This window comes from Lolium rigidum, chromosome 5 (genome assembly GCF_022539505.1).
Source record: "Lolium rigidum isolate FL_2022 chromosome 5, APGP_CSIRO_Lrig_0.1, whole genome shotgun sequence".
NCBI lineage: Eukaryota > Viridiplantae > Streptophyta > Magnoliopsida > Poales > Poaceae > Lolium > Lolium rigidum.
The window spans coordinates 68,813,179-68,877,668 of record NC_061512.1 but is presented as its reverse complement, the minus strand read 5'-3'; the positions used below and the strand labels follow the sequence as shown (position 1 = coordinate 68,877,668).

Here is a 64,490-nt window from a genome sequence, read left to right as displayed (position 1 = left end):
TGTAGTGGTTACACTCAAGTTAATGAGGCAACACTTGGACTTGGGGAAGAGAACTATCTATATAACCAGATGATTATATCATCATTGATTAAGTAGAACCCTAACATAATATCTCAGGCATTCTCCTGGGATATAAACTTTAGAGGCAACCATAGTAGTCCCATTCAAGAAGGTAAATTAGAAGTACTATACCCTAGTTGATCAAGACAATGCTTGATCATGGAAGTGAGAAACCTAATTAATGAGAGATACCTTAGGAAGCCAAACCTTGATCATTATAAATTGAGTGATGATCATAAACCCTAAGAACTTGAGGTAGAGAGATTAAGAACAAGTTGATTATGCCTAATCCATGATCATGCTCTTAAGGTATGTGAGGATAAGTTAAACCCTAATAGGATAAGTAGATATCATTCACCACATGAAATCATAGGGAGGTAACTAGTAAGCAACCCTAGGCTTATATCCCAACCTTTACTTATGAACCACTTGGTGATCATAAGTAGAATCCTACCATATCTATATTTTAGAAATTAAAGAACCTAAGAAAACCTTAGAGTAAAACTCCATACTTAATATGGAGAGAAACCATCCATCCATATGACCAAAGTTAACTATAAAAAGAACTATAACAACTTTAGTTACTTTAACAATAGATTAAGGATATAATAGAAATCTCTTGGTATTAGATAAAAACAATTCTCAAGTCCTTAGTAATTAAAGGAGAACAGAAACAATTAAGCAAGTAACCATATTACCTTGGTTAGGGGGGATTAAGCCCTAGCAAATGCAATATAATGTCATCTCAACTCTACAGACTAGAATTATATCTCAACCCTAGTTTATGTATCACTATGGTGATCATAATATAAACCTAGGCCATAACTGAGATTCAAACCAATTGCCATTAGGTAAATATCATTAGAACCCTAGTATGGCACATGAATAAAATCTTAAGCTATAATTATGAAACCTGGGAAAACTCTTGTGATACATCTTATAATTAGAACCATAAGTGTGATTAACAACCACTTATCTTTATAACCAAAGTCCAACCATGAGGAGAGTAATGTCTACCCTAGGTAATTCAAAGTGTTATTAAAACATAATACTAGTGCTAACCTTGACATAGAGTGATAATCAAAATTACAAGATCTTAATAAATAGAGGATCACATAAAATTATATGCAGGGAACTAAATTCTCAATTAAGAGCTCAAACCCTAATGATAAATTCTAAAACACTTAGAGTAGAAATTATCAACCCTAATAATTCAAAATAGATTTGATTACACAAGAAAAAGGAAATTAAAATGAGTGCATAACATCATGATTAATTACAATTTGTAATAAAGCTCACATATGTGAAATGTTTAATCAAAACAATTGAGTATTACAATAATACTTTTATTAGTCTTCATAAAAGACCAATTGTTTAACACCTGCAAAATAGAAAATAGTTAAAACATGAATTATAAACAGAATTCAAAACAATGAATAAAACAGAAAATAAAAAGAAAACAGGAAAGAAAAGAGAATGGGGCTTACCTGGACCTTGCCAGCCGAAGGAGCCCAGGAGGAGCCCAATATGCAGCCCAGCAACCAAGCCCCACAGCAGCCCATGGTCTAGCCCAACACCAGAAACAGCCCAAGTCAAATACCTCTTCGTCAAAAGATCGGGAGAGGGTCATCCTCATCCTCTCCGTGTACTGGAGGCCAGCACGACGACGTGCTCGGCTTCGTCGTCTCGTTGGCGACCTCCCAGTGCTTGATTTCGTGACGAGGCGCACCACAACGCGTATAAAACCCCAACGACGAACCCCAGCTCGAGTCTCTTCCTCCTCTGTCCCAAATTTTTGCTCGAACCGAAATCCTAGTCGTACGGAGTCCGGCCGTCGCTGTCGGCAGAGACCACCCCGAGCCTCGCCGTGGACACCATCATCATCGCCATCCTCTCCTTGCTCTTCCTGCAAAAGGAATTAAGCCGAGGTGCCCTGGAGCGTCTCCGTCGAGCTCGTCTCTCCGACGGCCGGCGACACCAAATTCCGGCGATCTAGACCTCCCCTTGCCTCGCCATCAAGCCCTGCCTGCTCAGCGTGAGTCCCTCTTCCTTCTCGTGTGCTCGGCATGCTCGATAATAGCCTATATCGTCACCGCGTTTGATCACCGGCGAGCACCGCCGTAGTACCCCGCCGTCGGTCAAGCTCCGGTGACCTAACCGGGGCGGCGCCACCACCTTTAGGTTCCTCGTGATTCACTGGTTCGAATGGAACCAGTAGCTCATCCGCGCGTGGCCGGAATCGACGTCGCCGGCGATGTCTGCCCGCCGGCCACCATATTCCTGGCCACGTCCTCGATTTTGACTTGGTCAAAACCGACGTGGACCACTGGCCCACCTGTCTGTGTTGGTGGGTAACTCTAGTCTGGGTAGGTTTAGTAATTCAGATTTTAATTTCAAATTCATTAATTACTGCAACTTTGCAAATTCATATAAAATTCAACATAGCTCAGAAAAATATTAATGACACATCAAAATTCATAGAAAAGGGAACTCTACCCAATAAAAATATAATATAAATTTTTTATTTTTAATAAAAATTTAATTGTTTTATACTTAATAATTAAATCTTTTCTTTTATTCCTAATTAAATTAAAATTCAATAATTAGGAAAACCTTCTAAAATAAATAAAAACCAGTAAGAAAATAAAGAAACATTAAAGCTATTTTTTTATTTGTTATTTTGATAAATCTTTATTAGTGGAAATTTAAACCCTAATTAATAATTACCTTAATTATTAATTCATTAAAAAAATCCAACATTATTTTTATTTCAAAGTTATTAATAACTTCAATTTCCTTAATGAAGTTATTAATCAAAGAATTATAGGGTAACCAGAAAACCCTAGTTCCATATGGTAGAAAAACAGGAATTCATCATTTCATGTGTAAACCCAAAACCCTAATTCAATTAGGAACCTTAGTTCCATTAGTACATGTGAACTCTAATTATTTCCAAACCTAAACCTAGGTTAGAACAAGTGATCATGATATTTTGATTCCATTCATAGCTCCATAGCAGCAACTAAACACTTACCAAGTCTTCATAAAATAATAGAGAACCATCTTTAATACATTGGTATTACATGTGTTCATGCTTAGCTGATCCAATAGGACCAACCCTAGTTACTATCTTCTGAGACACCCAACTTAGTTATCCATGCTTAGCATCACACCAATGTGATGAACCTCAGGAACAACTAGGCCAAATCCTGAGCATTACCTAACTATATTCCACTGAACCCTACTAGTGTTGGATACTTATCACCCAACCTATTTAGGAGCCAATTATTCCTTACTTAATAGAACCAACAGTAAAACCTAGACCACCTCAAACCTAATTGATATACTTCTTATTATTTAAGAAGTATGTTCTTCAAAAGTTATTCTTTTAAAGAAAATAGAAAGTATCCTCAACCCTACCTTATAGGACCTATAAACCCTACCTAGCTATCACCAGACAAGATGAACCCACCATGATAGCAACCATGTATAACTAATTGCTTAAGTTGCTTACGCTTAAGTAAAACCATTCAAGCCTAGTGGCTAATGAATCCAACCCTGTAAGGATCCATCTAATATCTACTCAAGAACTAGTTGAAACCATAGTAAACCATAGAACCCCACAACCCTAATTATCATACTTGTTCTTTATTAAAGAACATGTTCTTCAAAAGTTATTCTTTTGAAGTATATGATAATTAATAATTAACCATGCCATATAGGGCTAAAACCAACCATTATTCATTACATGTTAGGATTATACCAAATGTTATTGTTGTGTGCTATTAGTATTTTTGTTATGATATATTGCAGCACCTGTTTATGATACCAAGCAACCAATCCTTAATAAGAACCTTGTTTGTGAATCATTCTAAAAGTGCAACACATCTTAAGCCAATCATTTCAACTAACTAATCCTAAATCATCGGGGTTAGGTCACGCTTAGAGCGATTGCATCTCATACTTATGCACTATTGCATCCTTGCCAATCTTTTAAACATCGTCCTTACCGGACGATGATGCTATTTCAGAATTTGGAGTTATTGCGTATCGAAGACTTTGCCTGCATAATCTTGCAGTCAAGAAAGGCAAGTTCATCGCTTGCTCATGTCATTTGAGTATTTTTACCAAATTACTTGCAAAGTACTATGTTTATCACTATTGCATAAAAAGCAAAACCACTATTTTCATAACTATGAATATGACTATGTGGTGGGCAATGGAACCATGGATTGTGTTGATATGGTGGAGGTTCCATTGCAAGGGTTTATATCCATCTAGGATTAAACAACAAATGTCGTCCAGTGATTCTTGTGCCGTAATACCCGTGTTAACCATAAGATCTGGAGTGGGACGAAGTAGTCAAAAGTGTTTCCACCTCTCGTACATCAACGGACGCGCTTTACCGTAGACACTTGTCGCCCGAGGAGCAAGCGGTAGGCTGGGGAAGCCTTAAGTCCCCACGGCATCGTCCGTAGACACTTGTCGCCCGAAGAACAAGCGGTAGGTTGGGGAAGCCTTAAGTTCCCCACGGTATTGCGGTCTATGATGGGTTGCAGCTACCGGCGAAGGAGTTTGGTTAACGAGTCCCAAACTGTTGTCGTGGTCGGGGTCCACCCGTAAGTGGGAATAATGGGACCGACGAGGACCCAGGGTCGGGGTATGCAACAAAGGGTGGGTGTGCGAGGTAGCGGAGGAACATGATTGGCTAGACCTTATACCGGGCCTCACACCAAAGGAAGTGTGGACGAGAACATGACTCGGTTGGCACCAAGGATAAGATCTCTTATGGGTAAAGCAACACACCTCTGCAGAGTGTAAAGAACCGTGACCTGTCACTCCCTGTTCCGGGATATGGAACTGCGAACGCTGTCGGAAAGGAACTCCATGAAGTTCTAGTAAACCGGTGAAGGCTGACGGACATAGTTCTTCCGAATAAAAGCAACCTTTTGAAGAAATGGTTATGAAAACCTGCATTGGTATTAGACTTTCTGGTCTAATGCTGTAGCTAGTGCATTAAACACCTCTTTCCTATAATGAACTTGTTGAGTACGCTCGTACTCATCCCACTCTTAAATCCCCTGCTTAGATATGGAGGCCACGAAGGAGGATCTACAGTACAACTCGAAGACCGAGGAGTCAATAACTTCTTCAAGGGACAGGACCCTGTCAGAGGAGTCAAACACTACATCCAACAAGGAGAAAACCTAGCTTAGCAATAGAAAGGAACTAGTTTCCTAAACCTAGCTCCTATTTAGCTAGAATCTTTTCATAGCCTCTATAGCTAGTTAAACACTCTACAAATAGAGTTCGTGATAAGACTAGACTACGAGTCGTTCTTCTGGAGTTTATTTGCAGTTTTACCTCATTGTAAAGTAGGAGGCTGTGATGATCTTATGTAATAGAGTCATTGTTGTAATTCTATAGACGTGCCTTGGACTCGCATATGTTTCTGTTGTACCACTCTGAGCGATATAATACTAGTGGAACGGTGTTTCATTGGTGTTATATCAGACTTGCATACTACACCATGCAGTGGTATGCCGGGTCACCACAGTTATGTCATTATGTGAATGATGTAATGGACACACCCATTTAAGCGTAGCATAAGATCACGTCATTAAGTTATTTGCTATAAGCTTTCGATACATAGTTACCTAGTTCTTCGATCATGAGATCATATAAATCACTTATACCGGAAGGGTAATTTGATTACATCAAACGCCACTGCGTAAATGGGTGGTTATAAAGGTGGGAATTAAGTATATGGAAAGTATGAGTTAAGGCATATGGATCAACAGTGAGATTTGTCCATCCCGATGACGGATAGATATACTCTGGGCCCTCTCGGTGGAATGTCATCTAATTAGCTTGCAAGCATATGAATGGTTCATAAAGAGACCACATACCACGGTACGAGAAAAGAGTACTTGTCAGGAGACGAGGTTGAACAAGGTATAGAGATACCGATGATCAAACCTCGGACAAATAAAATATCGCGTGACAAAGGGAATCGGTATCGTATGTGAATGGTTCATTCGATCACTAAAGTCATCGTTGAATATGTGGGAGCCATTATGGATCTCCAGATCCCGCTATTGGTTATTGGTCGGAGAGAAGTCTCAACCATGTCCGCATAGTTCGCGAACCGTAGGGTGACACACTTAAGGTTTGATGTCGTTTGAGTAGATATGGAATCTGGAATGGAGTTCGAAGTTTTGTTCGGAGTCTCGGATAGGATCCAGGACATCACGAGGAGGTCCGGAATGATCCTGAGAATAAGATTCATATATAGGAAGTCATATTCCAAGTTTGAAATGATCTGGTGCATTTATGGCAGGTTCTAGAAAAGTTCGGAAGAAAGGCACTATGGAAGGTGGAGTCCCGGAGGGACTCCACAAGCTTGGCCGGCCAAACCCTAAGGGAGGAGTCCCAGGTGGGCTCCACCTGAGGTGGCCGGCCACCCTCCCTCAAGGAAAGGTGGGAATCCCACCTTGAGTAGGACTCCCATCTTGAGTAGGTTTCCCACCAAAGGTAGGTTTTGGTTGGGGTCTTATTCGAAGACTTGGATTACAACTCTTGGGGCTTCCACCTATATAATGAGGGCCAAGGGGAGGGGGCCGGCCACCCTTAAGCCATGAGTTGGCCGCACCACCCCCCTCTCCCCAAACCCTAACCTCTCCTCCTCCACCACCTCTCCCGCATACGCTTAGGCGAAGCCCTGCCGGAGTTCTCCACCACCACCGCCACCACGCCGTCGTGCTGCCGGGATTTCGAGGAGGATCTACTACTTCCGCTGCCCGCTGGAACGGGGAGAAGGACGTCGTCTTCATCAACACCGTACGTGTGACCGAGTACGGAGGTGCTGCCCAATTGTGGCACCGTCAAGATCTTCTACGCGCTTTTGAAAGCGGCAAGTGATCGTCTACCGCAAGCAACGAGAGCCTCCTCTCGTAGGCTTTGGAAATCTTCAAGGGTTAGTCTCGTTCATCCCCTCGTTGCTCCCATCTTCTAGATTGCATCTTGGCTTGGATTGCGTTCTCGCGGTAGGAAATTTTTTGTTTTCTATGCTTCGAATCCCTACAATAGGATCCCTAGCATAAAAACCCATCCCATATAAACATGATAAAAAAAATCAAGGGAAAACACTGAACTACTTCATTAACACAATATAATTTACATACGGGTTTCCCTTTCGGGAACCCCCGACGGGTTTACACAAGAAGGGAAATCACCTTCCTACCTTTGAAATATTACAACGCCTTGGATATTGCAGCTCTTTATTACAGGAAGGGTGGTTGTACTACTACTACTGCACGGAGCGTTGCTAGCCCAACTCTCTGCTCTTTGCGATTGCTGGTGTGCTCTGGTTGCTGATTGCTTGGTGTCCTTCTTCGCAGCTTGGAGTGCCGTTTTATAGACGAGAGAGCAGCTTTCTGGTGCCTTCTCTTCTATTATTGCTTATCCTTTCTTCTTGCAAATCATGCCTCTATTTTGTAGGTCTTTCTAGGCTTTATAGCCTTTGTAGCCCTTCATGTGAGCATGTTGGAGGAGACAATTGTGCAGCCTCCATATTTCTTTGGCCTGTTATAAACGTGGCCTTTCATTCTTATCTTCATCTTGAGAATCTTCTTCCTCATCATGATTATGTCTTGGATTTTTTGACCTTCACTTTGCTAAATTTGCTCCTTGTTGATCGCATGCGAAGAATTATCACCACTATAAACCTTTGGGCTGCTTACATGTGTTTTGATGATACATTATTATTACTACTAATTCTATTATCATTAGTTTTCAATTTTTTTTGAATTTCAAAAAATTATCAAATATTCAGGTATAGGTCCTCCACGTCCAAATAATTGATAGCAATATCAATTTAAATTTTGATTGGATGGATTGGGATGTATAAATAAATAAACTTGCGACATCCTTTTATGGTCAGAGGTAGTACTGAAAGTTTTCCCAATATACTAGAAAGTGGCTTGTAGCATGTAATGAGACACTGCTGCGCTAAAGCATTGGCAAAAAAGAAAAAAGAGGAAAACTGAAGTAAATAGAAAGAAAAACTTGTATTGAGGCACTGATATAGTAAGGCATTGGCAAAAACAAGAGAAAATAGAAAATAAAAATATGGCCATTTGACGACGCTGTACTCAACTTAAGTGCATATATGTATGTCTTCTAAATCCCAAAAGGCACACCTTGTACGTTGATGGAACAAGCTTGAAAATAAACATATCACATATTGATTTTACAAAATCAAGTGGCCACCATTGAGCAGCCAGGTTCGCATTGACGAAGACAACTAAGTCATGAAACATATGCTGCCCCCAGAATTCTATAAATCCACTAAGAAAAAAGAATGATCTTCGCCCCCCATACTTAGCCAAACATGTTGGGAAGAGGCCTTCTAGCCATGAAGGCATCAACCATCTGCATAAACAGGACATCGTTAAATCAGCACAGGGCATATATCTGCTGAGGATGATACATCATTCGAGCATTTATTTTGTTAAGCATGCATCGATGGGCTGTCCGTATCGGTGTGTTCCTACAGATTCGTGATATGTAAAGAGTGCAGTGCATACCTCCTCAGTAACTTGAGCTCTAGCTCTTTTGTGCCTTTCAACCATCTCGGATAGAACCTTAATCAGAATCTGCTTCACTTCACCAGTCAGCAACTTTCCTTCCTTGTACTCCTGGTATTGGGTTTCAGAAATTAGTACAGTTTAATTAAGGGAAATAAGTGGATAGAATAATATCAAGTACTATCTCCATCCCAAGGCTTAAGGCCTATATTTTTTTCAGAAAGTCAAACGAAGTAAAGTTTGACCAAACTTTTAGAAGAATTTATGAACAAATATGATATTTTGTAGGTACCATATGAAAATATATTTCATTATCTATCTAATGATATTGATTTTGTACTTTTCATGTTAATGATTTTGGATAAAAACTTAGTCAAACTTAACATAGTTTGACTTTCTAAAAAAAAAATATAGGCCTTAAGCCTTGGGATGGAGGTAGTAGTAGTTTATTACATGCAGCATAAACTTGTGATATTACCTTCTTTATGTTCTCGAGTTCATCATCATCTTCAAGGAAGAAGTTCAACCACTTGATTGAGACATCCACCTAAATACACCAATGACATTTCACCAGTATTAAAAACATTATTTGTTGGCTATTCCAGGATACAATGCCGCACATTTTTGTACTGAATATACTATTTTTGGCTTCAATAATGGCAAAATTCAATTAAAGAGGCCTGTCTCTAACAGGATTTTTTTGGAATTGGTAGCTTTTCTTCATATATACTAAAATTACTTCTCTTATTCAAGTTATGTATGTCAAAGTGGTCCATAGTACACAAAGCTTGCTACCTACACTAATATATTCTAAATAAAAAGTGCTCAAATAACAGGAAAAGGCGTACCTCAAGGTTAGCTCCGAGTTTTCTATGGAGTTCTACAGAGTCCTGGCCACCTGAGAAGGCATACTTATTCACCTGGAAAATAGTGGGAAGTAAATAGAGCAATGAGCCTACAGGCTGAAAGTTTCATGTTTGGCTCAATCTAGCAACCATTTGACACAAAATAGGTCCAACTGAATACATGTAATAGTTGGAAAAATTTAGTGAGTACAGACCTTTGTCTTTATTTCTTTATTTGTATCTGTCACATAAATCGCAGAGTTAGGATCACTAGCTGACATTTTCGTGTTTTCACCCTGTAAAAGAGAAATAGACAATGTAAAGCAATGAGGTAACAAAAGACATAACACATGGGATCCATACTAAGTTTAGTCTTATCAAGTTCAAAAACAGCTAGATTGAGAAAATAGCAAGTACAAAATAAACTAGAAGCAATCAAATTGCACCTGCCTTTCTCATAATTAGAAGTGGTATTGCAACTTCACAAATCATGATATACTTCACAAATGTGGCACCTATAAATTACAATACTTACGATACCTGTAACCAAAAAAAGATACTATTTCTATGGAACTATGTAAGCAATCATTTTGCTGTAAATCCTAAACTGACTGGCATAACATGAAGAATTTCAGATCATCAACGTACAGAGCATGAGACCTGTGTAAAGCCTCTAGGCATAAACTATTTTTGTGTGGCCATGTTGAACTTCTATGGAGAGTCCTATGAGCAGCGGCCATGCGGCCTGAAAACAGTAATAGCCTTGCACACACATAATCAGAACGGTGTAGGATAAAGTAGAAGAGTCTAAGTGTCCATGTAGGATACAATTGGTCTTTTGAATTAAGTAGAATTCAATTAGGAAAATATAGTTCGCTCAAGAGTTTTTCTTGTGATTCAACTTGTGTATCAAGTTAGTTGTTCTACATTTTAGACAAGCAATCATAAACACAAGTTCTAATAAGCCTCAGAGCCTCTCTTCTATGTCAGGGATGAGCCTCGCCCCTATACTCAGCCATCAGACCATAATCACCCGAACTACTTGTTGCAGACTAAGGTCCATAACAAGTGAAGACATTAAGTTCTAAATCCATGTTCCTCAGGAAATAAGTTTACCTGAAGAGCTGGGAAAAATCTTGATTCGATCAGTGATGGCTTCTGATAACCAATTCTTGGAGCAACGTCACGGGTCATTCTGAAATAAGGATCCTGGAAGAAGAAAAAATAACCGAATGAGAAACTAAATTTCACAAACCAAGTCAAGAATTTACCAACAATTTAGTACCTTTGATGAAATTACTCAGAGATGCATTCATGTCAACTTTTTACAGATAAGCATATCCATAATTTGCACACGGTAAATTATAGGCATGGTTCAAGCACATATGTAACCAATGATGTTGGACCTTGTTCCAAAAATGTGTCTTTACCTGGTCTATTGCACAAGGTATCAAGCACCGTAGTTGGTCATTGCCAGGAAAGAGGTGGGGAAATGATGAAGGGAATGATGGGACTGCCTGCACAGGAGGAAAGCTACTCTTTCCAATGTGATCCTCTGGAGTGAATCCAAATATTCCTACAACCTGTTTCAAGAGCAAAGTATATCAGCAAAAGATAATGCTTGAACAGAAGCAACTGAGCTCCCTCGTCAACAAAAACAGTTTTCTTAATTGAACAGCTCTCACTTTATTATAAGTCACACATCTGGCAACTTTAACCATGTTTTCGTAAAAGGCACTGCCAGAAAGAAAAGAGGATTGTTAATTTTTGACACAGTAACTAAGCTAAGATTGATCATATAGTACATAGGGTGAAAGATCAATGAAGGAAACAATATAATAAAGTAACCTTACCCGCCAACAAAATTAAAATCAGAGAAGATGAAAGTCCTCTCGATGTCAAATCCACATGCTATAATGTCTTTCGCATTTTCACGAGCAAGCCTTTTACTTTCCTCAACAGTCAAATTTTTCCACAGGAACTTTTCGTCATCAGTTAGCTGTATTACAAGAGGAACCTTGAAAGCATCCTGGAGATACCTGAAGAAAGATCCTGATGGTTAATCATCATTGTCAACTGTTAATTTAAATAAGAAAGTGATACCGCAATGCAAGGTTTATAAAACAATACATATGGAGTAGAGAGCCAAGATGAACTTTTCTACCAAAAAATCTTCTAAGAGCTCTAAGCTCCCTAGAAATAACAAGCTGTGGTTGCTCCGCTGTCGGCCCTACATGTCAGCGTGCTAATACCGTGATAGTTTTTTCCCACGCGCGGGCTCACGCAGTCGTGTCTGTTTGCATGTGTGTCGGTTGGGGATGCGTTGGAGAGGCGCATGTGTGGTACGTCCGCCGAGTCAGTTCTGTCTTGGCCTTTGACTCGGCGGGCCAGTCATGTTTGGGGTTGGCGGCGCTTGTTCTTCGGCATGTGGTGCTGCAGCGTCTCCTCGCTTTCCGGCTGCCGTTGCTGCAGCTTCTTCGTCGCCGTCGACGTCTGCCGCTTCTGCGCCGGTTGGTCTTTGCTCCGTCATTCGCCCTATTTCTGCTTCGTCTAGCGTTTCTCCCCGCCCCTCCTCCCCTCATAAAAGCCCTCCTTCCTCCCCAAATTCCTTTCCCATCCAAACCAAACCCTCCGAACCTAACCATCGGTTCTGCCGGCACCACTTCCCATGGCTTCCACCGCTACCTCTGCTGCTTCGGAGGAAGGCGTCTAGGTATAAGCACCACCACTAGATCTTCCCTCCCGCCCCCACCCCTTCGCTGCCAGGGCTCGTTGTGATCTCCTCATCCCGTGTGTGTTTTGTTTGTGGAGGAATTCATTGTCTGATTCGGTTGATCTGCTGATGCAGGTGTTCGCTTTTGCACAGGCAGCGAAGGTTCTGATGGACGGGGCTGGATTCATTGGATGCGCGCTGCTCAAGACCCTCGCTCTCTCCAGCTTCAGCGGCAAACACATCGTAATTTGTTGTTAGCTACATGACCCCTTTGCTTCCTTGCGCTTCTCTGTTGATAACGTGCCTAGGTTTATTTCGAATCTAGCATTAATCTTCCCAGGATGCTCTGGATGCTATTCTGAAATTTAGGCCAAATATTAATTATAAAATCATAGCATGCAAATGTTAAGGATTGCCTGTTCTGTCGTTTTCTGGTTACAGGAATAGTGAACTTGATTTTCGATAAGGATGACCAGCTAACGGTTGAGTTTGTTACTACTGCGGCTAATATCAGAGCATACTCTTTTGGAATACTCACTGCATAGCCATTTCGAAGCTAAATGTGTTGCTGGGAACATGGTTCATGCTGTGTCAACAGTAATTGTTATAATAGTTGGTCATATTATTATTGGAGCAATCAAAATTTTCTGATGTGATTATAAGGACCTTAGGTACTTAAGTTGTTCCATCTCATTGTTTTTGACAATGCTTTCTACCTAAGATATTACAGTTCTGTACCTATTTTCTGGATATAGCAGTTTGGAAGGAGTGCCGCTGATACCACTTTTGTAGACTTTAGTGACATCTTTTCAGGATGCTATCATCTATTATTCATGTGTTCTTGCCCTATGTGTAGGCAATACAACAGCACTGTAACTACATTGTTTGGTCTTTTTCAAATGACATTTTGTCTTGAGCATCCTAGGAGGAAGATGCTCTTGATGCCTGTAGAACCTTTTGAGCCCAATAAATCAAGCTGTGGCTGCTCTGAGGTATATTACAGTGTCTCAGATATGGCATGCTTACATGTTACTCCTCTCTTTTGGTTCTGACCTGGGTGCTGCCGTGCCACGGGGCACAACCATGGAAGTAATATTATGTAAACCCACCTGTAATTGTCTCCTGGAGTCGTGGGTTGACAATTAGGTATCTTATATGCTTTTGCATGAATGTTGGACAAGGTGCTTATATATGTTGAACAGTGAAAGAAGAGAATCGCATGTCCATATAATAGTATTGCAAAAGATATACCATGCTCCTGCACTTAAGCGCTTATCATATATTTAAGAGCAAACTTATATTTACAAATCATAGCCTCTCCACAGCTAAAGGGAGCAACCTTACTGGAGATGAACGTTCTCTCTGTTAAGGCCATGGAATTTTCCATCTTCTTGTGACTAGCGCTTCTTTCTATCATTTATTTTATTGTAAAGAGTTCCACGATATATGATTTTTCAAAAGGGAAACATTAATATGGACATTTTTATTTTACTCCTTTTTCTAATTACTTAACTGGTCAATAAAAGATATTCTGGGTGTGATAAATCTCCAAGCAATCATGATCTTTCTCACAGTTGATGCAAGGCATGGTAGTGCTATTTTATATTGGGATATTCCATTTTCATGTCATTTTTCAGAACCCAGAGTCAACATAGAAATTAGAGAGCAGAAAAAGGTTTATCATATTTCCAGTTTAAGTGCACATGTATGAATAAGAAAATCCAACTTAGTTATTTTCTCTAGAATATAAAATACTTTGCATGCTAGAGAAATCGAGGACATTATCTACTACACAATACTACTGGAGTTTCGATTTGTTGTATGTAAATTTCCCTGTGTAATTTCTCATCTCTGACTTTATGAACATGTTGACATTCTTCATATTTGGATTTGCTCTTTGCAGCTCTCAGCATTATCATTCCAGACTCTTCTCTGCAATGATTCTCTAGAGATGACGAACTACTTTCCTCCCCCATTTCATTGTCTCATCAAGATTTTGATTCAGCCCAGCCCAGTGCCTTCATTTTTCAGGATACAGTTCATGTGATTGAGATGATCATCTTTTTCAAATCAAACTACAGCATGCCCTTCTGAGACAGCTCATACTAACCCAGGATCATTCTTCTTGTACATGCTAGTATACTTCTAGTACGGCATATCTTTTATAACAGCATGCTGCTATTATACTGGAGATGCACGTTCTCAATTACTGGCTCATACTTCTAGTACATGCTATTCGGTGGCGGGCAGCTTCCGCCGCAGCGCAAGCAACAAGAGTGATGAATGAAGTCTCCTTACTTGGTGAACATGAAGGGGACGAGGTGGCCAAGGTGCAGCGCCTCCGATGAGGGCCCCCTCCCCGTGTAGAGGTAGAACTTCTCCCCCTTCTCGTACAGGTCCAGTATCTCGTTCAAATCCCTGCAACACACACACACACACAAATTTTGTTAGTGGTTCCACCTCTTCCTCCTCCGCCTGAAAGAAAAAAAAAGTAAGAGGGCAGGGTTTCACCGGTGGGCGAAGAAGAGGCCGCGGCGGAGGAAGCGGTGCGGGGCGCGGCCGGTGAGGCGGCCGATGCGGTCAATGATCGCGGCGTCCAGGCGCTGGCAGCCGAACTGGTCGACCAGCTTGTCGTAGTCGATGCCGCCCTTCCCCGCCGACACCTCCCACGGGTTCACCACCTGCTCCTGCTCAGCCTCCGGCGCCGCCGAGGCCATCGCTTCTGGCTGCCTGCTCGTCGGCGGAGAGGGCTGCGGCGGCGGCGGCCGTAGCTGGAGGGGATTTGTTTCTGCTGGGGCTCGTCCTTGTGCTCGTGCTGGGCCCGGACTTCATAGGCGATATTTTACGTAAACGTGCATCGTTTACGTATTTCTGAGCACGCAACATCCCCGTGCAGTTCACTCACGCGTTGCGATTTCTAACCCCATCCTAAATCCAGGCAAGAAGGATCTCGCCATGGCGCCGCCGCCCACCGCCGCCACGGCCGCGGCCGCCGTCCGGTGCAACCCGCAAGTCCTCCGCAGGGGCCTGCGCCCCGCGCCATCCCCGCTCCCATTCGCCTCCCGGGTGGCCTCCACCGCGCCGCTCCGCGCCCCGCCGCTGCGCTTCTCGCTCTCCCCCGTCCCCAAGAGCATCTCCTCCCCGTCGTCCTCCCGCGTCCCCGTCCGCTCCCTCTTCACCGGGATCGTCGAGGAGGTCGGCCGCGTGCGCCGCATCGGCCCGCCGCCCACGCCTCCATCCGGCGGGGGAGGCGCTCCGGGCGTCGACCTCGAGGTCGAGACCAAGAACCTCCTCGCGGGGACGCAGCTGGGGGACAGCGTCGCCGTCGACGGGACGTGCCTCACCGTGGCGGCCATCGACGCCGCGGCCTCCACGCTCACCTTCGGCGTCGCGCCCGAGACGCTCCGCTGCACGTCCCTCGGCGACCGCGCCGCGGGCGACGACGTCAACCTCGAGCGCGCGCTCACGCCGGCGTCCCGCATGGGCGGGCATTTCGTGCAGGGCCACGTCGACGGCACCGGCCAGATCGCCGCGTTCCGGCCCGAGGGCGACTCCGTCTGGGTCACCGTGCGGGCGCCGCCCGAGATCCTGCGCCTGCTCGTGCCCAAGGGCTTCGTTGCGGTGGACGGGACCAGCCTCACCGTCGTCAACGTGGACGAGGACGGCGGCTGGTTCGACTTCATGCTTGTGCGCTACACGCAGGACAATGTGGTGCTGCCCAAGAAGAAGGTAGGGGATAAGGTGAACCTCGAGGCTGATATACTCGGCAAGTATGTGGTCAAGCTCCTTGCCGGGAGAATGGAGGCAACGGCCAAGGCAGATTCTTGAGCTCTTTGTTCTGTTGGTGTTACTGCAATGTATTCTTACTATGTTCATCAATAAAAGTGCATTTTCTGCAATTGAATTAGACTTCTTCTTTTTTTGTACAACAAGGGGTATATAGTCCGTACACTTGCTTCCATGTAACAGTCTAACAGAGTATTTCCGACAGCGGGAGAGAGGTTTTTTCTGGTGTGCGTGAGATTTGCTTTGTAGTTCATTCCATGGGGACAGCATTTCTAGGACAACAATGAGAACTAGTGCTTGTTTAGAGTTTCTGTTTGATCATTGCCTGTCTTATATATTGCTTGAAGGCTAGTACTACCTGATTCATATGCCATGCTCTCTTGGTTGCTATTGTGATGAAGATGCATGTTTGACTAAAAGACTAGTACATTCTATCTTTATGTAGTTTTCACATGGTTTCCATCTGCCGTCGTGGTAATTCAAAAAAAATCTGTGCGCACAAACTATGATTATAGACTGGTGTATTATTTCTGTGTGGATTTAAGTTCATCATTTGTGATGCATATACTGAATTGGATTGTAGAGTAGGCTTGGGTTCATAGTATTGGTCTATGTTTGCTTAACAGCCTTGCCTGGATATTGGTAATTGAGTAACACTTCTTACTCTATGAATTTGGAGAACATGACTCTGTGATGAATGGCTTAAGTTGCCTCTCTCGACCTTTTTTCTGTGGTGAACCAGACTAAAATTCAACAGAAATGTTGAATATGTGTCCTGGCAATTTAGGGATTGTGAATTGTAAGTAATTGCAGGTGCTACTTGGTAATTTAGGGATTGAAAGTAGTTGTGCTATGACTTAGTATGTGTCACCACCTGAGCAAAACTATGTTAGTTTCGTCCTTTACTTGTCAACTGTAGAAAGAGTCTTGTTCTTTGCTAACAAAACGTAGAGGTAGCAATGGTAAGGTTTATAGTTAGTACATGATTATTCTGTGTATTTTTGGTATTCACGTCATCACATTGTATTGTTACTCATAAAATCATAATGCTGTACAAGTAGACACGAGGAAGGAGGACCAATGCAAACATCACGTGTAGGAAGTATTAAACGTGTTGCTGTGTTGTAGCATAGTAACAACTACCACAAATTATACATGCTAGCTCATTGTAGTTCTGTAAGAGTACCATGATGCATTTCTGTATCTTCTCTCTCGCTTGTTTCAGTTTACTGAATCTATTAACTGCTTATGTTGTGCTGTGCAGGGCATAACCAAAGACATGTCAAGTTTTTATAATGCCTTGTCCCTAACATTTTGTGTTGTGTCAAAGGAATCAGCTGCATTATTTGTAATAGTAACGAGACACTCCTAACTCCATGGTGTGTCCTGACTCCATGTTGTGTTTGTGCCTCTACAATTACTTCTCTTTGAGAAAAATATTTCTGGTATTAATAATTAGGGCTCCTTTGAGCCATAGGATAGGAAAATCATAGGATTAGGAAAAGCATAGGATTGAGATGTCATGGCTAATTGAATCCTATGGAAAGATGAGTTGTGTTTGATTGTGTCAAAGGAAATTTTTCGTGAGGTATGATCTAATATTGTATTCCTATATGATTTGTACTACAAGATTCTTATAGGATTAGTTCGTATAAGATATGTTCCTATGAATCAAACAACTAATGTAAGAAAAAATCCCATAAGATCTAAATCCTACATAATTATTATACGAATCATGTGAATTAAAGAAGCCCTTAAGGAGAATGATACATGATACTCCCTCCGTTCCAAAATATAAGGCGTCTAAGGATTAGATAAAAGTCAATGTTTTTAAAGTTTGACCAAGTTTATACATAAAAATATAAATATTTACAATACTAAATCATTATCAATAGATTCACCCTAAAGTATATTTTCTTAATATGTCAATTTGATATTGTAGATGTAAATATTTTTCTTTAAATATTTGGTCAAAATTTGTAAGGTTTAACTTTTAACCAATCCTTAGACGTCTTACATTTTGGGACGGAGGGATTAATGCATACGGGCATCAAATGTTTAATGTTTGTAACTACTTTTTTATTGGCTTCTTGGGGGCTAGGCAGGTGCTAAGTATGCTTAGGACTGAAGGGGTTTTCCTGAGGAGATGTTGTGTCCTAGGATCCTGTCCCATTGCATTAGCTCGATTGCTCCCCTTAATTCGGCATGTATCCAAGCAGAATATACAATTAGTAACATAGGAATGGAAGTTAAACAAAACAGCGCATCTGGTGTAGTGGTATCATAGTACCCTCCCACGGTACTGACCAGGGTTCGATTCCCTGGATGCGCATTTTATTATTTTCTCTCTTTCTTTATTTTATTTTTGAGAGAGGACGTACCTTTGTTGTTTGTTTGCATTTTTTGCGTGGACAACATATGGGCTTTGCAGAATTCATTACGAGTGTCAGTTAATTTTCCCTTTTTCTTCTTACTCTTCATCATAAGCTTATTGTGGACAACATATAGGCTTTGCAGAATTCATTACGAGTGTCAGTTAATTTTCCTTTTTTCTTACTCTTCAAAAGCTTATTGCGGGCAAAAAAAGATAAAGCAAAATGGTTGATACAATGTTGCCAACTTGAGTTGCCTGGTTTTATGTATAAATATGATTTTCCAAGTGCCTAGGATGGATTTATTTTTATGAAGAAAGTACAAACAAAACGGCTCAAAATGCAACCAATTAGTTAACCAAATTTTCACACAAATAGAGGTACACCACATTGTATGAATTGTTATCCACATCTAAAAGGACTATTTTGATTTAAAGTTTAGTAACTTATTTTCCCCGTTTTTTCCATCCCAGATCGCCTCACGTGGGACGGCTCCGAAGACACCCCTCCCAAACCCTAGTGTGCCCCTCCCGATCTACTTTATAGTCGTGTGTTGGTGGTGGATGTCTTCGAACTAGCCTTGCACAGAGGCGCAATATGGATAGGTAGGGTCGTAGGGACACATGGTTGTGCAACAACCATCTACACAATCGGGTTTGGGAGGAGCGTGAACCTGATGCTTGAGGATGGGCAGAGCTGCATGATAGTCAACACAACTCTGTGATGCAGCTGAGGCATGGTACCAGTGGCGGACCTACTCTAGGGTAAAACTGGCCCGTGGCCCGCCCATCCCAAGTTATCGTAGCCTATGTACTTGTAAAATTTAGCCCAATGATATCCCATTTAATCCATATTCAGCGTATTGGCCCACCCAACATTTTTGTGCTAGTTTCGCCGCTACATGGAACATAATTATTTGCCTTTTTTTCTAGATAAAAGATGCAATAAGATAGGGAGGATACATCTTTCCGGTTCTCGAAAAGACATACTAGTGAAACACACATAACTTTGTGACGTCGCTTGACATCACAAACAACACGAGTAGCCACTGATGAATTGGCATCTATGTGGATCCATCCCGCCATTTTTCGTAATGAAGGTTGAAATCTCAGCCTCTGCATCAGAACGATGCACACAACTTTTTTGAAAAGATTATTCAACAAAGTTTGAGAAAGGTTAAATAGGGTAAAATCTAGGTTAATATAACAACTTCTTTTTTTGAGATAAGGGTCTCACGTCCCTAGTTTCATTACTTAAGTTGAGAGGGCTTTCAGTTTCAGATCCCGATACAAACATCACGTTAAAGTTGGCTAACCACCATGCTCTACTCCCAACACTTCCAACAAACTTCTAAAGAAGAAAGAAGAGTACCCAACAATAAACCACAACTACAAAACAAGAGGAATCACACCAAGCTCAGGCTATTCTCCTTTTTTTTGTCAACGTAACTAATAGCATATTACAAATTGAGGCAGTAACATTGTCACGAAGCAGTCGGTCCCGCAGGGTTGATGAGCCTCAAGATGTCAGGGTCCCAACCGTGACGACAACTAAAAACTTCACGTGCCACCTGCTTTGTCATTTTAATGACTTCTCAATGCAACAACCTTCGTATCCCATTTTCCTCCAGTGTTGCCCATTTGTTGAAGGAATAGCACAAGAAGAGAACTACATTAGTTGGATCACTGAGTCTTATATGCCTTCAAAACAAGATCTATCCCTTGTTTTTCATATGGTCTAGAACAAAGATGCACTACCAATTAATAGTAATTTTCCACCTCTTCCATGAGAAGCAACAAACCAGAAATATATAAAAAGTAGGCATGTTTAGAATATATTCTAAGAGACATATATATGATACATTCCACATATACTTTAGTTGCCTACTGCAACACTAAAGTTACCTTTGTGCTAAGATGATGTTGACAAGTTGCCTAGGGTTGTTGTGAAGTTGCTTACCACTCTTGCTAAATTGTCTATGTTTGAGGTGAAGGTGCTACCCGCTTTTGTGAATTTGCATACCACCGTTGTTAAGCTGTCTACTGATGTTCTGAAGTTGGGTACTCGTGCAACATAGTTGCTTACTACTATTGTGAAATTGCCTATCGTTGCGGTCAAGGTTGGAAAAAGCGCTAGGCGTAAGCGAGGCGGTTGGCATTCGCCTAGTGCCTAGGCGATGCTTAAGCGGTCTAGGCGCAGCCTAGGCGGACATAGTTTATACCATCAAGTGTGTATATTTGTTATTATATGTGAATAAACATTAATTTATAGCATGTGAATGTGTAAATTTGTAATAACTACCTTTATCATAATGCTCATCTAGCTCGAGCGTGAAGTATGACATGATTTCTTATTGTGGAAGAAAATTTCTTTATTACACTGCCTAGACTTCCGCTTATGCCCTAGGCGAGGCGTTTGTCCATCGCCTAGGGCCTAAGCGTGCTTAAGCGGTGCCTAGGCGTCGCCTTGTCCAACAGAGGTTGCGGTGACCTTGCTAACCGCTTTTGTGAATCTAGCTACCATTATTATAAAGTTGCCAACTGACATTATAAAATTGCCTACTATTGTAGCGAAGTTGCAAATTATTGTTGCGAAGTTGTCTACCATTGTTATGAAGTTGTCGACAAATATAGTGAAGTTGGCTACTATGTGTATGAAGTCGTGTTACTGATATGGTAGTACTAGTTCACAAAATTTATTGGAAACTTTACAACTTACGTAGTCATCAACTACATAACATCCATAAAAAAATTTAGATCTTCGTTGTGACAAATCACAACTAGAGTGTACTGCTAGATAACAATCCAGTACTCCTCTTTGTCACAATTATCTTCTTCCTCCCGCATCTTCTTACCCTCTTCCCATAAAGGCTACCCAATCGCCTACTGCCTCCTCTTTCGTTTTCATTCACCAACGAGGCCTGACTGGCGTCCTCTCCCTCGATTCCTCATCGTCGAGACATTGTCCCACCACCAACTTAGCCTCGATCGAACCTGACGCAGCGAGGAGAAGAGGCAAAGCAACACTTGGACGGCGGCACAAGTAGCGACTCCTCCTCGCTGCTACGGTCGGTACTTCCCTGCCTACCGCCTCAACCCAACCCTCTCTCGTCCCCAACCCCCTCCAATTTATGTCCGGTATGGCGGCTGTGCAGGACGACACTGTGGGTGGTGGCCGAGGCGACAAGCGGGGAGACAAAGTGAGTGCTTTAGGGAAGACAAGGATATACGAGTGACCGGGTGTGCGTGTGCCAGGCCTGCTGGTCGACGATACACGTCTAAAATCCTACTACAATTAACTTTAAAATCATCCTCAAAATCACCAACAGATCATCTCAATGTAAATACAAGTGTAGTCCTACGTGGCAAGTTGCATATATACAAAGTCTAAATAGCATCATTTTTCCTTCACCTGTTCCCATCCGCGCCGTTCATCACAAAATAGAGGGTTGGCACTTATCCTCTTCCAAACTCCCACCAAGTAACACTTCTGATCCAAAAGACACCGACACTCAGGGCGTGTTTTTTTTTTGAGGGTAAAACACAATATATTAAGCTAGCAAGTCGCCTCATTAAAAACCTTCCAGTCCCCTTCGGTACCCTGGTAAGGAAAAGAGTGCGTCTGAAACTTGTCGCCCGAGTTCAAAACAGAGTTACATCGAGCAATTACATCCGAAAGCACATGATCGGGAGGATCATCATCCCAAACTATAACTCGTCAGCCTCAAAACTAAATCTAGCTAAATTGTGAGCTACCCTATTAGACTCCCTAGAACAGTAAGTAAAAGAAACAGCTCCTAATCTTTGTATGATTTCGAAGCAGTCCATCAGAATAGCTGTGCTAGGAATCCACATATCCCCCTCTCCGTTGCAAGCCTCCATCAAAGCCATGTTATCAGATTCAATAATTGTAGGTGAACAATTAATTCTCTCTAGTAATTCAAGCCCCCTTTTCAACGCCAGAGCTTCTGCTGTTCCTACATCCAGCATATGAGTTGAAGGCCACGCTCCTCCCGCCAACACTGAGCCCCTTGAATCTCTAATCACTGCCGCCACCGCACCATCACCTGAGGGAAAGAAGCATGCATCAACATTCAACTTATAAGTACCTGGTGGAGGTTTCGTCCATCCATTCTCCTTTGGCACTGTCACATGTGATGACGCCTTATAATTTGCCGTGATCGCCTGGATTGAAAACACCGATTTCTTCACCGGAGCCACAGTTTCCCCATTCACTACTTCCCTACGCTGCCACCAAATATACCAAGCAGCGACAAGGATTGTTTCCTTTAGGCCTAACAGACCAATGACTGGGTTGTTCTTCATAGGGCCTCTCAGAATTTCTTCCAACACAACTGATCCCGAGTGGTCAATGTCACACGCCAATTTTATATAATCTTCTAATCCCAACTCCTTCCAGACCTCCTTTGCGCGTTTACAGGTAAATAACAGGTGCTTTATATCTTCACATCCAGCATTACAGACAGGACACTGGGCAGAAACTTTGATGTGTCTGTTTGCTAAGATTCCTCTTCCCGGAACCAAACCATGGAGAGCTTTCCATCCAAAATTTTTAATCTTGGCAGGAACATTTAAACTCCAAAGAGTACTCCACACAGGATTGGTCAATACACTACCTTGTCCATCAGCTCGTCTCATTCTTGCTCCAAATTGATGTTCCCATTCCGAGTAATATGCGGATCGAACAGAGAACATATAATTTTTTGACTGGGGGAGCTCAGATTTTCCCTCCTCAACCCACCTTTTGTTAAGAGATGTTGTTTGTTAGGTCGGCTCGGGCCAACTCCCCACTGCCCAGCTCATACGAAAAACGGGCGAGAGCCCTGCCCGAGAGCGAAGCTCAAATCGAGCTTTGCTACTCATCCGGGGCGAGCTCATCCCGCAAAACACTATTCTGCCGGTCCCGCCGGTCCCGCGAGACCCCCAGACCTCCACCCGACGTCTCATTTCCCCTCCTCCTCCTCTCACGTCTCCTCTCCCGACCCTCCTCCTCCCCCGAGAAACTCCCAGGTCGCCCCTCCTCCCATGCTGGCCCTCCTCCGACCTTCCTGCTCTCCCGCTGGCCGTCGTCCTCTGCAGCACGCCACCGCCTCCGAAAAGCGCTGTCCAAGATCCCGTCGTCCTCTGTGGCCTCGGTGCCTCCAGCCACGGGCGCCCGCTCGGTGCCTCCAGCCACAGCCGCCCGCCGCCTCCAGCCACGGTTCCTCACGCCGGCACGGTCGGCCACCGCCTCCAGCCACGGCCGCCTGCCTCGGTGCCTCCAGCCACGGCCGCTCTGCGACTCCTCGCGCCGCCGCCGAGCGCCGCCCCCTGGCGACTCCTCGCGCCGCCGCCGAGCGCCGCCTCCCTGCGCAGCCACGGCGGACGACCCAACGCCGCGAGGACGGACGACCAAGCGCCGCCTGGGTCGAAAATCACGCCGCCATCGTGCCGCTTTCCATGGAGAGAGATAGGACCTGATTGCTTTTTATTTTTCTGCTCAAGGTTCTTTATGTGAAAAATAGGACCTCTTTGCAAATTACTTTTGCTGTGACTGGTTGAGCTCAGATTGGATCTCCAAACAACATCTTGGCTCAACATGGGTGAGCACACCCGAGCTACCGAACATGTGTAAACTCTCAGCTCAACTTGTATATGGTTAGATTATCTAATGTGGGAAAGGCTTTGTGAGTAGCACCGGGTTAAACCCTCAGCAGTTCAAATTCAACCTAATAAAAGCAACTCTATCACATCTCGTAAATCTTGATATGTAAACTCGGGAGTGCGTGATGCGGTAAACGTGAATTCTGGGCTCGGGCGGACCGCGTCAGATTAGATCCCGTAAACCGAAATTGTAAAACAGCCTACTCAGCAATATGGCAAAAAGGGCCCACCTGTCAGCCATTTTTCTTTTTCTTTTTTCCTCCCACTTCTTTCCTTCTTCCTCCCAGCAACTGCCCCTGGCCCGACCGTGAGCGCCTCCACCCGCGCCGCCCCGGCCCCTGCCCGCGCCGGCCACCGCCCGTCCCGCCCCGCGCCCGGCCACCGCCCGTCCCGCCCCGCGCCCGGCCACGGCCGCTCCGCCTCGCGCCCGGCCACGGACGCCCTGCCGCGCCGCCGTGCGCCCGGCCACAACCGCCCCACGAACGCCTGCCGGAGCCGATGGCGGCTCCGGCGAGCCACCGCCGCGAACCCACCCGAGGCCGCTCGTGGCCGCTGATCTTCGTCGCCATCCTCGCGGTCCACTCGCTGGCGATCTTCCTCTTCACGCGCGGCTTCCTCCTCACCCGCACGGAGCTCGACCTCCACAGCCACCGGGACGACCGCACCGGCGTCTCCCCCGGGTGCTCCTCCTGGCCCCCGCCCGCCGTAGACCGCCTCGTCATCGTCGTCCTCGACGCCCTCAGGTACCGCCCTCAGGTCCTCGCCTAGCCTGGCCGGTCTCAGTTCCCAGGCCTGATTCTGAGCAATCTTTCTTTGCTGTCTTACAGGTTCGATTTCGTGGCGCCGAGTACCTTCTTCGAAGGTGGGTTAGCGTTACACACTGACCTTTTCCTGAGCTGTGAGAAAAAAAAACGAGAACATTGTTGAGCTGGTAATGAGTAAAAACCCTGACATTTTGCTGCAGAGAAGCAGCCATGGATGGACAAGTTGCAGGTCCTGCAAAAGCTGGCAGCTGATGAGAAGAAATCTGCTAGGATCTTCAAAGCGCTCGCTGACCCACCGACCACCAGCCTTCAGCGTCTTAAGGTGATGGGCACTGCTGTGTGTCTATTCATCCCATCAGCATTACAGATGCTATGCCAAAAAAACTGTTATCTCTTGCAAACCTCAATGCAATACAAAATGGGTGTGTACTCAATGCTTAGTGGTCTCACCATTCTTGCTGCAAAAATCAATGCTCAGGCTCTCACGACGGGTGGCCTCCCTACCTTTATCGACGTCGGCAACAGCTTTGGAGCTCCAGCAATAGTAGAAGACAATATAATGCATCAGGTTCTTTGCACCTTACATTCAACTTTAGTAAAACTTGTAGCTCACGCTTGGATAAGCTAAGCATGATGTTAAATGTTTTGCGTTTGTTTCTTTTTTGCACGATTAGCTGGCCAAAAGTGGAAAGAGGGTAGTCATGATGGGAGATGATACATGGACACAGTTATACCCAGAACACTTCAACAAGTCATTCCCGTACCCTTCTTTTAATGTTAAAGATCTTGACACAGTATGTCCTCTGTTCTGTACCATTTGCCCTTGTTGTGTGATGTGCCTTCCATTGAATTTCCATGGAATTAATCATCAAATTATATGTATTAGGTAGATAATGGTGTTATCGAGCACTTGCTTCCGTCATTGCACGAAAATGATTGGGATGTTCTTATTGCACATTTTCTTGGTGTGGTAAGTTGTCATGTCTTCACTTGGGCACTGGCTTGCGCACTTGATCCTTTTATTTCTGGAATGGAACTAGAAGCATATGGGATCAACTTTCTTTAGGATCATGCAGGGCATATATTTGGTGTTGACTCTACCCCAATGATCCAGAAGTTGGAGCAATACAATCAAATCCTAGAGGTCAGTTGCCTCACTCATAATATAAAGATCTGTTTTTTGAGCTAATTGTTTGCAGGAGACATTATCTGTTACATGGTCCTAAATTTTGTTTGTTAAATTTCCCTCAAATTTACTCAGGATGTAATTGACACATTGAGAAGTCTATCAAAACCTGGTGGTCCCCATGAAAACACTTTACTCCTTGTAATGGGAGATCATGGCCAAACCCTAAACGGTGACCATGGTGGAGGAACTGCTGAAGAGGTGATCTGACCTTCTTTTTGTTGTTGTTGTTGTTGTTGTTGCTAAGTGCAGAACTATCTGAACTAATGCAGTTCCATTGTAGGTTGAAACATCGCTGTTTGCATGGAGTCCAAAGACACCACCCGATGCTGTCTTAGCTGTTCTTGGTGAAGATTCATGCAATTTTGATCTGGTATACTTCATTTATTCTGATAATTGACTGAACTTCTCCAATAAGCTTGATTTTCTTGTTTGCATGTACTTGTTATCTCATTAGTTTTTAATTTTAGCTGAAGGTCTCCTTCGCCATTTTATCACCGGAATTTAACTTATATAGAAAAGATATATAAAAATCACACATAGGGAAGGTACTTCTACTGCCATATTGAGTTCTTTACTGTTAATTTGGGTTTGACATCTGACATTCTGTGAGAAATTAGGTATTAATACTGTTGTTAACTCAGTGAGTTATGCATGAGTTTGAAGTAGTATTCCATGACGCATGCTCGTAGTCATAGCCCTGATGATAGAGACAGTGCTAGGGATGTTGATATTTAGTTCATCGCCTTATTTTTTAGTCCTTTGCATTTTATTTCGCAATAGTCAGCTTCTATCTGTGCATTAGCAATATGAGTACTAATAGCTTGACTTATTTCCCTTACTTCTGATGGTTTACCATTCTAGCATGGGAATGAAGTGTGCGTCAGCACTATGCAGCAGGTCAGTTTTAATTGCGCTCTGATGTGGATTTTCTATTTTATCAAATATCTTATGTTTTTCTTGGTTTCAGCTTGACTTTGCTGTAACTGTATCAGCACTACTTGGTATACCTTTTCCCTTTGGAAGGTATGCAAACTTAACATGGTGCCTATTCAATAGCTTCAGTTGTGTGTCATTGCTCTGTTATGAAATGTGTTTGTTTTTCCATATCTAGCATTGGACGTGTAAACCCAGAATTGTATGCTCTGAGTGCTGGGACATGGGATAATCAAAAGATGGATATCAAATCATGTATGCCGTGGAATGACCTAGAAGCATGGAGAAGGAGATATGCTGAAGCCCTTTGTGTAAATAGCTGGCAGGTTAGTATGAACTACATTTGCAGATATGCTGATCTGGGACTACTCCTTTAATCTTAATCTGCCCCTTGTAGGTGAAGAGATACATTGATCAATATTCTAGTAGTTCTATTATTGGATTTTCGGCTGAATACCTGCACCATGTCGCGGACCTGTATTCAAAAGCTCAGGCCAACTGGTCAGAGGCTCTGAAGTCTACATGTCAATTGGAAATAGCCAGGGGAGAAGAATTTAAGGAGAGCGCAAGTTCTGCTCTGCAGCTGCAAATTGATGCATACTCTAGCTTCTTGGAAAGCTTCGCAAATCTTGCTCGCTCTGCCTGGACGGAGTTTGATTTATGGTTGATGGGCACTGGTCTTTTACTTATGATACTGTCAGTTATCGCTCAGGGATACGCACTTGTGAAGCTGAATTCTGTATGTCAACCATCAGATCAGAAAAGTGCCGGTGTAAGGGTCATCCCCAAATTATCCTTAGCTTTTACATTGGTCGCAATTCGAGCAGCGAGTTTACTATCCAACAGCTATATATGTGAGTTCATCAGATATACAAATGTCACTGTACATTTTGAGCTTACTTTGGTTTCTACTGATTCGTGAAGTTGTTTTCTTGTCATGCAGTGACAGAAGGTAGAGTTGCGAACTTCCTCTTGTCCACGAGTTGCATTGCCGGCGTGTGGCACTCGGTCACGAAAGGAAACTTCAGTATAGAAGTTAATACTCCTACCTTATCAATTGATGATCAAATTTTCACTTGTTCATTTGGCTTCTTATTTTACTGTTGGTTGTATCATTTATCTTCTAACGCACTTACTCTTTTAATTGATAGGAATTTGTTTTTCTTCTTCTAAATATTTTTACACGATTTGGAATTGAGTTTGGTATGTCAAAACAAATTGCTGGGTCAACAGCTACAAAAGACCACCCCGTGAGCATTGTCTGTGACATTTTTGGTTCCAATTTTTGCAATGTCTTCATGGCTATATTCCCCATCATATCGCTTGCCTTGGTGGCATACATTGTATTGAAGTTCAGCACCTCTGCAATCCACCAGAGGTTCTTGAAGTACTTTATTATGTCTGGAACCATCTTGAGTTATTCCTTTATAGCAAATCATTGGGCTGCTGAAAGTACTTTGTTGTCTCATCCTAAAGCTAATCGAGATATTGGAATAAGATTGGCTCCTCGCTTTGTTTATGCTATTGGAGCTTTGTCACTGGCGATATCTGTACTTTGCCGATTGTTTGGGCCAGTCGATTGTTTGAAGTTGAACAAAAGGATAACTAGTTTATCAGCAGCCATGCTGTGTTCATGGAGCCCAACTATCTTGATCTTGTTGGGGAGGCAAGGTTCTTCGGTGGCATTAATTTGCATCATCGGAGGTACTTTGCTACTCACTCTATTCTTCAACAGACGCGTACTTCTCAGAATATGGCATACTGCTTTAGGCCTACTTGAGTCTTTTTTCCCTTTCATATTCCACATTAGGAAGCATAGTACCTGAAACTTTTAATTAACCCTTTTGCAGCTTGGTGTATAATTAAGTTACAGCAGAAGTATGAGAAAGACTTGAAACTTGACATAATCGGGAGTTGTGTTGTTAACCCTGTATCGGTGACACAATGGAGCCTTCTTGCAGTTTGTCTGTTTTATCTGACTGGTCACTGGTAAGATACTTCATGGTTTGATGCATTTACACATTTCTTTTACTTTGATTTATGTTTCTGTCTTCATCATTTGTTTTCACGTACCATGTTTACTGGTCCGAGAGATAAGGCAGGTCCATTTGTCCTTGCTGTTATATGGGGCTTGGGAGTGGCGGGTGGGGGCTTTGGGCTTATGGTTAAGGTTATTTGATTTGCATGGTTAGATGGGGTAAAAATGCATTCTAGCTAATAAAGAATAAATTTCAGGTGTACCTTCGACGGCCTCCGCTATGGTGCTGCATTCATTGGGTAAGTATAGTTATGTTCCGAAGAATACTGTGACTGTAAGAATAATTATTTCTTGCATTTTATGTAATATGTTTTTCACATTCCTAATATCACAGGTTTGATCATTTCCATATCATCCGTCAAGGGTTTCTTCTGTCCATTGATACCTTCGGTGTTTCTCACATCCTACCAGTTCTCAGTCTTCCTTTTATTGCCATCTACTGTTGTAATATGGCGTCCAAGAAAAGCAAGGTGAAGGATGTTACCATCAATATTCTAATACAGGTACTGGACAAAATTCTGTTGTCAGTAACTTAGTGACGTGATTTCAGTAGGTAAATATTATGTTTTACAAAAAGTTGCATGTTTAGGAAAACTAATTTGAGCAGCCATTATACTGTTTAGCCATAACTGTGTTGGCCTAAAAACCAGTAATCTGGATTTCCCTACTGTTGACCATATACTGAAATACAACAGTATAAATCATGCATCGTGGAACTCCTTTAGTCCTTTTATTGATCTAGATATGTGACATCTCATCTGTTTGTCGAACTCAGGTCCATTTGATGTATGGTCTAATTACAGCTATCACTACGACAGTTACAATCGTATGTGTCACGATTCAAAGGCGTCACTTGATGGTAAATTTGTGGACCTCTTTTCTTACCCAGCAATAGCTGCTGCTTTTAGTATCACCACTTTACGTCGCAGATTTGACTTTATACTACCTATCTTTCAAACTTTTCAGGTCTGGGGTTTGTTTGCACCGAAATATGTATTTGATGCGATTGGGCTTCTGCTAACAGACCTGCTGATTTGTCTCGCATCTCTCTACTACTGCTGACGGCCTGACGTTGCTTCTCTTGGTTCCCCCGGCACAAGATATTATACATTTAATGAGGGCCTCTCAACTAGTCTGACAATTTTTCAACGAGCTAGTCAATTGTGTAAGATTGTTTAGATTAATTCATAGTGCGTCCTTGTACCTTTTTTGTACTGTAGTTATAATGAACAAGCTTATATGATGATTAGTTCATGAACAAACAAGGATGCTTATACGACTCGAGTGAGTTGATTAGCGATGCGCAGTTTATCTACTTCAATTTTTACAGACATCAACGTTAAATATGACATCAATCATCAGAACCTTGAGCTGTAACATTTTCAGCTGGATTAGTGCCTGCTTTGTTTATAGCGGAGCTATATACACTTTTGGTACCACAACTTGTATTGGATGTGCAATTTAGTACCAACCAACAGTACCAGAACTAAATTAAAACTGATTGGGAGAGAAGGGAATTTGAACTCAGCACCTTTGCCTACTGCCCATACGTGCTTGCCAACGCACCAATAATCCTTTGCGTAAAGATTGTAAGACGGGTAAAATTTTGTACTGTACATTATCAGTACGCCGGCCACATGAGCCACGCATATACTGCCACGCTTGACGTAGTTTCTTTTTTGAGATGGCGCTTGACGTAGTTAGGCACACCGTGCATATGCTTCGTAGTTAGGCACACCGTGCATATGCTTAGTACGGGGCGACGCAAAATAGATATCTAAATTATCAGTGCGTCCGTTTGCGTCGGGGGCTACCTCTAGCGGCACGAAGTAAATTTTTTTGGTTTCCATTGTTTAAACATAATTTACATAGTGATAAAAAGAAAAATATAAAATATAAAAATTAAAAGCCCTAGCCTACTCCTTGTCGTCGAGCACGACAAAGTCCGGTACCTACCACGGCCAGTTGGCAACCGGCGGAACGTACACCGGTACCGCCGGTAGTGGAGGATCCCACGAGTTGAACGACGGAGGTGGAGGCGGCGGCGGGTGCGGGGCCGAGTTCTGCAGTGCCTATTGTAGGGCATGTTCCTCCGTGAGGCCAGGCAGCATGATATCGGTGGCATACCGTGGCAACGGCGGCTGCACCGGTCGGTTCACCTGCAAGATGAGGACGCCGAGCCCCTCGATCTCCTCGTCTGTCATGGTCGACGGGAAGTCGAACTTACGACCCTCCGCCATGGCTGCCTGATAGTCGTGGAGGACGCAGGCAATGAAGTCGTCGATATCGTACTTCGCCTCCTCGTTCTGGTAGGCCAGCGCGTACGTGTCGCCGTCGTCGTCCTGTGGAGGCGCCGACGAGTGCCGTGTTCGACGAGGGGCGGCGGCGGGTGCACGAACGGGAAGTCTCGGTCACACCCAGGAAGCCCGCCTTCCTCCTCGGCTCGTCCCGGTACGGCGCCAGGTGTGCCACTGATATGAGCTGACAGTGAAGACTGGATAGATCGCGGAGGTCCGACGAAGACTGGATAGATCTCGGCGGTCCTCTCCGGCTCGCGACGAGGCACCGACGGGACATGCATCCGGCGGTAGCTGAGCCGCCATCAGCAAGGTGCACGTCCCTCCAGCGATCACACGCCACCTAGTTGGCGTGCAGCACCCGCGTCATATCGACGGGGAGCGGACTCTGTTCGCCCGCGCGTATTTCTTGGTGCTGCCGCCGGATGCCTCATAGTCGTGTGTTTTCTTTCCCATGGTGGATGCGGCAGCGCGCGGTGGTGAGCGGACGTGTCAGTGGTGTGGGCAATGACGATGCATGTTGCATTTAAAAGGACAAACGTGCAAGGGAGACGATGCCATTCATGGCGGTGCAGAAGCCCAACCGCCATCCGCCGGTCCTAGTGCAGAAGAGGAAGCGTCGCCATTGATAACAAAGACTACGACGCAGACGTAGAAGCAATGACCGCTAAAGCGACTCCCACGAGAACAAGCTGTACTTAATTAAGGACCAGAAGGCAAGCCACGACACGAACACTGCAAAAGCCGATAGTGCTTTACAAATTTACATGCCAGGCCTGTGCATGCGTTTCTGCATTCAATAAATATTGGACGGCCTAATATTTAGCAAGAATAACTGTGCTACCTAGTGGTATTCCTGGTAAGTTTGCCAACATAAGGTTTTGTGTTCGAATCCCATCTGTGCGCTTGCGTTTTTAATTCTTTCTCCGGACAATGACAGGTGGGACCTGTCTGTAAGCCATCACCAAGGTAACTTCTGCTACAAAAAGTAAATCCAAGGGTGTTTGTGCAAAATTTACAATGCCACATGTCACCTCTAGAATTATTTGGTACCTATTTGCTCTCATAATACAAGTTGTGGTACCTTGGATTCATGTTTTACAAGATGTGGTACTAAATTGCACATTGGATACAAGTTGTGGTACCAAAGATGTATATATAGCGTTATTGGATCCATCTGCGAAAGCACAGGTTGGCTGGAACCAGAAATGTTAGAAGTTTTGGAGAAACATGCATGCTGGTGTTAAGCACATAGCTGTAGCTGATCAAGAATATTATACATTCTTTGGGATGTACTCAATTCCTTAAAAATATTTGCAGCTTATGTACATTCTTCCTCTCCCCTGCTAAATCTCCCATTCCGTTGGTGGCGGAGGCGAAGCAGGGAATACCGATCTACGTAGTAGTAGCAAAAGGAGACAGCAGATAATATAATGAAATGACGGCGGCTGCCTAAACCACGAGCACATGCAACACAGGAGAGAGCGGCCGCCGGTGGTTTTCTCCTATACACCGGGCCCTTCTTCCCTAGTTTTCCTCCCATAACGTGGTGTGCTGTTAGGCTGTGTGCGTGTTGAAGCCCATCCAGCTGTGCTGAATTGCTGATAATTCACAGGTGCGTCGCCCTCAACAACCCTGGACACTTGGAGTTGTATAATGTACCTTCACCATAGTTTTTTCTTCCTTTTCCTTTCTTTCACCATAGCTAGTGCAGAGCAAAGGCTGCGTTGAACTAGACACCTACAAGGGTAACAGACCATGCTCTGTCACATACTACATACGACGAAAACGTGTGGATTCGAGCACTCGTAGCAAAGTTCTTGAGGTGCGGTTATGGTTACTAATTCTATCTATTATATTCCCTTTGTCTCATGAAGATTGTCTGAGATTTGTCAAAATTTAGATATATCTAGATGCTATCCAAATTTTGACAAATCTCAGACAATATTCATGAGACGGAGGGAGTACTATGATCCCAAGCACCATATCTAAACATTTTTAAAGGCAAAAACATCCAACGTTTCCAAAGTTGTGCATCAGATTATTCAGTTATCCTAGCCTGAAGCCAGGTTCTGTCAAACCGGATGGGAATGGCTGTTTCAAACTTTCACACAATGCAAGAAGAAGCCGACGAGAATCCAGTGATTTTTTATGGGAGCGAGAAGAGACCCCCTAACATGCAATGATTCCGTACTGTCCAAAACGGCCTCTAACGATTCCACAAAAAATTGCTCCAAATCTGCAATGATCTAGTAGACCCCCATTGTTTAACCGGCACTAGCTTCACTGGTTTTGAAGGCTTCCCTAACCAGCGGCACGATTGCTGGACTGCACGAGCCTTGAGAGTCAGAGGCGCCCACTGTTTCACTTCCATCCATGCAACAGCTTTGTTCCTTGACTCGTGCCAAATCGTAAAGAACACAACAAACAACCTTAAAAAAGAATCGCAGGCATCTGTCCTCACCAAATCCTATTAACCGCCACTTGCAATCAGTCCGGTCTATACATACACGTCCTGCACATTCTTGGTTTCTTGGCTCTCACAGAAGTGCAGCACTCGCCAATCCATTGGGCTTCCATAGTTTTCTCGAGGTTCAGGTCACTGCATACTTGTGTTTCTTGACGAGGTATTGCTTCCATAGCTTCCTGCCAAGAATTCAGGCGGGCATGGACAGGCAGGCCGGGAACGGCAATGGCGGGCCACCGCCGGAGTATAAGGGCCCGGACGGAAAGAGCGCGAGCCGGCGGAGCACGCGGTTCAAGGAGGAGAAGGAGTACCTGGAGGTGACGCTCGACGTCAGGGGCGACGGCGACGCCGTGGCCATCCACAGCGTCAAGGACAGCAGCGGCTTCGAGATGTCGGAGGCGGCGCTCCTGCCGGCAGCGACGCCCGGGTCCGGCGGCCTGTCGTCGAGGCTCAAGGCCGAGCTGCGGCGGATCGCGTCGGTGAAGAAGCCGCAGCCGCCGACGGTGGTGCCGGCCCGGCTGGACCGGAGCATGACAGGCGCCCGCCAGGCGCTGAGGGGCCTCCAGTTCCTGAACCAGAGCGTGGTCACGCAGGGGAGCTGGCCCGAGGCGGAGAAGCGGTTCAACCGCCTCGCCGTCGACGGGCTCCTCCTCCGCTCACGCTTCGGACAGTGCATCGGTAAGCTCACTCGCAGTTTAGCTCGTTCTTGCATTTATCTGAATTTTCGGTTAGTGAGCAACTGCTACAGTTCTGAAATGAAATTTTGTGATGTAGGGATGGTCGGGTCGGATGAATTCTCGGTGCAAATGTTCGACGCCCTTGCACGGCGAAGGGGAATCGTGGCCCAGGTGCTCACCAAGGATGAGCTCCGGGAGTTCTGGGAGCAGCTCTCGGATCCAGGCTTTGATGCCAAGCTTCAGACTTTCTTTGACATGTATGTTTGTCTTCAGATTCAAATCCAATACTGTATCGTAATTTCCATTTAAGCGTGATGTCAAAATACCGATACTGCTCAACTTAATGCAGGGTTGACAAGAACGCAGACGGCCAGATCACCGAAGAGGAGCTCAAAGAGGTCCTCACCCTGACGGCCTCCGCGAACAAGCTCACCAAGATCCTCGACCGCGTCGACGAGTACACGGCGTTGATCATGGAAGAGCTCGACCCCGCCCAGCTCGGCTACATCGAGGTACTACATGCTTTCACCCTTCATCTCGAATTAATTGGATGTGACATGGTCAGCAATTCAGTGACACTGACACTGTTCATGGCAACTCCATCTTGGTCAGATTGCTACGCTGGAGTCGCTGCTGCTGCTGCCCCCTTCCCAGGCCCCGTCGGGCCTGCAGGTGCCGCACAGCTCCAACATCAGCCAGCTCATCAGCCAGAGGCTGGTGCCGGCGCGGGACGCGAACCCGCTCCGGCGCGGCCTCACGGCGGCGCGCTACTTCCTGGAGGACAACTGGAAGCGCGTGTGGGTGATGTCGCTGTGGCTGGCCATCAACGCCGGCCTCTTCGCCTGGAAGTTCGCCGCGTACCGGCGCCACCCGACCTTCGACGTCATGGGCTACTGCGTGTGCGTGGCGAAGGGCGGCGCCGAGACCACCAAGTTCAACATGGCACTCATCCTCCTCCCCGTGTGCCGCAACACGGTCACCTGGCTCCGGTCTCGGACCAAGCTGGGCGCCATCGTGCCTTTCAACGACAACATCAACTTCCACAAGGTGGTGGCGGGCGGCGTGGCCGTCGGCGTGGCGCTGCACGGGGTGACGCACTTGACGTGCGACTTCCCGCGCCTGCTCCACGCCAGCGACGAGGCGTACGAGCCCATGAAGCGCTACTTCGGGCAGACGAGGATCCCGGACTACTGGTGGTTCGTGCGGGGCGTGGAGGGCATCACCGGCGTGATCATGGTGGTGCTCATGGCCGTCGCGTTCACGCTGGCGCACCCGCGGTTCCGCCGGAGCAAGCTCGGCGAGGGCAACCCGCTGAAGAGGCTCAGCGGGTTCAACATGTTCTGGTACTCCCACCACCTCTTCGTCGTCGTCTACATCGCCCTCGTCGTCCACGGCGTCTGCCTCTACATCAACCGGACATGGTACAAGCAGACGGTGAGTGTCAGTCAGCCGAGTTTTCTACTATTCAGTTCGTCGCTGCGAATCAACATCCATATTCCATAGTACAGAGTTGACAACTTGACATGAACTTTGTTAACAATTCAGACATGGATGTACCTTGCCATCCCGGTCTTGCTGTACGCCGGCGAGCGCCTGCTCCGGGCGCTGAGGTCGCACGGCTTGACGACGGTGAGGATCGAGAAGGTGGCGGTGTACCCTGGTAATGTGATCGCCATCCACATGAGCAAGCCCCATGGGTTCAGGTACAAGAGTGGACAGTACATCTACGTCAACTGCGGCGAGGTCTCGCCGTTCGAGTGGTGAGCTTCATCAATCGTCTCTGCCAGTGAAGGGCTGATTTGGCCTCCTCACACACACACCTGAGTTGACACGATCGATGGCATGTTGCAGGCACCCCTTCACCATCACCTCTGCTCCCGGCGACGACTACCTGAGCATGCACATCCGGTGCCGGGGTGACTGGACTTCGAAATTCAGAGCCATCTTCTCGCAGAGCTGCCGGCCACCGGCGATGGGGCAGAGCGGGCTCCTCAGGGCCGACTTCACGTCTATGGAGCACAACACCAAGTACGTCTGAATGGCTGTCGATGTTGTTGAGAATACTTATATGAATTGTGATCGGCCCGTGGATGTAACTCTCTGTTCTTCCTCAGGACGTTCCCGAAGCTGCTGATCGACGGCCCGTACGGCGCGCCGGCGCAGGACTTCCGCAAGTACGACGTCCTGCTCCTCATCGGCCTGGGCATCGGCGCCACGCCGCTGATCAGCATCGTCAAGGACGTGCTCAACAACATCCAGCAGAAGCAGCCCGGCCACGGCTACGCCGACGAGGACGATGCGCCGTTCATGACGAAGAAGGTCTACTTCTACTGGTGCACGCGGGAGGAAGGGTCCTTCGAGTGGTTCCGCGGCGTGATGGACGAGGTGGCGGAGCGCGACGCCGCCGGCGACGTGGTGGAGCTGCACAACCACTGCACGAGCGTGTACGAGGAAGGGGACGCGCGGTCGGCCATGGTGCTCATGCTGCAGGCGCTCCACCACGCCAAGAGCGGCGTGGACGTGGTGTCCGGGACGCGCGTCCGCACCCACTTCGCGAGGCCGTGCTGGCGGGACGTCTTCAAGCGAGTCGCCTGCGACCACCAGGGCCAGCGCGTGGGGGTCTTCTACTGCGGCGACCAGAAGGTGACGCCGGAGCTCAGGCGACTCTCGCAGGACTTCTCCCACCGGACCACCACCAAGTTCGTCTTCCACAAGGAGAACTTCTGAGATTTTCGTCCACGGAATCGATTTCGGTTTCTTGCTTTCTGGTGATGTTGATTAGGCATTATACGTGAATGGACGATGTACATGTACATACACAACACGCTGAACATTTTGGTCATAGTATTTACTGTATTAATATACGCAGGCACTAACTTTTTTTGGATTTGCTAAAAATCAGTTGACTGAGATTATCTTATGTCTCAGTCGATCGTTCCGGCCGTCCGATCCTATTGATTTCTGGAGATTAGCTTTTCCTTGCGGCAAAGGTGCACACGCGTGCATTGCTCTGGGCCTTTTGCGGCAGCGAGGCGGGATGGGCTTTTGGTACAATGATGACGGCCTTCTTTTCCCTTTTACCTCACAATTTTTCTGTAGTACTTCTTTTTCTTGTGTTTGACTCTTTGTGTGTGGGTTCTTTCAAACACTAAACAGAGGCATTGTCATTTCATTCTTGTCACACATTTTCAAGAAATATGCAACTTTAGCTGGTTTTTACATGAATTTCACTTTTCTCAAAACATCATTATCACTAGTCGCTTTTATGTGCTTTTATGTAAGTTTGCACTTTTCTCAAGAGATATGCAACTCTATCTTTTTTATATGAGATGCATTTTTCTTAAAAAATGTGCAACTCTAACTAGTTTTTTATATGAGTTGCACTTTTCTCGAGAAATATGCAACTCTGCCCGGTTTTCTCATATGTTGCACTTTTTCCAATAAATGTGTAACTCTATCCGATTTATGTTACAAGTTGTATTTTTCTCAAGAAATGTTCGACTCTAAGAGGTTTTTATATGAGTTGCACTTTTATCAAAAAAAAAAGTGTAACTCTATCTAGTTTTTTTTATATATGTTGCACTTTTTTCCAAGAAATGTGTAACCCTATCGGATTTATGTTATTAGTTGCATTTTTCTCAAGAAATATGCAACTATAACCGTTTTTTCTTACATGTTGCACTTTTCTTAAGAAATGTGTAACTCTATCTAGTCTTTATATGAGTTGTACTTTTTTCCAAAAAATGTAACTCTGTCGGATTTATGTTATTAGTTGCATTTTTCTAAAGAAATGCGCAACTATAACCGTTTTTTCATACGAATTGCATTTTTCTCAAAAAGTGTTTGACTCTAAGCGTTTTTATATGAGTTGCACTTTTCTCAAAAAATGTGCAACTCCATCCCACTTTTTTATACGAGTTGCAATTCTAACCAGTTTTTTACATGAGTTGCACTTTTCTCAAGAAATGTGTAACTTAACCGGTTTTCGATATGAGTTGCACCTTTCTCAAGAAATGTGCAACTCTAACCGTTTTTTCACACGAGTTGCAATTTTCTCATGAAATATTCAACTACAAACGTTTTCGTATGAGTTGCACTTTTCTCAAAAAATATGTAACTCTATCCGGATTTTTTAATATGAGTTTCAACCATAATTAATTTTTGATACGAGTTGCACTTTTCTTGAGAAAATGTGTAACCCTACCCGGGTTTTGAGGTGCACTGCGATGTCTTCCAACGTAAGGGTGTTAATACAGATGACGTGCTAAGTTAATTAAGCTAGTAGCTACCAGCACACTTCACGAACAAAAAAAAAGTTTTTACATGCATGTGCATGGAGGTGTCTCCAATGTGATTACTATGGGCATGAAGGACAAAGTATCTAGTGGCCACAAACGTCCATAGTTGTACGCGGGTTGGAGCTAGCTACCTATACCATCGATCGACTGAGACTTTAGCTATTCTCAGGCGACTGCTTCCTAGGCAGACCCAACTTTTTTTTGGCGAAATGCAGCAGAGCTTTTTTTTCTGAAAGCAACCACCTATTTTTATTGATATAGAAAATATGGATTTGCTAATTCTTACTAGTATACTAAGATCTATTATTACGCAGAGATTCATGCAACTTTTTTTTCCGTCTTTACATTCAAAAAATATCACGGTCCTAAAAGGATTTTCAAATTACCCACGATATCTAGAAGACCTGCATTTGAAAGAAATTGAGTGGGAGGTAAATAACCTTCCTAATGTTCTGTGTAGATGACACATTTGAGTGGGAGGTAAGCATAATGTTTATATGAAGATTTCACATTTGGGTGGGAGCTAAGAGCGTCTTCCTGATCTTATATGTAATTGACATATTTGAGTAGAAGCTTAACAAGATTCTCATGTGTGGATGACATATTAAGAATGCTATAGGTGTGGTACTAAAGATTATTCAAGCAGTAAATATTCTATGGATGAAATTGAACATTAAAGCATTAAAGGTTTATCAAGAGAAGTCGATACGTTTAATGAAAATTAAGTCGAAATATTTTTCTGGATTACATTTGAAGAAATTTAGAATGGTTGAATAAGAGAGAAGGGATGTGCTACGTCCCCTATGCCTTAGTCATAGAATTCTGTCTTTTAACCTTGTAATGTACAACGACATAATGTGAGCTAAGTTCTTAGCCACAAGAACATGTTTTGAAGTGATTTCCAAGTAAACCGTTGAACTGGAGTTAAGTTTATTCTCAGTGTCTAGCGAGAACTGATGATATACTTCTGATCTGTAAATGATAGTAAACTTGAACGCACGATATTACGTTGGTGCAAGGTGCTGACCTACAAAATGGAAATCTCACACTAATAAAAGCCTCGAGTTGAAATCATAATGGTTCGCCATGGAAACTGCATGGGATGCATTATCCTTGAATCTGCATTAATAGTTTGACCGAGAAATTTCGAATTTCAGTTGAGTGTGTTTTCTAGTGTACATAACCAAGTGAAAGGTGTCTGAACAAAACATCATTGTGTACACATGATGAAAAATCTCACTCGATCTAATACCAAATTGTATAAATTAGGAGATTATCATTTTAATGATAGAGTAATGTTAAATTAGGTGACATACGATTTAGAAAGAACACAAGGATCTGAATGATCCGGGTTGTTAACATAACACTTTTCACGAGCAAGCATGATTGATATCACACATGTGATATGGTGTTAGGATTAGTAACAAATTCAACTAAATTATTTGTACTCTAGTGTAAGTGGGATACTGTTGGATATAATGCTCTAGAGGCAAATAACAAAGGATCTTTATTATTATATCTCGATAGTTCATAATAAGTTTCGTGACATGCTATAACTGTATTGATAGGAAACATTGATACACGTGCGGTATGTAAATAACCAGGGTCCCTAGTGAGCATTTATGGGTACTAGCTCATTGGTCATCTGATGATCAAGGTTTTTCCCGATCATGGAGATTCTTTTCAAATGGCAATGGGAGCATATCATTGGGTTACTGATATGATGACATACCCAATATAAGTATTGCAACACGATCAAATCATAAAGTTGATCGTTGTGATAGATATGAAAGCGTAGTAACCTAATCCTTAGACCATGAGATCATATCTAATCGTTACCACGGGAGGCTGCTTTGACTGCATCATCAATCACACTATAATAGGGTGATCATAAAGGTGTCTATCAGGTATTCCAAAGGGGTAGACTAAGGTGTATGCATTGATCGGTATTTCTTCATTCGCGTGATGGAAAGATACTCTAGGCCCACTCGGTGAGATTACATCCATGAAGCTCCGCAACATATGACTAGGTCATGGGGATGGAATATCACGAAACGAGTTGAATAGCCTTATCGGTGACGAGATGGAACTAAGTATGATGATACCGATGATCACAAATAAGTCTGGTATTGAAGTAACAAAGGATATGACTCAATCTTTATGGTTCAACGATATATGTATATCTTGGAATGCACATGGGTCATTATGCTCTTCCCAGTCCCGCTAAAGATCATTGATCGGAGAGGAGTCTCTATCATGTCTATAGTGTTACTGAACCGTAGGGTAACACATTTAAGGGTTCGGTGATGCTTAGAGATGCTTTTGGATTTGTTGGAAACACAGGAGAATAGAGAAGGGAGAAATGGAAAGGTTCCGGGAGAATCTGATGGATGTTCTAAGTGGTTCAAGATGTGTCTCGGATCACCGGAAATTAATTAATATGCATTATATATTAATTAAATGAATTAATATTACATATATGATTATTTAATAAAGTAAAAATTCAGCCCATCTTAATGGGCCCCTCCCGGAGGGGAGCCCATTAGGGGGCCGGCCAACCCCCCAAGTGGATAAGGTGGGGGGGGGGGGGGACGACGTTAGATTAGGGTTTAGCTTGGGGCGCATGGGACTCCCTTAGCCTAGACACCCCCTCCCTTGGCCCAGCTGGCCACCTCCCACCATATAAGGTGGAGGCTTGGGAGGAGCCCCTTGAGGCGCCTCTCCCCCTCTCTCATTTTCTCTCCTGCACGCGGTTCCTCAAAGAGGTGCGCACGAAGAGAGTCGACTCCACCCCAGTACGCCATCGTGCTACTGGTGTTTCGATCAGAAGATCTACTTCCGCAATCTCAGCTGGATCAGAGATACGGCTGATGGAATCTACCCTAACTAAGCCACACTGGTGAAGACTATCTGTAATCCAAACACGGAGAAGACAAAGAGGTTTTCCAAGATGCAAGAGGCTTGCACGAAAGATGTGGAGCGGGTATTTGGTGTGCTCCAAGCTCGGTGGGCAATTTTCGTCACCCGGCAAGAACATGGTCGTTGAAGACCATGCATGAGGTGATGACATGCTGCGTAATCATGCACAACATGATCGTTGAGAACGAGCATCCTGATGGCTGCAATGAGCACCAATGGGATTTCCAAGAGCTGGTTGCGCCAATCCCTGAGCCATTATCCTAAGAGGAGTATCTGCATATGAATATAGAAGTCACTAACGAGATCAAGTCCAAATAGCTACAGACGGATCTGATTGAGCATCAGTGGGCATTGGCTGGTCATGAAGACAGTGCCTAGAGGAATACCATCTTATTTTCGTGTAGACTTTTAAAAATTTGGATGTAATAACTGAGACTAATTTGAACCTGTTTATTTTGTTGTTTTAAAACATCCCAATTCATGCGGACGCGCAAATGCGTTGGACCGCTGGAGGCACCCCCAGGCGCAAACAGACGCGCAGACAAAAACGGTCATTTTCGCGTCCGCCAGGCGACGCAAACGGACGCGCACGGAAAATTTGTGCGTCTGAAATGCGTCGCCCCGTTGGAGATGCCCGGCCCTAAGCGCATCTCCACTAGGCGACCCATGTGGTCTGAGCGCGTCTGAATCCTCTGCGTAGATGGACCAGCCGCTCACGCTCCAGCGAGACGATCCAAACGGACCAACCCGTCCGCCTCGACCCATCGGGCCATCAAATTTGGGAGCTGATCCGTCGGGGCGGAAACTGCGTGGACATCGCGTGTGTCCGATAGCGCGTGCCGTGAGCCCGCTTGTTGGAAGCGATCCGAAGGCTGAACGACGGTAGCGATGAACGCGGCCCGGCAGGAGAAGGATGACCGGCGGCTGCAGCCATGGCCATCAAAGCCACTGCCACCATCACATGCGCTGTCTCCTCCATCAATGCCGATGCTCGAGCTCCACGCCGGCATCCAATGCCCTCGACCTATTTAAGCTTGGCCTCGGCCGTGTTCTTAACCACCAAGATCCTCACCCACTTAGCATCGTTGCCGTGTAACTAGAATGCCTTGCTGCAAAGCCACCACCTACTCTATGTTGGGTCGCAATGGGCGCAACATGCCTGCACCTCCACCTCCGCCTCCGTCTCCACCTCCGGAGCTGGAGCCCGTCAGACATCTTCGACGCAGGCTTCAACAAAGCCGATATAGCGGAGTCTGTCCTCCAGAACGCGCAGCATGAGGTCGACGCGTGGAAGAGAAGGAGCAGGAGCCAGTGGCCGAGCCGCAGCAGGCAACGATACTCGAATCTTACCGGCTGGCACACGACCTCGAGGAAACCCGCCGCGGATATGAGTGGCTCGCCCTCAACACCGATTTCGCCATGAGGTGGATGTTCGGGTTGATTCAGCGGGCCGGCTCTCCTCCATCGACCGCCGCGAAGAACGACGGCGAAGCTAGTCACTAGGTTTTATTTATTTTAAATTTAGTTGCTTTCATTTAAACATGTAACATATAACGAAATTTGAATAAAAGTTTCAATTTCTGCCATGTTTTTGTTGACTATATCTTCAACTTATAGTTGCTCTTTAAAATCTATAAATAAGTTAACCTTTCTGCCAAAATTTTCATCAGCAACATTTTCTAGATCGTTTTACCCGCTTAAATTAGAAGAAAAATAGTTTGGAACCGAACCACCGTTACCGATGACTTCGTTAGTCTTGTGCTCTGCCATCGTTTGGGCCGTAGCGCGCATATTGGCCACGACGCGCAAAATACAAGAACAAAAATTCAGGAAAAAAACCGATCAAATCAGGTTGAATAGTCCCACATTGTTTCCTTACAATGAGTCACACCTATTTATATAGGTTCAAATTTAGCTACAATATCAGCAAGGTGAATCAACAAGAAGGAACTAAAAGGAGGAGGATGCCTGGTGTCATCTAAACTAAACCAATTATTTGACAGTTGCACAACAGATGGGCAAAGAAATTGTGACCGCAGGGCATGACCTGGACTCGGAAAAATGACCGCAAGGCATGACCCGGACTCGGAAGAAAGAGCCAAGGTCAGCCACGAGCTGGCGCCGATCGACAACACCGCCTAGCGCCTAGCTCCATGCCGAAGGTAGAGAAGAGTATGCCCCGAGCTCAAGTCACTCGGGTCCCTAGAGGCGGCGGAGAGCTTCAGATTGGAGAGATGGTGAGGTGAGGAAGAGGGGGGAATGCATAACAGCCGCTGCAGCCGGGGCACGCTGATGGAGGGGAGGGCGCCTGGCCAATATGAGTTTCACGCGACGGTTAATCGGTACTAGGTGGAATTCATGGATTCACTTATGACGTCGACTGATGGGGGTTATGTTAGTCAATGAACCTGATTCTCAAAAAACATGTAAAAATAATATCATAATATCATATATGATAACGAGCGCGGCGGCGTGGCAGCAAGACTTACTAGTATGCCATAATTCAGAGTTGATAAATAAGTTTTACAGGAGAGAGGGTGGCACCAAGTAGCCCTGAACTGTGCTCAAGTTAACATAACAGGACTCCAATGATTAACACGACATTAGGCACCACAAGCTAACTTTTTTTTTTCTCTTATTTGAACCATAGCGCCCTCCTTGCAAGTAAACTCTGTCATTTCACACCATAGATATATCTCAGCCTAGCTTCCTCTCTAGCCACCTGTAATAATAGAAAGATAATAAGACAAACATTCAAATGTCCAGCAGTTTTAGTATGATCAAAGTTTTCGTATTACATCTTCCTTAGAGCCTGTCCATGTGTTAGGACGGCGGCTACCCCCACCAAATGGCAGATGTACATCCACGTGACCACCAGAGTATGCATCAGCCTTGTCGGGGTGCTTTATATCAATACTTCCATTATTTATGCAACCATAGCAGTGGCCTTCGTTGAAAAAGATCAAAACAGAGAATTGTTATACCTCCATCATATCATGGAGTGAGTGTAAAATCAATTTAAGACAACAATGAATTTGGTTTCTGAACTCAGAACAAGAGTGGAACAAGACTGGATGCACAATTTTATCTATTATTGGACAGAAAGGTCCTCCATGTGTTCACTACAAGTACTACACATACTGCATCTAACTGTATTTTAAACTCTATTATGCAAATGACTGCCTGTGCCATGATCATTTTCATTGCCCTCTTTGCTGTTGCCAATTACTTCCCGCAAAATCAATAGTAGAACACTAAAATGTAAAATTATTTTAGAAAACCCAGTCAACACTAATCTATTTTGCAACCTCATGCCTTATGCTGCAAAGGCGCAGAAAGTTACGTATCATGTATCAGCAACCAACGAAAAGTAAGCCTAGAACTAAAGACATCATATTTGGATATGCAAGTTAAGAAACCATATGCAAGCTTTTAGTGAATAGCCCATTATATCTGCCCTCTGTCCATACTTACCATTTTCATTGGATTCAATCTTGCAGAATGTATTTGCCACCAATTCATTGTCTCCTTCTTTCACTTCAGCAAAGAAAAGATCCTCAATTCCATCTTTAGTCTTTGTAGTGAAATTGAAATGCTTGTACCACATATTGCCTTCACCGATTGACTGGAAGTGCAAAATAACCTTTAATTCATATGCATCATCCTAAAAGAGTGGGGCGGGTCAGCAATCATTACATGAAAGAAAACAGGACATAACAATGAGAGAGAGAGAGAGAGAGAGACCCCAAAAAGTTTGTGCTTCTCATTATACGTGTCCAGAAAAGCTTGAAGCATTAAACTCTTTTGCTCACGGGTATGCTCCACGACCTGGTTGTCTGAACATCTCCTTGTTCTTCCATCAGGCCAGTAAAGAGCCTTCTTTATAACAATCTCCATCTCAGAATCCCCACATTGCTCTTTCCACCTACAATCATTAGGTGATGGAAAAAAAAGCCTACGCATCTTAATTTTCAGATCCTAATCACCAGTGTTTTGTAACTAAGAAAGCTGCGGTAGATGGGTGTCCCGAAGCTTAAAGCTAAATAATTACATAAGATACAGTTCAGATGATACTTGATAGCATACCTACAATAAAAAGCAGCAGAGCGTACATGTAATTTTGTTAATGTTGATCTCTACTTGCGAATTATGCACTAGTTCAAACAGTTGTGTTAAATTTAAGGTGTTCCACAACATGAACTTGATGAAAGAGGACCAAATATAGGATATCATTTCTTTGATCAAGTTGACAGCTCTTATATGGTGGTGTTTCTTATCTGAGGGAAAATAACCAGGTGCAGATGCAAGTAAGAAATTGAGAAGAAAACAACACATAAGGAATTGAGAAACGATACAGCGTTTTATGCCGCTTGTCATCCAGATAGCGCTCAATAGCCTTTTCAACTTCCTCTGGGCTCTTGAATGGTCCACCAAGACAAGGATACGTGTGGAAAGATTTTGAATGATCGATCCTGATGTAAATACTGAAGTACCAACCAGGAGGTTTGTTGACATAAATGGTTGGCTTAGATGGTGGGGTCTCAGCTACAGCCTGCCGGGAGGACGAGGAAGCTGCAGTGTCCTTGACTGTTGTAGTGCCGAGCAAAATGCTCAAGTACGAGACAGATGTTTGCTGGGGCGTCCGTGCAGATGGAGGCTCAGCCACACCATACTTGCACCTGAATTAAGTAAATCGATTAGAAAAGCAGAGCCTTGGAGGGAAGAACATTGCAAGAGCAGCATTGTTACGTTAAGTACAAGTAATAGCGATCAGGATTCGCATAAGAGCTGAGTGAACAATTCATATCATCATCATATTGCTATGGACAGAGCTTGACAGGAGAAAGGATACTTTTTTTTTTGCTGATTTGTGCACAAATTGATAGATTTGTTGCTGCAACAACCAAACAAACTACCTAGCTATGCAATCTATAAACTAGATTTCGATCAAAGCCCTTTCTTCCGATTATAAGATATAAGCATGAACGGAAAGATAGCGCGCATACGGGTTGGGGGCGGCGCCACCGCGGGAGGAAGCAGACAGCTGTGTAGCGACGGCGCTACCGCGGCAGGGGGCAGAGAGTTGGTCGGGGGTGGTGTCGCGCCTGCGGCAGGGGCCGCCACCGCGAGATCGGCAGGTAGGGCAGGAGCACAATTCCGCCGCAGCACGGGTTTGCGCAGACTCCGCCGCATCCGCCTCCGCCTCCGCCGCCCCAGAACAGGCCTGCGCCGCCGAAGTACGGGACTGCGCGGCCTCCTCCGCCGCATGTTTCCTGGGATTCGGCACGCGGCCGCGGTGTTGGCATTTTTTGCCCATGAACGACGAGGGTTTTGCTTTTCGTTGGGGAAAAGAGCGATCTTTGGTGTTCGCCTGTTTGGTATCGTTTTTTTTTATAATAACACCATGTTAAATCAGTAAGCTGACTAATTAAAAACCTTCCAGTCCCCAGTTCCCGTAGGTTTGGGGTCCCTCCGTCTTTCAAGCAAACGTTATGAGCAACTATAACTATCCCTACCACAATGAGCAAAAAGAACATGGACAAAGCTTCTGGCCAAGAAAATGCACTCCTCATAGATCCGCTGCTGCTCCAATAGAATTACCTCCATCAAGCATGGTAGAAGTAACTTCCATACAATCACTTTTAACAATAATCTTCGTACATCCAACTTGACCAGCCAACTGGAGACCGTTTCGAAGAGCCAAAGCTTTCGCAGTCGCCGCATCAGAGACTGAAGGAATTCCACAACTACTACCAGCAACAAAACCTCCATGATCATCATGGATGACCACGTCTGTAGCACCTTTGAAGGTCTCAGCATAGAAGGATGCATCCACATTTAATTTGCAGTACCCTTCTTTGGGTTTCTCCCAACCCTCAATGCGAGCACGGGCATTCTTTTTAGAAGCTCTATAGTAGTTTGTAGTAATCGCCTGAATAGCTTGAGCAGATTTCACCGGTGAGGAAACTGGTTCCTGATGGGCGATCTGTCTACGCTGCCATCATATATACCAGCATGCAGTGATCACAAGTTCTTTTAACCCCACGTTAGAAATATAAGGGGTCGGTCGGTCGGGGAGCAAAAGGATGGCCTCCAAGACACCCGACCCCAGTCTATCAACTGTGCTCATCTCATTAACCAGATTAGACAGGCCCAATTGCTCCCAAATTTCTGCAGATCGGGGGCACTGAAATAAGGCGTGGAGGGTATCTTCACAGTAGATTTCACAAACTGGACATGTACTCTGGTGATAATGTGCCTGTTGGTAAGAATGCAATTGCATGGAATAGTCCCGTGAAGTAATCTTCAAGTAGAAATCTTCACTTTAGCAGAGGTTTTAAGAGACCAAAGTTTAGCCCAGACAGGACTTGTTCTAGCAGTAGCTTGGCCGTTTGTGCGTAGAAGCTTTCATCCATGCCTATAGTCCCATTCAGTGTAATAGGCCTAGCGGACAGTAAAAATTCCCGTTTTGGTGAAATTCCAGGAAACGAAATCCTCCATCATCCCCACAGCAAGTGGAATCTTGAGAATACGATTAACATCAACAATATAGAAGCAAGCACGGAGTAGCTCCTCATCCCAGGACCGTGATATAGGATCAATCAGCTCAGAAACTTTGGAGAGGATGACATTACCACAGGGAGAAATAATCTTTCGAGAGGGACATGATGGAATCCACGGATCATTCCATATGTCAATATTTTCGCCGCTCCCAACACGCCAAATGTACCCTTTTTTCAACGTCTGAATTCCAGCAAAGATGCTTTGCCATGTATATGAGGAGCCTTTTTTTCAGCTCGGCATTAAGGAGGTCACCATATGGGTAATATTTTTCCCTAAAAACTTCGGCACACAGAGATTCTAGCTCGCAGAGAAGACGTCAGGCTTGTTTAGCAAGCATTGCAAGGTTAAAACTTTCGAGATCTCTGAAATCCATCCCACCCTTCTTCTTCGGAACGAATGCATATGTTTCTTATCATCATCATCTCCCCACCAGTATCGGGACATTATAAATGCCTGTTTGGTATCGTTATTACTACTCCTACGTACGGAGTACTCCGTATTAAGTTGAAATAGGACCTGGCGTCAGAAACTGCCTCTCTGACTTAGAACAATTTACGGATCTATGCCATCCCGAAGTGATCCGCATCCTATTTCTTTTTTCTTTCTTTCCTATTTCTTTTTTAGAACCTCTTTCCTATCTTACTAGTAAGGGTAGAACTGGACAAAAACATAACTCAGCCATACACCTTGGCCCGGCCCAACCAACCGAAGAGACCTGCAAGCCGGGTTGTAAAGAATAGAGTCTCACAACCTGTTCAGTTATCCTAAAAAAACAAAAACAAAAAACAACTACCTGTTCGGTTCATATACGCCGGTGTGTTAGCAATCATATATTTCATTAATCGAAAATCAAGTTACATGAAGCAACACAAGTGAAAACTAAAAGACAAATTGAGATAAAATGATTATCCTAAGATAAAATCCTAAAAAATCAAGAAATACAAAACGATTTCTAGGATTTCCTGCAACCACCGTAGCTAGCGGCCGTCGGCCTACTCCAGCGCCACCGAGATGGACACAAGAATAGACGTCGAGCCTCCACCATTGCAAGGTCCAAAAATTACCATCACCAATGAGACTTTGTGTGTCGGTGAACAAGCCTGCTGCAAGCAGCGGTGCACATATAGTTGTGGCACGTCGGCCGGGACGTCCCCGTGCTGTCTTGGACCAAGATACACCGCCTCCCATCGACGAAATCGGAGAAGAACGACATATCCACCACCTCCGGACCAACATCTTCGCTCCGGAAGAACCACCTCACCCCGGCCACCAGCGTCGTTGCAGATAATAACGAACGTCAGCGACACATCGATAACTGATCTCGCCCGATCTGAAGAACAGCGAGAAGACCAAGCTGAGAATCTGAAGGACCGATCAGCACACATTGCCATCAACTCTGAGACGCTTCCTAGAAAGTCTTCGTAGGTGTAGGAGTAGAATTGAGGCAGATTTATTCCGAGACACCCCTCCCACCATCCCAACGACACGCCACAGCTGACAAAACGTAACCCTAACTACTAGACCATAACGAAGCAACAAGGTTCCCCTCCCCCTCTCTCTTACCGCTGCCGGAGCGGCAAGCGAAAGGAGAGAGGACTAAGGCCAATGCCCTGGCCGATGGAGCAGATCGGAGGAGTTGGAGCCGCTGCCTGTGGAAAGGAGGAAGAGGCAAAACGCGTCTCGATTACCCAGCGTGCTGAGCAACCTCCTCAACAAGTACGGCATGAACAAGTTGTGTTGTGTAACAGTGTAAGTAGACGAAGCTAATCAACAAGTACGGCATGAGCAAATTGTACGGCCCCAATTTTTTTTTGTTTCTCGCTTCTATGTTTTCGGCTGTTGGGAAACTTGGACCAAGTACTGTGCACTCTCATAAAACAGTTGCAGCATGTCAATGTTTAGTTGACTGCTCGCACAAAGTATTATCTAGAAATCATTGAAGTCTAAATAGCCCTGTAAATAATTAGTGCACTCGAGTTATAATCATATTTGATTAAACGTGTAATACCACCAAATGATAACATCATCAACAAATTTCCAAATGCGTACACTCTTGTGATGACAAAGTTAAATTTCATTTTAAAGCTAAATACTAATTAAGTAATAATCTTCTGGAAACACGATGAATTCAATGCAGAGTTAAGAGTATTTCCATAGCAGCCAATTGAAGCATACTACTGCAAGGGAACACATTATTATTCAAAACAGTGGGTAAACCAGTAAATGCTTCAATCATTATGTTCATGAGACGAAATTGAGTCAAAGCGGACAAAGCGACTACCTTGATGGATTTGATGATGCACAAAACCCAGACTGTGGCGGTGCTGAATCCGGGCATATCCCATTAGCGTCGATGTTTCTTTTTTTTTTCACCGGGGGGAGTGGATCCCCACCTGAATTTCATTTATGCAAAAACCTGTTTAGGGTTCAGAGTTACAAGCTGAGAAGTGATCTCGCTAGATCATGACGTGCTCTTTGTGCCTGTGAGGATCCGCATCGGTGCCAGATCGAGACGAAAATAGGCAAGCAGCGGTGCCAGAAGCAGCAACATGCGAGGAAGGTGCGCGGATTGACCACCGGCAAGCGTGAGAATTGGTGACGGAGGTCCTCCAGTGTAGTTGGAGTATGCGACAAGCAATGTTTGTGTTTCCTCCTGCAAAATCGACAGCGTTGTAGTAGTTACTGATCCTGGTCTCGGGCCTTTCCTTGTTGTCATAGTGCTTTAAATTTCCGGGCAGCTTGAGGTTTATGCCCCTCGGTGTTTTTTTCTTCGCGGATTCTCTTTGAAAAGCACTTGGGGCCAGAGTAGTCAAAGTTATACTCATTGAGACAGTCCCGAGCGTCATACTTACCTTTTCCGCCATCAGGGGAACGAGACTTTGGCCTTCTGCATCCGCCTCCCTTGTTGGGCGGGGGTGATGGAGAACCATGCGGGGGCTTATGGTGTCTCTTGCTTCCGCCATTAGAGTCTCCGCGTCTCTCCTTTTGGTGCTGACTTCGACCGCGGTGGCTTCCACCGCCGTCCTGGCGGTTACCTCCGTCACGTCTAGAGTGCCTGCCTTCGTTACCGCGATCATCGTTCCGGCTTCTCCTAGGCTCGGTGTTGTAGCAAATGTTTTTTCCGCCGGCCCCATGGGGCCTGGTGTTTCCGGTAGGACTGCGTGAGCGAGGACACGGGGTCAGGTAGAGTTTTTTTGGTGGTGAGGCGTTACGTTACTTGTCCTTGCAGTGTACATGAGACCCTTTCCGTTAGGCATATCCTTGAGTCTATCCGGAGATATGAGGATTGGATTTGGGTGCTCTCTAGTCTTTTTCCAGCGCTCCGATGAGCCGGTACAAGATTCGTTATCGCGATGGTCCTGCTGTTTTCCGGCGACTAGGACGAGCGCGCGCTGCACTCCGCGCTAGCGCGTGGGATGGCACGTGCGGGCCGCTCCGCGCTTGACACGTGGATGCTCTGCAGTAGTCTGTTCCCCCGTACAACTACGCCACATTTAAACGATCTCCACGTCCACCTACCCTGCGTCATTAAAAAAGAGAAAAACACTGCACCACGACAAAGCAATGTCTGAACACCGCGGTGGTGCAAAAGCGATCCAAGGTAGTGCAACGTGATAAAAAAAGTCAGTGTGCGAGCAATGCACTACCAGGACACCACGCGGTGCAAAAGTAACTCAAGGCAGTTGATGTCTACGCCCCCTCCTTTTCCTGTAGACAGTGTTGGGCCTCCAAGAGCAGAGGTTTGTAGAACAGCAGCAAGTTTCCCTTAAGTGGATCACCCAAGGTTTATCGAACTCAGGGAGGAAGAGGTCAAAGATATCCCTCTCATGCAACCCTGCAACCACAAAGCAAGAAGTCTCTTGTGTCCCAGGAGATGCACTATAATGAACCCGCGTGATGAAAAATGAGAACAAAGCCGGTGCAAAGCCGTACAAAAAATCAGTGCACGGGCGGTGCACTGCCAGGACCCCTCGCGGTGCAAAAAGAGAACAAAGGTAGTGCAAAGCCGTACAAAAAGGCAGTGCATGGGTGGTGCACTCCGATGACCCTACGCGGTGCAAACCTATCCAAGGCAGTGCAACGCCGTACAATAAGGAGTGCACGGGCGGTTGAAAGTGCATGGAGCCCCCATGTGTGGTTTGGTAATTAATGACAATCCCTATGAACTAATGTTTGCATTGAGTTATATTTGTAGGAGTTATCCATAGGCAATGCTTGAACCATATGTTGGCTTCAAGATTGCAATAAGAAGCAAATGAAGAAGATCAAGTGTCAAGTATGACTTGAAGATGGAGATGAAGTGATCCCTAAAGTTCAACTTCAAGACAGCAACGATGAAGAATGAAGAAATGAAGTGCAAGTTCAAGATGAGCCATCTCGAAGGGATCATTTGCTTGAATCTTTCCATTCATATGGTGATCATGGATATGTGAAGATACGCCAAAGAAGAAGCTCTCCCATGATGGATTATGGGGGAGCAATCCACAAGACTTCGTCTAGCAAGCACAATCAAGAAAAATGTTCCATCTTGTTGCGGTCAAGATCGTCATCATCGAGCTCAAGTGGAATGCAAAATATTAAGGTTTGCTCTTGATAGGGTTTTTTCTTACCGGTCCCATGGTGTAGTTGGAGACCGTACTATCAAGAGGGCTCTCGAGTGAGTAACTCGATCATATCCTTCGGAGAGCTCAAACCTTTGCATACTTGCATCATCTTTCTTGGTTGTTATTTGGATCTTATCCATATGATTTTTTAGAGCTTGTGCTTATTCTGATGACAAGCTCTTGTTCATCGAGAATGTTCTTGCACGGGCAACTTGTTGCATTTTCGAGGTTGGAGGTTTTACCGGTATGTCTTTTTTAGATAGATCAAAACTTTCATTATTTGTTTCTATCCTAACTTGATGTACTATGATTGTTCCCTGCATGATATTGTATATTTTGTTACTAGCTTCAAAACGAGCCCAAGATCATCAAAATCGGAATCCGGATGCTCAAGTTATGCTCATTCTCGTATTGATGTTTCTGCCAGTTTTCGGGGGGGGGGGAATCCGGCCCCTTACTGCGAGCAGTTTCCTCAAGTCCTTACCCGTTTTTTGCTGGCCGGATTTTTTGCAATAATCCGGCCCGAGAAGATATAAACGGTCATATTTCGTGGGGGGCCTATAAAAGGCCCCCTTCTTCCTACTTGGGCTGGTTACTACTCACATTCTCTCTCCTCCATTGTTGTTCTTGAGTAGCTTGCTCTATCTTTCAATCCCTCCATGATTCTTGCCCCCATTTGAGGGAAAAGAGAGAGAATATCTAGATATACATTTCCACCAATCAATATCCTCTGTAAGTGAGGGGAACACACTAGATCTAGATCTTGGAGTTCTTTGTGTTCTCCTATTTTTTTCCTCTCTTATTACCCCAATAGCTTTTGTAGGTTTGTTGGAATTCGAGAGATAAGGATTTGAGCATCTTTGTGGTGTTCTTGCCATTGCATTTGGTGCATCAGTTTGAGCTTTCCACGAAGATTCGTGGTGGTGAAAGCTAGAAAGTTGTTTTTCTTGGGTTCTTGGAACCCTAGACGGATTCTAGGCCTTTGTGGTGATTTGTTGGGAGCCTCCAATTAAGTTGTGGATGTGTTCCCCAACCTTTGTGTAAGGCCCGGTTTCTGCCTTGAAGGAAATCCCTTAGTGGAACCGTGACCTAGGCCTTTGTGGCGAGGGTCACCGGAGAATAAGGTGAGGCGCCTTCGTGGTGCTCGGTGTGTGGTGTGACTACCGCATCTTGGGGTGAGGCCTTTGTGGCGTTGGTGTGCATTGAGCAACCACATCTCAAGGTGAGGCCATTTGTGGCGTTCGGGAGCACTAATCCACCGCACCTTTCCAACGGAGATTAGCACTCGCAAGAGTGTGAACTTTGGGATAAATCATCGTCTCCCGCGTTCCTCGGTTATCTCTATACCCGAGCTCTTTACTTATGCACTTTACTTTGTGATAGCCATCGTTCTTGAAGTTATATATATCTTGCTATCACATAGTTGCTTGTATTGCTTAGCGTAAGTTGTTGGTGCACATAGGTGAATGATACGTCTCCGACGTATCGATAATTTCTTATGTTCCATGCCACATTATTGATGTTATCTACATGTTTTATGCACACTTTATGTCATATTCGTGCATTTTCTGGAACTAACCTATTAACAAGATGCCGAAGTGCCGATTCTTTGTTTCTGCTGTTTTTGGTTTCAGAAATCCTAGTAACGAAATATTCTCGGAATTGGACGAAATCAACGCCCAGGGTCCTATTTTGCCACGAAGCTTCCAGAAGACCGAAGAGGAGACAAAGTGGGGCCACGAGGTGGCCAAACCCTAGGGCGGCGTGGCCCCCCCTGGCCGCGCCGACCTATGGTGTGGGGCCCTCGTGCCCCCTCCTGACTTGCCCTTCCGCCTACTTAAAGCCTCCGTCGCGAAACCCCCAGTACCGAGAGCCACGATACGGAAAACCTTACTGAGACGCCGCCACCGCCGATCCCATCTCGGGGGATCCAGGAGATCGCCTCCGGCACCCTGCCGGAGAGGGGATTCATCTCCCGGAGGACTCTACGCCGCCATGGTCGCCTCCGGAGTGATGTGTGAGTAGTCTACCCCTGGACTATGGGTCCATAGCAGTAGCTAGATGGTTGTCTTCTCCCCATTGTGCTTCATTGTCGGATCTTGTGAGCTGCCTAACATGATCAAGATCATCTATCTCGTAATTCTATATGTTGCGTTTGTTGGGATCCGATGAATAGAGAATACTTGTTATGTTGATTATCAAAGTTATGTCTATGTGTTGTTTATGATCTTGCATGCTCTCCGTTACTAGTAGATGCTCTGGCCAAGTAGATGCTTGTAGCTCCAAGAGGGAGTATTTATGCTCGGTAGTGGGTTCATGCCTACATTGATACCGGGACGAGTGATGGAAAGTTCTAAGGTTGTGTTGTGTCTGTTGCCACTAGGGATAAAACATTGATGCTATGTCTAAGGACGTAGTTGTTGATTACATTACGCACCATACTTAATGCAATTGTCTCGTTGCTTTGCAACTTAATACTCGGAGGGGTTCGGATGATAACCTCGAAGGTGGACTTTTTAGGCATAGATGCAGTTGGATGGCGGTCTATGTACTTTGTCGTAATGCCCAATTAAATCTCACTATACTCATCATAATATGTATGTGCATGGTCATGCCCTCTTTATTTGTCAATTGCCCAACTGTAATTTGTTCACCCAACATGCTGTTTATCTTATGGAGAGACACCTCTAGTGAACTGTGGACCCCGGTCCAATTCTCTATACTGAAATGCAATCTACTGCAATATTTGTTCTACTGTTTTCTGCAAACAATCATCTTCCACACAATACGGTTAATCCTTTGTTACAGCAAGCCGGTGAGATTGACAACCTCACTGTTTCGTTGGGGCAAAGTACTTTGGTTGTGTTGTGCAGGTTCCACGTTGGCGCCGGAATCCCTGGTGTTGCGCCGCACTACATCCCGCCGCCATCAACCTTCAACGTGCTTCTTGGCTCCTCCTGGTTCGATAAACCTTGGTTTCTTTCTGAGGGAAAACTTGCTGCTGTGCGCATCATACCTTCCTCTTGGGGTTCCCAACGAACGTGTGAGTTACATGCCATCAGTGAACCATAGTATATAGGCTTTGGGCTTGACAAAGTAAACGCTAGTTTTATTCTGCATTTGTTAAGCCCATCTCGTAAAAGTTTTAAACCGCCTATTCACCCCCCTCTAGGCGACATCCGTGTCCTTTAAATTGGTATCAGAGCCCGGTCTCTCATTTTAGGCTTCACCACCTTGAGAGTAAAGATTTCAGCTAGAGGATTAGTGCACAATGACACTCTTATATTTGATGGCACAAATTATGATCTATGGAAAATTTATGTGCTTAATATTTTGCGGGGTATTTCCCCGGACATGGAGCGAATTCTTGACATGGGTTTTTCTTCTCCTAAGGATCCGCAAAATTTATCTTATGAGGAGAAGAAAAACTCTTGCCTCGATGCTCTTTCTTCTCATGTGTTTTCCATTGTTGTGAGCAATGTAGTTACTTCATCAATCATGCCTTTTGGGAGAGCTCATGAATTATGGACAAAGCTTCAAGATAAATATGATGTGTCCAATATTATTGAGGATGATTGTATTGCTTCCACTTCCGGCCTTGATGAGTTCTCATCTTCATCCACTTCACCAATTTGTGGCAAGACACAAGGTAATGATATGGTGAGTGATGATGAAAATTTCAATGTTGATGTTGAGCTTACCATTGATGATCCATCATCTCTATCTCATTGCAATGCTTCATCTTCGGACTTAAACACTTACACTATAAATGGTCTACATGCTTGTGTTGATAGTTCTTGCATATCATGTGTAAGTTGCTTGAATAACTCTCATGATGATATGCTTGCTTTGTCTTGTGGCCATGATAAAAATGCTTCTATTTCCTCTAATTGTTGTGTGACTAACAATGTAGAAGAAACAAAAAATTCTATTGGTCAAGACAAGATCTTGAAAGGAGCCTCAGTTAACTCATCATCTTTATCTCACAGTTCTCATATATGCCTTATGGCCAAGGGTTCCACGGTATCTCCTACCATGGAACCTAATATTTCTCGTGGTGATAAGGATGAGGATGAGTATGAATAAGAGGATTGGGTTGCCTCTCTATGCGATAAGGGTAAGAGTGTATTCAAGGTTCTTTGCAAAGATAAAATTTCTAGCTCTCACTTCTTTGAAATCTTGACTACCGCTATTGAGAGCCAAAAACTTATTTGGATGCGTGAGAACACCATTGATAAAATGGGTGCTCTTGAATGAGAGTATGCCAATGATGTAGCATCCCTAACAAATGATCTTGAAGAAGAACAAGAGACCGTAGCCTCTCTTGAGGAGAAACTTGAAACCTTTGAGGTGTCTCAAAATTAAATATTTGCTAAATTCACTAAAGAAAGAGACCATGCTAAAGCTCAATTAAAAATGCTTAAAAATGAAAAGGCCAAAGTTGGTGTTGGTCATGATAAACTTTTTAAGGATCTAGATGATCTAGGAGAAGGCCCACAAGGCCTTGGAGAGCAAACACTCTATCCTTACCAAGTCACATGAGCAACTACAAGCTTCATATTTAAAAGAGCATGCTACGTTACCCTCTCTTCTTGATATGTCTTGTGATGATGCTTGTGCTACTAACTGTACTTCTTGTGAAGCATTTATCTTGAAGGAGAATGTTGAGCTAAGGGCTCAACTTGAGTTGCTAACTAGAAATTATGGGAAATTGGAAGAAAATCATGGAAAGCTTTCTAGCTCCCATGAGGATCTTCTAGCCTCCCATGATAGGCTAAAGTTAGCTCATGAGGCCATCATATCAAAGGCAACACCTTGTGAGCCTCATGTGGATACTAGTACTACTACTCAAAATGCTATATTGTCATGTGCTAGTCCTAGTAATTCATCCACTCATACTATTGCTAAATCTTGTGATGAATTATATTCCTTGCCTTATTGCTCTAATAATGAACCTTCTACTTCCTCTAGTACTTGTGTTGTTACTAACCATGTAGAGAAAATCAATGAGCTCAAGGCCCAAGTCACTTCTTTGGAGAACGACTTGGTAAAGAGTCATGAAGGGAAATGCAAACTTGACACGATGTTGAGTGTGCAACAATCCCCCAATTACAAGAGTGGACTTGGATTCAAATCCAACAACAAGAATGATACGTCTCCAACGTATCTATAATTTCTTATGTTCCATGCTAGTTTTATGAAAATACCTACATGTTTTATTCATACTTTATATCGTTTTGATGCATTTTTCGGAACTAACCTATTAACAAGATGCCGAAGTGCCAGTTCCTATTTTCTGCTGTTTTTGGTTTCAGAAATCTTACACAGGAAATATTCTCGGAATTGGACGAAATTAATGCCCACGATCTTATATTTCACGGAAGGTTCCAGAGCACCGAAGAGGGGCCAGAGGGGGGCCAAGGGGGACCCACACCATAGGGGGGCGCGGGTCCCACCCTAGCCGCTCCGCCATGTGGTGAGGGAGCCCTGTTGCCCCTCCGAGGCTGCCCTTCCGCCTATAAAGTCTCTCCGTCGCGAAAACCCTAAAAAGATAAGCCACGATACGAGAAAAGTTACGCAGCCGCGCCATCGCGAAGCCAAGTTCGGGGGACAGAAGTCTCTGTTCCGGCACGCCGCCGGGACGGGGAATTGCCCCCGGAAGCCATCTCCATCGACATCACCGCCATCATCATCGCCGCTGATGTCTCCCATGATGAGGAGGGAGTAGTTCTCCCCCGAGGCTGAGGGCTCTACCGGTAGCTATGTGGTTCATCTCTCTCTCCCATGGTGTGATCTATATGAATATGTAGATGTTACTCTTGTCTATTATGCACTCTAGAGGTTACTTTAATATGAACTCCGGATGTTGTGGAGCTTGTTTACTCCGGCTTGAGGTGTGCTCTTGTAGCCCTACACAATGAATGGTGTTTGTTATCCAACAAGAGAGTGTTTGAGAGTAGTACTTATTTGTTCATCTATGTGATCATAGGCTTTGCAATCTAGATGTCATATGCTATTCAAGTGTTTTATTATAACTTTGGAGTTACCGTGACCTCGGTGTAATGGTGACAGTGTGTGCGCCGTGTGTAACTCCCTTATGAATTGTGGTGTGTTAGTACCTCCTATGAATGCTCACGGTGACGGTGTGGGGTGTTTATTAGTACTTGGGAATACGCCTTTGAGGTTTGCTTTTGCACACTTGCCCAATAAATTTGAGTTCTTTATTCAACAGGAGAGTAGTATGATGAAGTGCTTATTTATATTCAATTATGATTGCAATGTTGAGAGTGTCCACTAGTGAAAGTAGGATCCCTAGGCCTTGTTTCTAAGCATTGAAACACCGTTTCCAACAAGTTTTGCTACATGTTTACTTGCTGCCATATTTATTTCAGATTGTTATTACCACTCATATTCATCCATATTACTTGTATTTCACTATCTCTTCGCCGAACTAGTGCACCTATACATCTGACAAGTGTATTAGGTGTGTTGGGGACACAAGAGACTTCTTGTATCTTAATTGCAGGGTTGCTTGAGAGGAATATCCCTGACCTCTACCTCCCTGAGTTTGATAAACCTTGGGTGATCCACTTAAGGGAAACTTGCTGCTGTTCTACAAACCTCTGCTCTTGGAGGCCCAACACTGTCTATAGGAATAGAAGCGTGCGTAGACATCAAAGAACAAGTCCAAGAACAACAATAAGAAGAAGGGCCAAGTACAAGTCAAAGACCTGACCAAGATTGTTTTCTTCAAGTGCAATATTGAAGGGCGCCATGTTAGATCTTGCCCTTTGAAGAAGAAGCAAAAAGGGAAGCGGCCTCAAGCTCAAACTCATATTCAACCTCAAGTTGAAGAAATGCCACTTCCCAAGAAGAATCAAGCCAATGCTCCCATTGTGGAGAAATCTAGTGAGAAGAAGTAGAGGAGAAGAATGTGCTACATATGCCATGAGAAGGGCCACATCTCCTCCCTGTGCACTATTGGTACCTCATCTAACCCTATCATCATTGATGATATTTATTCTCTTCGTAAGGATGAGGGTGGCAATGTGTTTGCCAAATATGTTGGTGCTCAAAGTGGTGTCAAGGAAAGAACCATTTGGGTTGCCAAGCCTATTGTGACTAACCTCTTAGGACCCAACTTAGTTGGGGACCAACAACCCAAAACTTGATCAATAGGTGCTTGTTGGAGGGCATTGGAGACTTGGCTACATCATGAAAAATTAAGGGATCTTCATCTTTTATAACCATATCAAGTCAAGTCTTTTGGTTATCTTACTTCTATCATATATCCAATGTTCCTCCTTGCGGTAACATGTGTTCAACTCGTTACTATTGAAAGTTACTCGCCCCTTTGCATGTGTTAGTTTTGTTCCTAGCATGTGTTTGTATACTTTGTGCTTCCTACTTACTTTTCTTGAGAAATCAACTCTATGTATGTTGGATTGCATACCATGTATTTGTGTTTGTGTTGGAGCCTCTTTGTACCTTGTTGTATCTTATATGGCTCTTATGAGCGATTAATGGACTATCCCATTTTGGGGGAGTGATATGCCTTTGGGAATTTCACAATCCTAACAATGTGTACGTGAGGAATATCACTTAGAATTGATATTGCAAGATTATCTAGTCTCTATGTGGTATGTCATCCTAATTAGAAATTCAAATTCTAATGTCCATTAATTATCTCTAGTCGGATCTTAGTTGCCTCTTGTGAAAATTAATTCTTTATCACATTATGGGGGAGTAATAATCTTTGTGCATATTACAAGCCTAGAAAATGCGAACATTTGAGATTGTGTTACATAGAATTGATATGATAAATTATCTCTCTCCTATGTGGCATGTTTGCTCAAACAAGTTCCAATTTGTTTAAATGGATTCATTGCTAATATCTTTGTGGAACTTATTTGTGAAAGTTTTTCTTCGCATGGTTTTTCACAACGTGTCCCTTAATACACTTTTGGAAAACCATGTGCTTCAAGTCATTCTATTAATTGCTTTGGATGTTGGTATGAATGCTATTAATTGCGTGCATGTTGGTATGACTAATTTAAGCTATCAAGAAACTCTCCTTGCATGATGGTTAACTCTTATCTTTCACCATATGCTTTATTTGTTGTAAATATGATCTTACGTATACTTACAAACTACCACCGGGAAATATTTCCTAATACCTCTTGTCCTAAGACAATTGGCAATCTATTATGAGGTAGATATTTATTGATCATATTTACGTTGACTCTTGTGTTTAATTGCCTTATTTATTGCCATGAATTTGTTGTGTTGTGACTCCCATGTGTCTTCCTTGCATCTTATGGATCTAATTTGTCTATTTAAACTTTATGAGCTTTTTAGTAGATATAGGTAGCATGATGATCTTAGTTTTGTGCATATTGTATTCATATGCAAAATCATAGATAAATGCACTAATCTTGGGGGAGCTCTCCTATATTTGTTAGAATGCTTAACATCACTTGATCATTATCAAGTATTTAGTTTTGGGAGGCAAACCTTTTCTTTTTGGTACTTGGTGCCATCATAAAAAGTGTTGAGAGTTTGGTTTATTTGTTGGAACCATGCTCTCTTCGGAGTTGGTTATCTCATTCCTTTGTTTTTGGGTTTAATTAGCTTCTTAGAATGAGATAAGTCTTTGGAGTCAATCTTGTGTTAATTTGATTCTTTGATATAATTTGGACAAGCATTGTGTCTTGATTTAATTGGTATTTTGTCCAAATTGTATTTTCCTTTGGTTCTTGAAAGTATTGTGCATGCATATTTAATATATGTATATCCTATGACATGTGTTACTTTCTTTGATCCAATATATAGGGTAAACTCCAACAAATACTAAATGGGCTAAGATATGCATGAAATTCAATTTCAAATCAGTATGCACATATTTATGTGGAGTTTGTCATATATGTTGTAGTGTGTCTAACTACTTTGGACCCAATTAGTTTGGGGACCATATTGTACTTACCTTTGTGTTAGGTACAATGGAGATGCATTGGAGGCTTGTCTCACTCTTAGGAAGAAGTGGTGGCTCAATGGTTATTTGAGGCAAGCTAGGATGGTCAACGTACTCATATCTACTACATCCACACCAATGCTATCTTGGTAACAAGTATCTTCTCATGCATATTTTGTAGGGATTCATTGCATAGAAAACAAAAAAATTCCTACCGCGAGAACGCAATCCAAACCAAGATGCAATCTAGAAGACGGGAGCAACGAGGAGATGATCGAGACTCACCCTTGAAGATTTCCAAAGCCTACAAGATGAGGCTCTTGTTGCTGCGGTAGACGATCACTTGCCGCTTGCAAAAGCGCGTAGAAGATCTTGATCACGGTGCCACGATCGGGCAGCACCTCCGTACTTGGTCACACGTTCGGTGTTGATGAAGACGACATCCTTCCCCCCGTTCCAGTGGGCAGCGGAAGTAGTAGCTCCTCCTTGAATCCGACAGCACGACGGCGTGGTGGCGGTGGAGATCTCCGGCGGAGCTTCGCTAAGCGTGCGGGAGAGGTGGAGGAGAGAGGGGGCAGCTAGGGTTTGGGAGAGGGGGCAGCTAGGGTTTGGGAGAGGGGGTGGCCGGCCTCAAGTGGTGCGGCCAGCTTGTGGCTTTGTGGTGGCCGGCCCCCTCCCCTATGCCCCTCATTATATAGGTGGATCCCCAAGTGTTGGACTACAAGTCTTCGAATAAGACCCCAACCCAAAACCTTCCATGTTGTAGGGAAACCTACCCAAGGTGGGATTCCCACCTCAAGTGGGACTCCCACCCTTCCATGGGGGGGGGGGTGGCCGGCCACCCTTGGTGGAGTCCACCTGGGACTCCACCCCTCTAGGGTTGGCCGGCCATGGGAGGTGGAGTCCCTTCGGGACTCCGCCTTCCAAAGTGATTTCTCCCGGACTTTTCTAGAACCTTCTAGAACCTTCCATAAATGCACCGGATCATTTCCAAACTTGGAATATGACTTCCTATATATGAATCTTATTCTCCGGACCATTCCGGAACTCCTCGTGATGTCCGGGATCCCATCCGAGACTTCGAACAATACTTCAAACTCCATTCCATATTCAAGTTCTACTATTACAACATCAAACCTTAAGTGTGTCACCCTACGGTTCGTGAACTATGTAGACATGGTTGAGAACTCTCTCCGACCAATAACCAATAGCGGGATCTGGAGATCCATAATGGCTCTCACATATTCAACGATGACTTAGTGATTGAATGAACCATTCACATACGATACCAATTCCCTTTGTCACGCGATATTTTACTTGTCCGAGGTTTGATCATCGGTATCACTCTATACCTTGTTGAACCTCGTCTCCTGACAAGTACTCTTTACTCGTACCGTGGTATGTGGTCTCTTATGAACTTATTCATATGCTTGCAAGATATTAGACGACATTCCACCGAGAGGGCCCAGAGTATATCTATCCGTCATCGGGATGGACAAATCCCACTATTGATCCATATGCCTCAACTCATACTTTACGGATACTTAATCCCACCTTTATAACCACCCATTTACACAGTGGCGTTTGATGTAATCAAAGTACCTTTCCAGTATAAGTGATTTACATGATCTCATGGTCGAAAGAACTAGGTAACTATGTATCGAAAGCTTATAGCAAATAACTTAATGACGTGATCTTATGCTATGCATAATTGGGTGTGTCCATTACATTATTCATATAATGATATAACCTTGTTATTAATAACATCCAATGTTCATGATTATGAAACTAATCATCTATTAATCAACAAGCTAGTTAAGAGGCTTACTAGGGACTTATTGTTTGTTTACATAACACACATGTATCAATGTTGCGGTTAATACAATTATAGCATGGTATATAAACATTTATCATAAACATAAAAATATATAATAAACACTTTTATTATTGCCTCTTGGGCATATCTCCAACAGTCTCCCACTTGCACTAGAGTCAATAATCTAGATTACATTGTAAGGTACCTAACACCCATGGCATTCTGGTGTTGGTCATGCTTTGCCCTAGGGAGAGCTTTAGTCAACGGATCTGCTACATTCGGATCGATGTGTACTTTGCAAATCTTTACTTCTCCATCTTCGATGTACTCGCGAATCAAATGATAACGCAGCTTGATATGCTTCAGCCTCTTGTGTGACCTTGGTTCTTGTGCATTGGCGATGGCACCCATGTTGTCACAGTAGATGACTAGTGGGTCCAATGCACTAGGAACCACACCGAGCTCTACAATGAACCTCTTCATCCATACCGCTTCTGAAGAAGCCTCTGAAGCCGCTATGTACTCCGATTCTGTTGAAGACTTCGCCACCGTGCACTGCTTCGAGCTTGCCTAGCTTACTGCAGCACCATTCAATATAAACACGTACCCAGACTGTGACTTAGAGTCATCAGGATCAGTGTTCCAACTTGCATCGGTGTAACTTGTTACAACGAGCTCTTGGTCACCTCCATAACAAAGAAACATATCCTTAGTTGTTTTCAAGTACTTCAGGATATTCTTGACCGCTGTCCAAGTGTTCCATTCCTGGATCACTTTGATATCTCGCTAGTCAAACTAACAACATGTGCTATATCCGGTCTAGTACATAGCATGGCATACATGATAGAGCCTACTCGCCGAGGCATAGGGGATCCGACTCATCCTTTCTCTTTCTTCTCGTCGTAGCCGGACCTTGAGTCTTACTC

General features: G+C 44.3%; 5 protein-coding genes and 1 non-coding gene across 6 annotated transcripts; 4 read left to right on the top strand and 2 right to left on the bottom strand.

Moving 5' to 3' along the window:
- Window positions 1-8,213: 8,213 nt before the first annotated feature.
- LOC124653277 (tryptophan--tRNA ligase, cytoplasmic) lies at window positions 8,214-14,966 on the bottom strand. Its single transcript, XM_047192346.1, has 11 exons — window positions 14,718-14,966; window positions 14,505-14,624; window positions 11,347-11,532; window positions 11,179-11,230; window positions 10,924-11,076; window positions 10,610-10,702; window positions 9,709-9,789; window positions 9,497-9,568; window positions 9,127-9,195; window positions 8,649-8,759; window positions 8,214-8,493 (listed from the first exon to the last, which is right to left on the bottom strand). Exons 1-11 carry the CDS (start codon window positions 14,921-14,923, stop codon window positions 8,443-8,445), a joined length of 1,194 nt encoding a protein of 397 aa, XP_047048302.1. The 5' UTR covers window positions 14,924-14,966; the 3' UTR covers window positions 8,214-8,442.
- Window positions 14,967-15,142: 176 nt separating this feature from the next.
- On the top strand, window positions 15,143-17,538 carry LOC124655036 (riboflavin synthase). The gene is made up of 2 exons (XM_047194006.1): window positions 15,143-16,070; window positions 17,250-17,538. The coding sequence occupies exon 1, from the start codon at window positions 15,162-15,164 to the stop codon at window positions 16,032-16,034; it is 873 nt and encodes a 290-aa protein (XP_047049962.1). The 5' UTR covers window positions 15,143-15,161; the 3' UTR covers window positions 16,035-16,070; window positions 17,250-17,538.
- A 715-nt stretch (window positions 17,539-18,253) lies between these two features.
- TRNAG-CCC lies at window positions 18,254-18,324 on the top strand. Its single transcript has one exon. It is a non-coding gene; the product is annotated as a tRNA-Gly (tRNA).
- A 4,814-nt stretch (window positions 18,325-23,138) lies between these two features.
- LOC124656074 (GPI ethanolamine phosphate transferase 3) lies at window positions 23,139-30,345 on the top strand. Its single transcript, XM_047194880.1, has 21 exons — window positions 23,139-23,638; window positions 24,315-24,770; window positions 24,855-24,889; window positions 24,992-25,113; window positions 25,270-25,359; window positions 25,466-25,585; window positions 25,678-25,761; window positions 25,858-25,935; window positions 26,053-26,178; window positions 26,261-26,350; window positions 26,842-26,877; window positions 26,948-27,003; window positions 27,092-27,239; window positions 27,311-27,767; window positions 27,857-27,948; window positions 28,065-28,617; window positions 28,764-28,902; window positions 29,149-29,190; window positions 29,286-29,454; window positions 29,727-29,810; window positions 29,918-30,345. The coding sequence occupies exons 1-21, from the start codon at window positions 23,139-23,141 to the stop codon at window positions 30,011-30,013; spliced, it is 3,573 nt and encodes a 1,190-aa protein (XP_047050836.1). The 3' UTR covers window positions 30,014-30,345.
- A 3,570-nt stretch (window positions 30,346-33,915) lies between these two features.
- On the top strand, window positions 33,916-37,119 carry LOC124655079 (respiratory burst oxidase homolog protein B-like). Its single transcript, XM_047194045.1, has 9 exons — window positions 33,916-34,078; window positions 34,253-34,393; window positions 34,490-34,649; window positions 34,742-34,904; window positions 35,005-35,826; window positions 35,938-36,152; window positions 36,244-36,420; window positions 36,507-36,915; window positions 37,033-37,119. The coding sequence occupies exons 1-9, from the start codon at window positions 33,916-33,918 to the stop codon at window positions 37,117-37,119; spliced, it is 2,337 nt and encodes a 778-aa protein (XP_047050001.1).
- A 7,108-nt stretch (window positions 37,120-44,227) lies between these two features.
- On the bottom strand, window positions 44,228-46,926 carry LOC124656073. The gene is made up of 6 exons (XM_047194879.1): window positions 46,616-46,926; window positions 45,965-46,288; window positions 45,354-45,534; window positions 45,084-45,273; window positions 44,408-44,556; window positions 44,228-44,331 (listed from the first exon to the last, which is right to left on the bottom strand). Exons 1-6 carry the CDS (start codon window positions 46,924-46,926, stop codon window positions 44,284-44,286), a joined length of 1,203 nt encoding a protein of 400 aa, XP_047050835.1. The 3' UTR covers window positions 44,228-44,283.
- Window positions 46,927-64,490: the final 17,564 nt, after the last annotated feature.

What these genes read in the sequence shown, in the direction of transcription:
- LOC124653277 (XM_047192346.1), bottom strand. Translation starts at nt 14,923, where the DNA reads ATGGCCTCGGCGGCGCCGGAGGCTGAGCAGGAGCAGGTGGTGAACCCG. An exon ending in GTCCCCTTCATGTTCACCAA is followed by an intron (nt 11,533 to 14,504) that starts GTAAGGAGACTT and finishes ATCTTTCTTCAG; the next exon opens with GTATCTCCAGGATGCTTTCA. An exon ending in GAGCTCAAGTTACTGAGGAG is followed by an intron (nt 8,494 to 8,648) that starts GTATGCACTGCA and finishes CTGTTTATGCAG; the next exon opens with ATGGTTGATGCCTTCATGGC.
- LOC124655036 (XM_047194006.1), top strand. Translation starts at nt 15,162, where the DNA reads ATGGCGCCGCCGCCCACCGCCGCCACGGCCGCGGCCGCCGTCCGGTGC.
- LOC124656074 (XM_047194880.1), top strand. Translation starts at nt 23,139, where the DNA reads ATGTTGTTTGTTAGGTCGGCTCGGGCCAACTCCCCACTGCCCAGCTCA. An exon ending in GTCGTCCTCGACGCCCTCAG is followed by an intron (nt 24,771 to 24,854) that starts GTACCGCCCTCA and finishes GCTGTCTTACAG; the next exon opens with GTTCGATTTCGTGGCGCCGA. An exon ending in TATGGTGCTGCATTCATTGG is followed by an intron (nt 29,191 to 29,285) that starts GTAAGTATAGTT and finishes CTAATATCACAG; the next exon opens with GTTTGATCATTTCCATATCA.
- LOC124655079 (XM_047194045.1), top strand. Translation starts at nt 33,916, where the DNA reads ATGGACAGGCAGGCCGGGAACGGCAATGGCGGGCCACCGCCGGAGTAT. An exon ending in ACGCTTCGGACAGTGCATCG is followed by an intron (nt 34,394 to 34,489) that starts GTAAGCTCACTC and finishes TTTGTGATGTAG; the next exon opens with GGATGGTCGGGTCGGATGAA. An exon ending in GGACATGGTACAAGCAGACG is followed by an intron (nt 35,827 to 35,937) that starts GTGAGTGTCAGT and finishes TTAACAATTCAG; the next exon opens with ACATGGATGTACCTTGCCAT.
- LOC124656073 (XM_047194879.1), bottom strand. Translation starts at nt 46,926, where the DNA reads ATGGGCAAAAAATGCCAACACCGCGGCCGCGTGCCGAATCCCAGGAAA. An exon ending in GGTGGCGCCGCCCCCAACCC is followed by an intron (nt 46,289 to 46,615) that starts GTATGCGCGCTA and finishes TACTTAATTCAG; the next exon opens with GTGCAAGTATGGTGTGGCTG. An exon ending in GGACAGGCTCTAAGGAAGAT is followed by an intron (nt 44,332 to 44,407) that starts GTAATACGAAAA and finishes CTATTATTACAG; the next exon opens with GTGGCTAGAGAGGAAGCTAG.